Raw genomic sequence first — 52,515 nt, 5'->3', positions numbered from 1 at the left:
AAGATGGCTCATATGGGTGCGGCTATATTCCGGACAGTTCAGGGGATTCCGATTCATGCCACAAAATTCCTTCATGGAAGAGGCCAAATCGGAATTTGATCGGATCAAGGGTCTGAAGGAGGAGTTAGAGGTGAAGTTGGCAAAGGTGGAAAAGGAGTTGGAGGGTGAGAAGGCCAGTTCTATTGCCTTGGCTGCATCTTTGAAGCTGGCCGAGGACATGGCATTAAAACATAAGAATAGTTATGTCTCGGCTTATAGGGAATTGATGCCTCTTCGGGAGGATTTGGAAACTGCTCGGGTTAATTATGGTGAGCTTCAGGGTCACCTTGTGGGTAGCGTAACTGCTGCCTCCGAGAACCTGATGGAGCAGTTTCGGGTTGTTGCTCCTGATGCCGACTTGACTCTCATCAGCCTGGACAATGTCGTGAGGGATGGTAAGATTGTCCCTGATGACCAGGATGATGATGAGGCTGATCCTCCCCCAGCGCCTTCTCATAAGGTGTCGACCTCCTCTGTTCCTCCCGTTACATCTGATCCGGATTGCCAGATTCTGAATCGGGATGATGGAACCGTAGATGCCGTGCCCCTTCAGACTCGTCCTCCTTCCCCTTGTCCTGACGCTGCCAAGAAGGCTCCTGATGTTTGCTGATCTCTTTCTGGACGTGTAGTTGACCCGGCTTGTGGGCTTTTAAAACTTTTCATTGACATTTCCTAGTTGCTTGTTTAGCAACTTTTTATTTTGAAAAACAAAAGGTAGCTCGCTTTCCCTTCACGGTAGGTTTTGGTGGCCTTCCGGGCCTTATAACTTTTGCGGAGTAACAGATGTAGTTTTTTTTTAACTTGGTATTTTTTCAGTTTTCTACTGATGTTTGAAATCTTGTATCTCGGCCTCTTCGGATTGCTTTGTTTTATTGTTTGTAGCTTGGATCCTTTGAGGTTTGTGACTTATGGGTCCAACTTGTTTATTGGTGGTTCTTTTGCGCTGGTCCCCTTTTAAGTTATTTCTATAATCCTCTTTTTTGGACCTTTGTCAGGTCTCTTCCAAGGATTACTTTAATAACTTTTCAGTGGCAGGAGTCCGATTTGGTTATGTCGGTCCCCTTTAAGTTATTTTTCGTAGTCCTCTTTCTTGGATCTTTGTCAGATCTCTTTCAGGGACTACTTGTATAACTTTTTAGTGATAGGAGTCTGACTTGGTTATGTCGGTCTCCTTTAAGTTGTTTTTCGTAGTCCTCTTTCTTGGATCTTTGTCAGATCTCTTTCAAGGACTACTTGTATAACTTTTTAGTGATAGGAGTCCGACATGGTTATGTCGGTCTCCTTTAAGTTATTTTTCGTAGTCCTCTTTCTTGGATCTTTGTCAGATCTCTTTCAGGGACTACTTGTATAACTTTTTAGTGATAGGAGTCCGACTTGGTTATGTCGGACTCCTTTAAGTTATTTTTTGTAGTCCTCTTTCTTGGATCTTTGTCAGATCTCTTTCAGGGACTACTTGTATAACTTTTTGGTTTGGGACTGACTTTGTTATGTTAGGCCCTTCTAAGTTAAAGTAATTCTCTTTAATAGGGTTGGCCAGACCTCTTTCCAAGGTTTACTTATAACTTGGGTTGACTTGGTCCGACAACTGAACGTCGGCCAGTCTTTTAAGTTATTATATTAGCTATCCGTAATACCTCGTCAGGTTCTTTTTTTGGATTGCTTTCGATAACTTCTTACATTATTCTGTGTTCATCTTTGCTTATTTGTAGAAAATGGTTGGCGTCTTTAGATCATCCTTTGGGTGAATCGCGTTTTCACCTTTATCGGACGATTGTCTTTATCGTGGTCGCGTAGTGAATTTGTTTTTCACTTTCTGCCGACCTGTTGCTTTATAATCGGACGATGAATACTTCAGATTAATGCGTCTTGGAATCTTGTAGAATATCTAAGTAAACTTTATTCAAAGAAAAAATGCAAATATATACATGTGGGATTTTCCTTTTCCCTTTAAGTCGGGTATGATCTAGGTCTCTACATGGTGCCTCATTAAAAAACCTTTTCAGGAAAAAGAGCGCATCCATTTAGTGAGATCCTTTACCTTTTCTAACTGTAGTACCTTCTTAGGTTGCAGGCGTGCCATGATCGATGAAGCTCTCGTCCATCAAGCTCGGACAGTCTGTAGTAGCCCTTCCCCAGTACTTTAATGACTCGGTAGGGTCCTTTCCAGTTTGCTGCCAGCTTTCCTTCTCCGGGTCGAGCTGTTCCAATGTCATTTCTGATTAGGATGAGATCATTCTCTGCAAAGCTTCTCGGCACTACCTTTAGATTATATCTGGAAGCCATTCGTCGTTTTAGAGCTTCTTCCCTGATCCGAGCTCTTTCTTGGATTTTGGGTAACAAGTTGAGCTCTTCTCTCTGAAGTTGAGAGTTTGCTCGTTCATTGTAGTGGACTACTCGGGGAGATCCTTCTTCGATTTCTATTGGAATCATTGCCTCCGCTCCGTATGCCAGTCGGAATGGTGATTCGTTTGTAGTAGAATGGGGGGTTATTCGATACGCCCATAGGACTTGTGGGAGTTCCTCGGCCCAAGCTCCTTTTGCTTCTTGTAGCCTCCGCTTTAGTCCGGCCAATATGACTTTGTTGGCTGCTTCGGCTTGTCCATTGGCTTGGGTTGTTCGACAGAGGTGAACTGGTGTTTTATGTTCAAGTTGGCCACCAATTTTCTGAAGCCTGCCTCTGTAAATTGGGTACCGTTGTCCGTGGTGATGGAGTATGGTACCCCGAACCTTGTAATAATGTTCCTATATAGGAATTTTTGACTTCTTTGAGCGGTGGCGTTGGCCAGGGGTTCTGCCTCGATCCATTTTGTGAAATAGTCTACTCCTACTATGAGGAATTTTACTTGTCCCGATCCCTGTGGGAAGGGTCCGAGAAGGTCGAGTCCCCATTTCGCAAATGGCCAGGGTGAGGTCATGCTGATGAGCTTTTCTAGTGGGGCAATGTGAAAGTTGGCATGCTTCTGGCATGGTGGACATGTCCTTACAAATTCTGTAGCCTCCTTTTGTAGAGTTGGCCAATAGAATCCCGCCCGGAGTATCTTTTTGGTGAAAGCTTGCGCTCCGAGATGATTACCACAAATGCCGCTATGTACTTCCTCCAAGACTTCCTTTGTGTTGGAAGTTGGTACGCATTTTAGTGAAGGTGTTGATATCCCTCTTTTGTACAGTGTGTTGTTTATGATAGTGTAGTGTTGTGCCTCCCTTTTCAACCTCTTTGCCTCCTTATCATCTGTAGGGAGTTCTTCTGTTTTGAGGTAGTTTATTATGGGGGTCATCCATCCTTGATCCCGACCTATTATGGCTAGGATTCTTTCTTCTTCCGCTATTGACGGGTTCTGTAGTACCTCCTGGATGAGGCTTCTGTTGTTGCTCCCTGGTTTGGTGCTGGCTAATTTTGAAAGGGCGTCAGCTCGGGCATTTTGCTCACGAGGTATGTGGTGGATCCTATATTCTCCGAGTTTTTTGAGCTGTTCTTTGGTTTTATCCAAATATTTTTTCATGGTCGGATCTTTGGCTTGGTAGCTTCCTGTTATTTGTGAGATGATGACTTGTGAGTCACTGTAGATGTTGAGCTTCCGAGCTCCAACCTCCCTAGCCAGCTTCAGACCAGCTAATAGTGCTTCGTATTCTGCCTGGTTGTTTGAGGTCGGGAATCCGAATTTAAGGGAGAGCTCAAGTTGAGTTCCTTGGTTGCTTTCAATTATTACACCCGCACCGCTTCCTGTTTTATTCGAGGATCCATCTACGTATATATTCCATTCTATGGGGATTTCCGGGATGTCTGTAAATTCTGCGATGAAGTCGGCCAGGTGTTGCGATTTGATTGCTGTACGCGCCTCGTATTGAAGGTCGAATTCGGACAACTCGATTGCCCATTGTAGGATTCTTCCTGCTAGATCTATTTTCTGCAATATCCCTTTTATGGGTTGGTTGGTTCGAACTTTAATGGCATGCGCTTGGAAATATGGGCGAAGCCACCGGGATGTGAGGATCAGAGCGTAGGCAAACTTTTCTATTTTCTGGTAGTTCAGCTCGGATCCCTGTAGTGCTTTGCTAATGAAGTAGACGGGTTTTTGCCCATGTTCGTCTTCTCTGACTAGTGCTGAGGCTATTGCCCGGCTCCCTACTGCGAGATATAATATGAGCGATTCTTCTTCTCGTGGCCGAGATAGGATAAGTGGCCGTCCTAAGAACTTCTTGAAGTCTAGGAAGGCTTGCTCACATTCTGTCGTCCATTCGAACTGTTTTCCCTTTCTTAAAGTAGCATAGAAGGGAAGAGATCTTATCGCAGCTCCTGCTAAGAATCGGGATAGAGCGGCCAACCTCCCATTGAGTTATTGTACTTCTTTGATACAGGTTGGGCTCTTCATGTTGAGTATGGCTCGACACTTGTCTGGATTTGCTTCAATCCCCCTTTGTGTGAGCATGAAGCCCAAGAATTTGCCGGCTTCTACTGTGAAGGTGCATTTTGCGGGATTGAGCCGCATGTTGTGTTTCCTGATAGTGTAAAACACTTGAGTTAGGTCGGATAACAATGTATCTTCGCTTTGCGTCTTTATCAACATATCGTCTACATAAACTTCCATGATTTTTCCGATGTGATCTGAGAAAACTTTATTCATTAGCCTTTGATAAGTAGCTCCTGCGTTCTTGAGACCACAAGGCATCACGATGTAACAGTAGTTTGCTTTCGGTGTTAGGAACGAGGTTTTTTCTTGATCTGGTGGATACATGGGGATTTGGTTGTACCCTGAATATGCGTCCATGAATGAGAGATACTTATATCCTGATGAAGCATCCACTAGAGCGTCGATGCTTGGAAGTGGGTAGGGGTCTTTTGGGCAGGCTTTGTTGAGGTCGGTGTAGTCGGTGTACATTCGTCACTTCCCATTTGACTTTTTTACCAAGATGATGTTTGCTAGCCATAGTGGATATTTGACTTTCCTTATGAACCCGGCCTCAAGTAGCGCTTGTACTTGTTCTTCTACAGCTTGGGCTCGTTCTGGTCCAAGTTTTCTTCGTCTTTGTTGTACCGGCCGGGATCCCGGATAGACTGCCAATTTGTGGCTCATTAGCTCGGGATCAATACCTGGCATGTCGGCAGCTTTCCATGCGAAGAGATCAACATTATCTCGTAGGAACCGTATTAGTGATTCCTTTGTGTCTCCTTTCAGGATTGTGCCAATATTAGTTGTTTTATCCGAGGTGTCTCCGATCTGGATTCTTTCTACTTCTCCTTCGGGTTGTGGTCAGAATTCTTCTCGCCTCTGAACTCCACCGAGCTCGATTGTGTGGAACTCTCCTCCTTCACCTCGGAGGTTTAGGCTTTCGTTATAATAGCGACGTGCCATCTTTTGATCTGCCTTTATCGTAGCTATCCCTTTCGCAGTTGGGAATTTCATACATAGATGTGGGGTTAAAACTATTGCGCCTAGTTGATTTAACATTGTCCAACCTATTAAGGCATTGTAGGCTGAGCTTACATCGACCACGATGTAGTCTATCTTGAGTGTTCTGGGTTGGTTCCCCTTTCCGAAGGTTGTATGCAGCGATACGTATCCCAGTGGTTGTACTGGGGCATCTCCTAGTCCGAACAGGCTGTTCGGGTATGCTCTTAGCTCTTTTTCTTCTAGACCGAGTTTGTCGAAGGCATTTTTGAATAAGATGTCGGCAGAGCTTCCCTGGTCAATTAATGTACGGTGAAGGTCGGCGTTTGCCAGTATGATTGTAATGACCATGGGGTCGTCGTGTCCCGAGATGATTCCGGATGCGTCTTCCTTGGTAAACGTGATTGCTGGGATGTCTGGGGCTTCCGTTTTTCCTTCGACGTGGTATACTTCTTTGAGGTGTCGCTTTCGGGATGATGTAGAGATTCCTCCTCCGGCAAATCCGCCATGTATTACGTGAACGTGTCTTTCCGGTGTGCGAGGTGATCGTTCAGATCGTCCAACATCTTCATCCCTTCTTCTTTTTCTTGGCTCGTCATCCCGATTGGCCAAAAACCGATCTAGCTTTCCTTCTCTTACTAGTTTTTCTATGACGTTTTTCAAGTCGAAGCATTCGTTGGTGGAATGCCCTCGAAGTCGGTGATTCTCACAGTATTCATTCCGATTTCCTCCTCCTCTTTTGCCTTTAAGTGGCCGAGCTGGAGGGATTTTCTATGTATGGCAGACTTCTTTGTAAACATCTACCAAGGATACCCTAAGAGGAGTATAGTTATGATATTTTTTGATTTTCTCTCCGGAGCGATCTTCCTTTTTCTTGAATTCTTTATCTCGGTAGGCAGAACTGAACCTTGAGGTTTCGCCAAGTCGAGAGTTTTCCTCCATGTTGATGTATTTTTGTGCCCGTTCTTGTACTTCGTCTAAGGATGTAGGGTACTCTTTGATATAGATTGGCTAAATGGTCCTTCTCGTAGGCCATTTATAAGGCCCATAATGGCAGCCTCTGTTGGTAGACTTTGTATGTCCATGCATGTTTTGTTGAATCTTTCCATGTAGTTGCGAAGGCTCTCCCGATCTCCTTGCTTGATCCCTAGTAGGCTAGGTGCGTGTTTGGCTTTGTCCTTTTGTATGGAGAATCGGGCCAGGAACTTCTTGGCCAGGTCGTCGAAACTCGAGATGGATTTTGGGGGTAGGTTGTCAAACCATTTAATGGCTGTCTTGGTGAGAGTTGTTGGAAAGGCTTTGCAGCGGACTGCATCTAAGGCATCTGTGAGGTACATTCTACTTCTGAAGTTGCTGAAATGATGGTTGGGGTCCGAGGTGCCGTCATATAGAGTCATATCCGGAAGCTTGAAATCTTTTGGAATTTTGGTCTTCATAATTTCTCTGGTAAATGGATCTTGATCTTTCTGAGAGCTATCTTCTGCGGATGATCGAGTAGCTTTAGTTTTAAGATCGGCTTTGAGTTTTACAAGCTTATCTTCTAGTTCTCTGCGCCGCCTTATCTCCCGGCGTAGATCTTCTTCCTTTTCACGTTGATGTTGGGCTTCTTTCTCGAGTTGCTCCAATCGATTTTGAAGTGCTTCTATTACTCCTGGATTTGATGAATTTTTGTCTCCATTGGTTTTTGGAGTATCTTTGAGTATTGTGTCCGCGTTTTTATGCGGCGTTCTGTCTTCCAAACTTGAATCGTGGTCGTTGTCATGGTCATCTGCCATGTCAATGGGATGACTTCCAGGTCCCCGGCAACGGCGCCAATGTTCCGAGGGTTACCTGAAATGGTAGGTCGATCTTGGATGAGACCGTCTGTGCTGGTCGGAATCGATGTGTCCGGCAGGTGGGTGTCGGCCGGAGCTGGTTTGTCCGACTTGTTAGACTTGGTGGTGGTGCTGATCCTTCGTCCCCGGAGGGTGGGGGTACCTGCAAGAGACTCCGATGCTTAAGTTAGCAAGGGTATTAAGCAGGTATTGAGTAGAATCAGAGTATGAGTTATACCTGGGTGATCTAGTGTATTTATAATGGTGAGACGTGGCCTCCTGTGGATAAAATAAGTTAGTTATCTTATCTTATCTTTATCTTTAAGTGAGGTCATCTTTAAGGGAACCTCCTTTATCCCTATGGGCTTTGGGTTGCCCTTGGATTTGGGACGTGTTCCTCTATTTGGGCCCTTTGTTTGGGCTTTCCTGTGACTTTGGCCGAACTCTTTGAGAAGAGGTCGGGTTGTCCTGACCTGAAGAGGTCGGTCGCTTTGTCTGTAGAACATCCTGGGTCGGACATTTCGACCCAGGGTATGAACAGGGGGTATTTCCAAATACACATTGCTTTAGAAGATCAAGAAAAAATTACATTTACTTGCCCCTTGGGAACTTTTGCCTATAAGCGTATGCCATTTGGCTTATGCAATACACCGACAACTTTCTAAAGGTGCATGATGAGAATATTTGCTGATCTTCTAGAGCAATGCATAGAGGTATTCATGGATGACTTTAGTGTCTATGGGGACTCTTTTGATCATTGCTTGGATAACCTTGTAAAAGTTTTGGAAAGATATACTAAATCAAACCTTTTCTTAAATTTTGAGAAGTGTCATTTTATGGTTAGGCAAGGTATTGTTTTAGGACATATTGTTTCCAAGGATGGTATTTCTGTAGATCCCACAAAGATCAATGTTATATCTAGCTTGCCTTACCCCTCCTCTGAGAGGGAAGTCCGTTTGTTCCTTGGACATGCAGGTTTTTACAGAAGATTTATCAAGGACTTTAGTAAGGTAGCATTGCCTCTATGCAAAAGGACGTTGAGTTTGATCTAAGCAAGGAGTGCATGGAGGCTTTTGACAAGCTCAAGGTAGCATTGACCCAAGCTCCCATCGTGAGAGGGTCGGATTGGAGCCGGCCGTTCGAGATAATGTGTGATTCTTCGAACTATGCGGTGGAAGCCGCGTTAGCACAATGCGAGGGTAAGAATCCATATGTCATAGCCTGTGCATCAAAAACATTTGATGGAGCCCAATCTAATTACACTACCACCAAGAAAGAACTATTGGCTATTGTTTTCGCTTTGGATAAATTCCGAGCTTATCTACTTGGTTCTAAGGTGGTAGTGTACTTGGATCATGCGGCGTTAAAATATTTGTTGGCTAAAAAGGAATCCAAACTGAGATTGATTAGATGGGTTTTATTATTGCAAGAATTTGACTTGGAAATCAAAGATAGGAGTGGTTCGCAAAATCTAGTGGCGGATCACTTGAGTCACCTTGAGCACACCAAAGGCAATTCCACTCCTATTGATGATTCTTTCCCCTTTGAGGACTTGCAAGCAATCTTGGAAGTCATTCCTTGGTATGCACCAATAGCCAATTACTTGGTATCCCGCACCTTTCATCCTAATCTCTCCAAGCATCAAAAGGATAAGCTAAAAATCGAATCCAAATATTATGTATGGGATGACCCATACCTTTGGAGATGTGGAGCAACCAAGTAATTTGGAGGTGCATTCCACAAACCGAATTCCAATCAATCTTGGAAGCTTGCCACTCCTCCGAGGGAGGTGGACATTGTGGACCTCAAAAGGCGGAAAGGAAGATCCTAGATTATGGATTTTGGTGGCCAACACTTTTCAAGGACTCTTCTCTCGTTTGTAAATCTTGTTCTCAATACCTTAGATTTGGTAATATCTCCAAGAAGGATGAAATACCCCAACAAACCACGTTATTTTGTGAGATCTTTGATGTGTGGGGAATTGACTTCATGAGGCCATTCCCAAACTCTAATGGTTTTCTCTATATTCTACTTGCCGTTGATTATGTGTCCAAATGGGTGGAAGCGATACCCACCCGGACGGACGATGCTAATGTAGTCCTTTCTTTTGTGAGGAATAACATAATTTGTCGCTTTGGGTTACCACGAGAAATTGTGAGTGACCAAGGTTCACATTTTTGCAATAAAAGAATGGAGGTACTTTTGAAGAAATATGGCATCATACACAAAGTAGCCACAACCTATCACCCCCAAACGAATGGCCAAGCCGAGGTTTTCAATCGGGAGATCAAGCGCGTATTAGAAAAGATTGTGAAGCCTAATAGAAAGGATTGGAGTGCTAAGCTTACCGACGCACTATGGGCCTACCGAACGGCGTACAAGACGCTAATTGGCATGAGCCCCTTTTGATTGGTATATGGCAAAGCTTGTCACTTACCGGTGGAGGTAGAACATAAAGCATATTGGACCGTCAAGGAGTGCAATCCAAGTTTGGGAGGGGCCGGAATTAAGAGAAATCTACAATTAGCGGAACTGGAGTGTTTGAGGTTAGAAGCCTATGAGAACTCTAGACTTTACAAGGAGAGGATGAAAGTCGTGCATGACAAGAACATAAGAAGAAGAGAATTTAGAGCCGGTGATGAGCGGATATTTTATACACTTTTGGGGGTATTTTCATATAGTTTTTAGTAGGATCTAGCTACTTTTTAGTATATTTTTATGAGTTTTTATGCAAAAATCACATTTCTTAACTTTACTATGAGTTTGTGTGTTTTTCTGTGATTTTAGATATTTTCTTGTTAAAATTGAGGGACCTGAGCAAAAATCTGATTCAGAGGCTGAAAAAGGACTGCAGATGTTGTTGGATTCTAACCTCCCTGCACTCGAAATGGATTTTCTAGAGCCATAGAAGCCCAATTGGCGCGCTCTCAATTGTGTTGGAAAGTAGACATCCTGGGCTTTCCAGTAATATATAATAGTCCATACTTTGCCTGAGTTGTGATGACGCAAACTGGCGTTTAACGCCAACTTTCTACCCTATTCTGGCGTTAAACGCCAGAAACAGGATACAAGCTGGAGTTAAACGCCAGGAATAGCCTATGCATGTGAAAGCTTCATTGCTCAGCCCAAACACACACCAAGTGGACCCTAGAAGTGAATTTCTGTACTATCTATCTTAGCTTACTCATTTTCTGTAAACCTAGGTTACTAGTTGAGTAAAAAACTACTTTTAGAGATTCATTCAGTACCTCATGACATTTACATCTGAATTTGTATCTTCTACGACATGAGTCTCTAAACCCCATGGTTGGGGGTGAGGAGCTCTGTTGTGTCTCGATGGATTAATGCAATTATTTCTGTTTTCTATTCAATCACGCTTGTTCTATTCTAAGATATTCACTCGCACTTAAACATGATGAATGTGATGATCCATGACACTCATCACCATTCTCAACCTATGAACACGTGCCTGACAACCACTTCCGTTCTACCTTAGATTGAGTGTTTATCTCTTGGGTTCTTGGTTCACGAGTTTGACTGCATCTCCTGACAACAGAGCGTTCAATCTGTGATACTAGAATCTTTGTGGTATAAGCTAGAATCAATTGGTAGTATTCTTGAGATCTGGAAAGTCTAAACTTTGTCTGTGGTATTTCGAGTAGGATCTGGGATGGGATGACTATGAAGAGCTTCAAACTCACGAATGTTTGGCATAGTGATAGACGCAAAAAGATCACTATATCCTATTCCAGCATAAGTGAGAATCGACAGATGATTAGCCATGTATATGGACCTTTTTCACTGAAAGGACAGATAGTAGCCATTGACAACGGTGATCCACCAACATACAGCTTGCCATGGAAGGAGCCTTGCGTGCGTGAAGAAGAAGACAGTAGAAAAGCAGAGATTCAGAAGACAGAGCATCTCCAAAACTCCAACCCATTCTCCACTACTGCATAACAAGTATTTATTTCATGTTCTTTTATTTTTTGCAATCAAAACTAAGGACCATTATTAATATCCTGACTAAGAGTTACAAGATAACCATAGCTGCTTCAAGCCAACAATCTCTGTGGGATCGACCCTTACTCACGTAAGGTATTACTTGGACGACCCAGTGCACTTGCTGGTTAGTTGTGCGAAATTGCAAAATTGTGATTGTAATTTTTGTGCACCAAGTTTTAGGCGCCGTTGCCGGGAATTGTTCGAGTTTGGACAACTGAAGGTTTATCTTGTTGCTTAGATTAGGAATAATTTATTTTTGTTGGTTTAGAGGCACGAAATTTGAGTCTTTTGTTTGAGTTTAGCTTCATGTTTTAAATTTGGTGTCCTCTTTGTGTTTTTCCTCCTAATTTTCGAAAAAAAATTGTGTTTGGTTTTCTAAAATTCTAAGTTTGGTGTCTTTTGTTGCTTATTATCTTATACATTTTTGAATTATTAGTGTTCCAAGTATAAAAATTTTTTAAGTTTGGTGTTCTGTGTGTTCTTATTTTCTTAAAAATTTTTAAAATTTGTTCTTGGTGCCCATCTTGATCTTCAAAGTGTTCTTGGTGTCCATCTTGACATTTAAAGTTTTCTAGTTTGTTTCCATTGTTTTAATCTAGAAAATTTCAAGTTTGGTGTCATTTTGTTGTTTTTCTCTCTCCACATTAAATTCAAAAATAAAAAATATCTTTTCCTTTTCCTCATAAAATTTCTAATCCTTTAGGTTAACTTGGTCAAAATTTTTAAAATCATATTTTTTTCAAAACTTCTTAACTAATTTTTCCCTCTCTATTTTTCGAAAATATTCTACAAAATTTTTCAAAATCTTTTTAATTAATTAATTATTTTAGTTTTCGATTTCTTTTTTTCTCTTTTTTTAATTCGGTATCTAAAAATAATAATGAATAAATAAATAAATAAATAAATAAATAAATAAATAAATAAAAGAATATTTTTTTTACAATCCACATCATCTCCCTTTCTCCATCATGGACCTAAGTGGAAATGAACAGTCCAGAAGGACTATGGAGTCATATACTAACCCCACTACTGCTTCATATGGGAGTAGTATCTGTATACCCCCTGTTTTGAGGGTTACCTGAAACTATAGGTCGATCTCGGATGAGATCTTCTGTAATGGTCGGAGTTGCTGTGTCCAACTTGTTGGACTTGGTGGCGGTGCTGATTCCTTCGTCCCCGGAGGGTGGGGGTACCTGCAGGGGACTCCGATGCTTAAGTTAGCAAGGGTATTAAACAGGTATTGAGTAGAATCAGAGTATGAGTTATACCTGGATACTCCAGTGTATTTATAATGGTGTAGAGTGACCTTGGCAGATAAGATAAGTTGGTTATCTTATCTTATCTTTATCTTTATCTTTCATGGGAACTGCCCTTTATCTTTATATGCTTGGGCTGCCTTTGGATTGGGGTCGTGTTCCTCTATTGGGCCCTTTATTTGGGCTTTCCTGTGACTTGGCCGAGCTCTTTGAGAAGAGGTCGGGTCATCCTGACCTGAAGAAGTCGGTCGCTTTGTCTGTAGAACATCCCGGGCCGGACACCTCGACCCAGGGTATGAACAGTGCCCCTGCTCGAGCTCGGTCTTCCTTTTTGAGGTTGAGTCTTTAGTTTTAAGACTTTTGATCCTTCTCGGGTGAAGCCGAACTCGAGCATTTCGTCGCTTTTGTCTTTGTAGGGTTCCTTTTTTGAATGCAGAACGTTTCGCTTCCTTTGAAAATGCGCACTTTTGGATTAGCGTCCTGGCCTTGGGAATGTGCGAGGGTTTTTAATGCCCCATTAATTTGTTTTTGATGCTCCATTTCTCTTTGGCTTTTATTTTGAAATTTACTCTCAAAAAACGTTTTTCTCCTCTCTTGATTTTGCTGTGACTTCCCTTTTTCTCCTCTCCTTCTGTTTTCTTTTGAAAACTTTACGTTTCTTGGGGTTTCTTCTTGCAACGTTTGTTCGGCGATCATAAATGCTTTCGACGGCGATTTCTAGCCTCCTCGTCTTCAACCTTCTTGCGTATTCTTCTCCTTTCTCAGGTTGGTTTTTGCTTTCCCTTCACCGTTTATTTCTGTTGTGTTGTGTTTGATTTTGAAGCTTTGATTTTGACTGAGTGCATGTTTGGAAAGCTTGAATTTTTATCGTGCCTGATTTGTTACTGTGATGCATGCTTTTTCCTTTTGACCTTATGTATGCTCCTGAGTGTATTTTCCTGGTTTGGCTCTTTAGGGCTTTGTATGCTACTGCTAATTTCTGAACTTTTCTTTTGGCGGCTCGTTTGATCTTCTTCGCGTTTATTTTCTTGGAAAGATTTTCTGTTGAGACATTAGTCTTGTAGATTTTCCTGAATCTTTATTCCCTGATTGCCTGCAAAGGATGCCCCTGGACCTTGGGTTGTGTCCTGGGATTTTCCTTTTTATCTGCTGTACTGCGTTGGATTGTGCTGTCCGAGTTATTTTGATTTCGTCTGGGATGTCTTTACCTTTTTAGTAATCCAATCTTTTTCTTGTTTATAGGACTAGTTGGCCATGTCTTCCCGAAAAAATATTGTCGAGGCATCTCCTACGGTTCCTGAAGGGATGTCTAATTGGCTGGACTCTCTTGTCTTGCTGTGTATTTCTTTAGCCGATTCTGAGTTTTGTGTGACGCTTAGAAGGCATCATCGTGTCTGTAGCAGTGAGGATCAGGAGAGCAATTACGAGTTAGTAGCACCCGATTCTGGTGATAGAGTTTGCTTCCCAGTCCTGACTTTGAAGGCCTTCAAGAAGGCAAGGAAAGCTACTGCAGCTCAAAACACCTCAGCCCGTGTAGATGGGGAAGGAACTTCTCAAGTTCCTTTGAAGCCATCCGTGCCGAGCTCCCCTGGCCCGAGGAGAATGATCCCTACACCTCGGGTCTGTTTAGTGGATCCCCCACAATCTTCTACTACTGCTGTGGTTTCTTCTTCGGCCGTCCCTCCTCCTAAAAGACCTCGAACTATTGAACCTTTTAATCTAGACGCCCCGAATTTTGACCCTATTGGTTTTGCGGACCAGCAGATCGCACCTTATGGTGCCCTCTCAATGGATGATGTATCTCTCCTTCATCACTTAGATTTTATAACTCGGAGTAGTGTTAAGATGGCTCATATGGGAGCTGCTTTGTATCAAACTGCCCAAAATCTGCCTCTGCATGCTACCAAAGCCTTCATGGAGGAAGCTAAGCAAGAGTTTGATCGGATGAAGGGTCTAAAGGAGGAGTTTGAAGCGGAGGTGACTAAACTGAAGAAGGAGCTGGAAGGGGAGAAGGCCAGCTCTCTTGCCCTGGCGGCCTCTATGCGGTTGGCTGAGGATGTGGCATTGAAGCACAAAGAAAGCTATGTCACGTCCTACCGAGAAGTGATACGTCTTCGGGAGGAGCTAGAGTCTGCCCGGGTTGATTATTCCGAGCTCCAGGGTTACCTTGTGGGCAGCATAACTGCTGCTTATGAGAACCTGAAGGAGCAGGTTCGGGTTATCACCCCGGCAGCTAACCTTGCTTTATTTAGTTTGGATAATGTTGTGAAGGATGGCAAGATCGTTCCCGAGGACCCTGATGATGATGATGTTGAGCCTCCCTCTGAGCCTATCGCCAAAGCTTCTGTCGTGTCGGCTTCTTCAACTCCTGCTTGTTCCGTAGTCGATCCTGATTGCTAGATATTGAATCGGGATGACGGGATAGTAGATGCAGTGCCTCTCCAGACTCACCCTCCTTCACCACGTGCTGATGCTGCTGAGAAGCCTTCGGGTGCTTGATTGACTTCTGTAACTACTTTGAGTAAATAGCCCGGTTTGTGGGCGTTTGAACTCTTATTTTGTTGACTTTTGACACCTTTTTAGTTGCTGGTTTTAGCAACTTTATTTTGGTAAACAAAATAGTTTTTCGGCTTTGTGGGCTGCATTTGTCGGCCACTAACGCTGGCTATTATTATGACTTTCTGTTTTTATATCATATCTATTTGCGCTTGTCTTGGTGTCTTCGTAGTCTCTGAGAGTATTGGGATGATCGGCTTGATTCCTTTGCCTGACGCTGCTTTCAACGGTGTTTTCGTTAGGAATTGTAATACTGAGTTTGCCGATTTCTTCAATTTGGTTTTTGCCCGAGTTGTTTATATGTAGCCCTCCTTTTTGGACTTTTACTTAGGTCTCTTCTAGGGGTAGCTTTATTATGTCGGATCCTGTCGAGTTACTTGGTAATCCTCTTTCTTGGACCTTGTTCAAGTCTCTTTCAGGGATTACCTTTTGTGGCTTTGTATCTTGGGCCGACTTTGTCATGTCAGATCCTGTCGAGTTACTTGGTAATCCTCTTTCTTGGACCTTATTCATGTCTCTTTCAGGGATTACCTTTTGTAGCTTTGCATCTTGGGCCGACTTCGTCATGTCGGGCCCTATCGAGTTACTTGGTAATCCTCTTTCTTGGACCTTGTTCAGGTCTCTTTCAGGGATTACCTTTTGTAGCTTTGTATCTTGGGCCGACTTCGCCATGTCGGGCCTTGTCGAGTTACTTGGTAATCCTCTTTCTTGGACCTTTTTCAGGTCTCTTTCAGGGATTACCTTTGTAACTTTTTCGTAGGAGTCTGACTTCAACATGTCGGGCTCTTCTAAGTTATAGTAATCCTCTTTTATAGGGTTGGCCAGACCTCTTTCCAAGGCTTTACTTATAACTTGGGTCGTTGTGGCTGGTCCGACTTCTTTATGCCGGCCAGTCTTCAAGTTATTTTATAACAATCCATTTTATTAGGACCTCATCAGGTCCTTTCTTTGGATCACTTTCTATAAATTCTTGCATTATTCTGCTTTCATTTTTGCCGATTTCGTAGAGTTTGGGTTTTAACCCTCGTTTGGTCAACCTTTTAATGAATTTGGTTTTCATTTTTGGTCTTTATCGTGATCGCGCAGTGAATTTGGTTTTCACTTTCTGTCGATCTGTAGCTTTATAATCAGGCGATGAATGTTTCGGAATAATGCGGCTTGAACATTTGTAGAAAATATGAACAGATCTTATTAAAAAAGAATGCAAATATATACATGCGGGGGATAATTTCCTAAGTCGGGTGATTTATAGGTCTTTGTCTTGGCGCCTCATTAAAAAACCTTTTCAGGAAAAAAGAGTGCGCCTTGTCCCAAGGTCTTTTATCATCCCTAACTATAGTACCTTCTTAGGTTGCAGGCGTGCAATGACCTAGGAAGTTCTCTCCCGTCAAGTTCGGAAAGCCTGTAGTAGCCTTTTCCCAGCACTTCTATGACTCGGTAGGGTCCTTTCCAGTTTGCTCTCAGCTATCCTTCTCCAGGTCGAGTTGTTCTAATGTCGTTTCGGATCAGAATGAGGTCGTCCTCAGCAAAGGCTCACTGTATTACCTTTTGATTGTATCTGGAAGCCATTCGTCATTTTAATGCCTCTTCCCTTATCCGAGCTCTTTCTCGGACTTCCAGAAGTAAGTCAAGCTCTTCCCTTTGAAGTTGGGAGTTGGCTTCTTAGCTATAGTGGATCACTCTAGGCGACCTTTCTTCAATCTCTACTAGGATCATTGCTTCCATTCCATATGCTAATCGGAAGGGTGATTTCTTTGTGGTGGAATGTGGCGTTGTTCGATATGCCCATAAGACCTGTGGGAGCTCCTCGGCCCAGGCTCCCTTTGCATCCTGTAACCTCCGCTTCAACCCAGCCAGTATGACTTTGTTGGCAGCTTCAGCTTGTCCATTGGCTTGGAGATGTTCAACAGAGGTGAATTGTTGTTTTATTTTTAAGTCAGCTGCTAGTTTTCTGAAGCCTACGTCTGTGAACTGAGTACCATTGTCTGTGGTGATGGAGTATGAAACCCCAATCCTTGTAACGATGTTTCTATATAGGAATTTTTGACTTTTTTGAGCCGTGGCATTAGCTAGGGGTTCTACCTCAATCCACTTTGTGAAGTAGTCTATTCCCACTATGAGGAATTTGACTTGTCCCGATCCTTGAGGAAAAGGTCTGAGAAGGTCGAGTCCCCATTTTGCGAACGGCCAAGGTGAGGTCACATTGATGAGTTCATCTGGTGGGGCGATGTGGAAGTTGGCATGTTTCAGACATGATGATCATGTCTTTACAAATTCTACAGCTTCTTTTTGTAGGGTTGGCCAATAAAATCCTGCCCGAAGTACCTTTTTGGCGAGTGCCTGCGCTCCGAGGTGATTGCCACAAATGCCACTGTGTACTTCTTCTAGGACGTCTTTTGTGTTGGAAGTCGGCACACATTTTAACAGTGGTATTGAAATCCCTCTTTTGTATAGAGTATTATTTATGATGGTATAGTATTGTGCTTCCTGTTTTAACCTCTTTGCCTCTTTCTTATCTGTGGGGAGAGCTTCTGTTCTGAGGTAGTTAATTATGGGAGTCATCCATCCCTGATCGCGTCATGTTATGGCTAGGACTTTTTCTTCTTCTGAGATTGATGAATTCTGTAGAATTTCTTGGATGAGGCTTCTATTATTGCCTCCTGGTTTGATGCTGGCTAGTTTTGAGAGTGCATCGGCCCGTGCATTCTGTTCTCGGGATATGTGACGAATCTCATACTCTCCGAATTGTCCGAGTTGTTCCTTGGTTTTGTCCAAGTACTTTTTCATAGTGGGATCTTTGGCTTGGTAGCTTCCTGCTATTTGTGAAGTAACTACCTGTGAGTCACTGAAGATGATAAGTTTTTGAGCTCCAACCTCCCTAGCCAGCTTCAAACCAGCTAGTAGTGCCTCATATTCCGCATGATTGTTTGAGGCAGGGAACCCGAATTTGAGGGAGAGTTTGATTTGGGTTCCCTGGTTGCTTTCAATTATTACACCCGCGCCACTTCCCATTTTATTTGAGCAACCATCCACATACAGGTTCCATTCTGTGGGGATTTTTGGTGTGTCTGTGAATTTCGCAATATAGTCAGCCAGATATTGAGATTTGATGGCCGTCCGAGCTTCGTATTGAAGGTCGAATTCGGACAACTCGACTGCCCATTGCAAGATTCTGTCTGCCAAGTCTGTTTTCTATAAAATCCCTTTTATGGGCTGGTTGGTCCGAACTCTAATGGTGTGAGCCTGGAAGTATGGGCGAAGTCGTCATGATGTTAGTATGAGAGTGTAAGTGAACTTTTCCATTTTCTGGTAGTTCAGCTCGGATCCTTGTAATGCTTTGCTGATAAAGTATATGGGCTGTTGCCCGCTGTTGTCTTCTCGGACCAGTGCTGAGGCTATTGCCCGATTTCCTACCGCGAGGTACAATATGAGTGGTTCTCCTTCCCGTGGCCGAGTTAGTATAGGTGGCCGTCCCAGGAATCTTTTGAAGTCTTGAAAGGCTTACTCACATTCCGCTATCCATTCAAACTCCTTTTCCTTCCTTAGAGTGGCGTAGAAGGGGAGAGATCTTATTGCTGATCCGACCAGGAATCTGGACAAGGCAGCCAACCTCCCGTTGAGTTGTTGTACCTCTTTGACACAAGTCAGACTTTTCATGTCAAGTATGGCCCTGCACTTATCCGGGTTTGCCTCAATTCCTCTCTATATGATCATAAAACCCAAGAATTTACCAGCTTCTACTGCGAAGGTGCATTTTGCGGGATTGAGTCGCATGTCGTGTCGTCTTATAGTGTTGAATACTTGTGTCAAGTCGAATAATAACATCTCTTCATTTTGCGTCTTTACTAGCATGTCTTCCACGTAGACTTCCATGACCTTTCCGATGTGATCCGAAAAAACCTTGTTCATTAATCTTTGGTAAGTGGCTCCAGCTTTTTTAAGACCAAAGGGCATGACAATGTAGCAGTAATTTGCCTTTGGGATTAAGAATGAGGTTTTTTCTTCGTCGGGTGGGTACATTGGGATTTGGTTATATCCCGAGTATGCATCCATGAAGGAGAGGTATTTATATCCGGAGGAGGCATCTACCAGTGCGTCGATGTTTGGGAGCGGATAAGGATCTTTTGGGCAGACTTTGTTGAGATCAGTGTAGTCAGTGCACATTCTCCACTTCCCGTTTGACTTTTTTACCAATACGACATTAGCAAGCCATAACGGGTATTTGACTTCTCTTATGAAACCTGCCTCTAGTAGAGCTCGTACCTATTCTTCCACAGCTTGAGAGCGTTCTGGTCCTAGCTTTCTACGCCTTTGTTGTACCGGCCGAGATCCTGGGTAGACTGCTAGCTTGTGGCACATTAGCTTGGGATCTATGCCCGGCATGTCTGCGGCCTTCCACGCAAAGAGGTCGCGTTGTCTCTTAGAAACTGTATGAGTGATTCTTTTATGTCTTCTTTTAGGAGTGTGCCGATATTGGTTGTTTCGTCCGGGGTATCCCCGATCTGGATTTTCTCTATTTCTCCTTCAGGTTGTGGGCGGAGCTCTTCTCGCCTCTGAACTCCACCGAGCTCAATTGTGTGGAATTCTTCTCCTCTGCCTCTGAGGTTTAGACTTTCGTTGTAACAGCGGCACGCCATCTTCTGATCTGCTTTTATCGTAGCTATTCCTCCTACAGTTGGGAACTTCATGCATAGATGCGGAGTCGAGACTATTGCGCCGAGCTGATTTAACGTTGTCTGACTTATTAGGGCATTGTAGGCTGAACTTACGTCGACTACGATGTAATCTATTTTGAGTGTTCTTGACTGACTTCCTTTTCTGAAAGTTGTGTAGAGCGAGATGTATCCCATCGGTTGAATTGGGGTATCTCCTAGCCCGAACAAGCTGTCCGAATACGCTCTGAGTTCTTTTTCTTCCAAGCCGAGTTTGTCGAAAGCAGTTTTGAATAAGATATCGGCGGAGCTCCCCTGGTCTATCAGCGTGCGGTGAAGATTTGCGTTTGCCAGTATAATAGTGATGACCATGGGATCGGCATGCCCTGATGCGACGCCGGATACGTCTTCCTTGGTAAAAGTGATCGCCAAAATGTTGGGTGCTTCCTCCATTCCTATGACGTGATATACGTCTTTGAGATGTCTTTTGTGGGATGATTTGGAGATTCCTCCCACGGCAAATCCACCATGTATCATGTGGACATGTCTTTCTGGTGTTCGAGATGATCGCGCGGTTGGTCCGACATCTTCTGCTCTTCTTCTTTTTCTTTGTTCATCATCATAGTGGCCAGATATCGATCTAGCTTTCCTTCTCGTACGAGCTTTTCTATGACATTTTTTAAGTCGAAACACTCATTGGTGGAGTGTCCGCAGATCCGATGGTATTCATAATATTCAGCCCGGTTTCCTCCTCCTTTTTTGCCTTTGAGTGGCCGAGCTGGTGGTATTTTTTCCGTGTTGCAAACCTCTCTGTATACATCCACAAGAGACACCCGAAGAGGGGTGTAATTGTGGTATTTTTTATTTTCTCTCCATGTCGGTCTTTCTTCTTTCTAGAATCTTTGTCTTTATCCCGGGGGGTGAACCCGGCCTTCGAGGTCTCTCCTAATCGGGAGTTTTCCTCCATGTTGATGTACTTTTTCGCTCATTCCTGCACCTCGATCAGAGATGTGGGGTACTTCTTTGATATAGATTGACTAAAGGGCCCTTCTCGTAAGCCATTAATGAGGCCCATAATAGCGGCTTCTGTTGGCAGGTTCTGTATATCCATGCATGTCTTGTTGAATCTTTCCATGTAGTTGCGCAGGGTTTCCCGTTCTCCTTGTCTATTTCCCAGTAAGCTCGGAACATGTTTAGCTTTGTCCTTTTGGATGGAGAATCTGGCCAGGAATTTCTTAGCCATGTCGTCGAAACTTGAGATGGACCTAGGAGGGAGGTTGTCGAACCATCTAATTGCTGTTTCTGTTAAAGTAGTTGGAAAGGCTTTGCAACGAACTGCATCTGAGACGTCGGTGAGATACATTCTGCTTCTGAAGTTGCTGAGATGATGGCCGGGATCTGTAGTGTCGTCGTATAAGGTCATGTCTGGGAGTTTAAAGTCCTTTAGGATTTTCGTCTTCATGATCTCCTTGGAGAATGGGTCTTGCTCCTTTCGGGCGCTATCTTCAGGAGTGGATCGGCTGGCTTTAGTCTTAACATCGGCTTCAAGTTTTAGGAGTTTGTTTTCTAATTTCCGGCATCGCCTTATTTCCCTTTGTAGGTCCTTTTCAGCCTCTCGTTGACGTAGGGCATCTTCTTCAAGTTGTTTTAACCTGTCTTCAAATGCATCCATGGCTCCCTTGTTTGGGGAGTTCTTCTTGTTGTTGATTTGGGAAGTATCTTTTGGTGTGGTGTCCACATTTTTATGCGGCGTTCTTTCTTCTAGGTCTGAGGTGTGGTCGTTGTCATGGTCGTCCGCCATGGTGATGGGATGACTTCTAGGTTCCCCGGCAACAGCGCCAATGTTCCGAGGGTTACCTGAAACTATGGGTCGATCTCAGATGAGATCTTCTGTAATGGTCGGAGTCGCTGTGTCCGACTTGTTGGACTTGGTGGCGGTGCTGATTCCTTCGTCCCCGGAGGGTGGGGGTACCTGCAAGGGACTTCGATGCTTAAGTTAGCAAGGGTATTAAACAGGTATTGAGTAGAATCAGAGTATGAGTTATACATGGGTGCTTCAGTGTATTTATAATGGTGTAGAGTGACCTTTGCAGATAAGATAAGTTGGTTATATTATCTTATCTTTATCTTTATCTTTCATGGGAACTATCCTTTATCTCTATAGGCTAGGGCTGCCTTTGGATTGGGGTCGTGTTCCTCTATTTGGGCCCTTTATTTGGGCTTTCTTGTGACTTGGACGAGCTCTTTGAGAAGAGGTCGGGTCATCCTGACCTGAAGAGGTCGGTCGCTTTGTCTGTAGAACATCCCAGGTTGGACACCTCGACCCAGGGTATGAACACCCCCCATAAGAGCTAACACTTTTGAGCTAAATCCTCAGCTCATTATCATGGTGCAGCAAAACTGCCAGTATTCCAGTCTTCCACAGGAAGAGCCTACTGAGTTTCTGGCACAATTCTTACAAATTGCTAACATAGTACGTGATAAGGAAGTGGACCAGGATATCTATAGATTATTGCTATTTTCATTTGCTGTAAAAGACCAAGCTAAGAGGTGGTTAAATAACCAACCCAAAGCTAGCATAAGAACATGGAAACAGTTATCAGACAAATTCCTGAATCAATATTTCCCTCCAAAAAGGATGACACAACTAAGGCTGGATATCCAAGGCTTTAACCAAGAGGATCATGAATCTCTTTATGATGCCTGGAAAAGGTACAGAGAAATGCTAAGGAAAAGCCCCTCTGAAATGTTTTCAGAGTGTGTGCAGTTAGACATCTTCTACTACGGGCTTACAGAAAAAGCTCATATATCTCTAGACCACTCAGCTCATGGATCTATACACATGAAAAAGACGATTGAAGAGGCTCAAGAGCTTATAGATACGGTTGCTAGAAATCAGCATCTGTACTTAAATAGTGAGTCCTCCATGAAATAAGAAGCTAAGGCAGTATCAACTGACTTTAGTCCTCAGGAACAAGTTGCTGAACTCAATCAACAATTATCTTCTATAACAAAACAGTTAGCAGAATTTAAGAAGATGCTACAAGAAACCAAAAATGCTAATAAGAATATGGAATCACAATTGAATCAGACAAAACAGCAATTATCAAAACAGATAACAGAAGAGTGCCAAGCAGTTCAATTAAGAAGTGGAAAAATATTAAATACCTCAACTCAAAGAAGCAGAAAGCCAAGAAAAGAACAAATGACAGAGGATGAGCAAACTGCCACCCAAAGTCCCTCTGAGAACATTAACAGCCCAGAGAGGATTAATTCTCGCGTTCAAACGCCAGAAAAAAGGTGAAAAACTGGCGTTGAACGCCTAATGGATGCCCAGTTCTGGCGTTTAAATGCCAGAAAATGGTGAAAAGTTGGCATTAAACGCCCAACCCATGTCCAGTTATGGCGTTCAAATGCTAGAAAAAGGTAGGAATTTGGTGTTAAATGCCCATTCCTCCTCCTATCCTGGCGTTCAAACGCCAATGAGGGATCAGACACCTATAAGTGCTGATAATAACTCCCTCAAGAAGGCTTCTTAACCTGCCTCTGTAGGAAATAAACCTGCAGCAACCAAGGTTGAAGAATACAAAGCTAAAATTCCTTATCCTCAGAAACTCTGCCAAGCGGAACAGGATAAATAATTTGCCCGCTTTGCAGACTATCTTAGGACTCTTGAAATCAAGATTCCGTTTGCAGAGGCACTTGAAGAAATACCTTCTTATGCTAAGTTCATGAAAAAGATCTTAAGTCATAAGAAGGATTAGAGAGAAACTGAAAAAGTCTTTCTCACCGAAGAATGTAGTGCAGTCATCTTAAAGAGCTTACCAGAGAAGCTTAAGGATCCTGGGAGCTTTATGATACCATGCACATTAGAGGGTACTTGTACCAAGATAGCTCTATGTGATCTTGGGACAAGTATCAACCTAATCCCTGCATCCACTATCAGAAAGCTTGGCTTGACTGAAGAGGTCAAACTAACCTAGATTTGTCTTCAGCTTGCTGATGGCTCCATTAAATATCCATCAAGCGTAATTGAGGACATGATTGTCACAGTTGGGCCATTTGCCTTTCCCACTGACTTTGTAGTGCTGGAGATGGAGGAGCACAAGAGTACAACCCTCATTCTAGGAAGACCTTTCCTAGCAACTGGACGAACCCTCATTGACATCCAAAAAGGGGAAGTGACCCTGAGAGTCACTGAGGATGAGTTTAGGCTAAATGCTGTTGAAGTAATAAAGCATCCAGACACATCAAAGGACTGCATGAGTGTTGATATTATTGACTCCCTGGTAAAGGAGATCAGTATGGCTGAGAGTCTCGAATCAGAGCTAGAGGAAATCTTTAAAGATGTTCAATCTGATCTAGAGGAACCAGATGAAATAAAAGAACCTCTGAAAACTCCTCAGGAAGAGGAGAAACCTCCTAAACCTGAGCTCAAACTACTACCACCATCCCTGAAATATGTATTTCTGGGAGAAGGTGACACTTTTCCTGTAATCATAAGCTCTGCTTTAGAGCCACAGGAAGAGAAAGCACTAATTTAGGTGCTAAGGACACACAAGACAACTCTTGGGTGGTCCATTAGTGATCTTAAGGGCATTAGCTCAGCCAGATCCATGCACAAGATCCTACTGGAAGATAATGCCAAGCCAGTGGTTCAACCACAAAGGCGGCTGAATCCTGTCATGAAGGAGGTGGTGCAGAAAGAGGTCACTAAATTACTAGATGCTGGGATTATTTATCCTATTTCTGATAGCCCCTGGGTGAGTCTTGTCCAAGTTGTACCCAAAAAGAGAGGTACGACAGTGGTTCATAATGAAAAGAACGAACTGGTTCCTACGAGAACAGTTACAGGGTGGCGTATGTGTATTGACTAGAGAAGGCTCAATACAGCCACCAGAAAGGATCATTTTCCTTTACCATTCATAGACCAAATGCTAGAAAGACTAGCAAGTCATGACTATTACTGCTTTTTGAATGGCTATTCAGGTTACAACCAAATTGCAGTAGATCCCCAAGATCAAGAAAAGATAGCATTCACATGTCCATCTGGAGTATTTGCCTACAGAAGGATGCCATTTGGTCTGTGCAATGCACCTGCAACCTTTCAGAGATGCATGCTTTCTATTTTCTCTGATATGGTGAAAAATTTTCTGGAAGTCTTCATGGATGACTTCTCAGTATTTGGAGACTTATTCAGCTCCTGTCTTGATTATCTAGCACATGTTCTGAAAAGGAGCCAAGAGACTTACCTGGTTTTAAACTGGGAAAAATGTCACTTTATGGTGACTAAAGGAATTGTCCTTGGGCACAAAATTTCAAACAAGAGAATAGAGGTGGATCAAGCTAAGGTAGAGGTAATTGAAAAATTACCACCACCTGCCAATGTTAAGGCAATCAGAAGTTTTCTGGGGAATGCAGGATTCTATAGGAGGTTTATAAAGGATTTTTCAAAAATTGCAAAACCTCTTAGCAATCTGCTAGCTGCTGACACGCCATTTATCTTTGATATGGAATGTTTGCAGGTCTTTGAGACTCTGAAGGCTAAGTTGGTCACAACACCTGTCATTTCTGCACCAGACTGGACATTACTATTTGAATTAATGTGTGATGCCATTGACCATGCTATTGGTGGAGTATTAGGGCAGAGGCATAACAAGCTTCTCCACGTCATTTACTATGCCAGCCGTGTTCTAAATGACGCACAGAGGAACTACACAACCACAGAAAAAGAGTTGCTTGCAGTGATTTATGTTATTGACAAGTTCAGATCCTATTTAGTAGAATCAAAAGTGATTGTGTACACTGACCATACTGCTCTTAAATACCTACTCACAAAGCAGGATTCAAAACCCAGGCTCATAAGATGGGTGTTTCTTCTGCAAGAATTTGATATAGAGATAAGAGACAGAAAAGGAACAGAGAACCAAGTAGCAGATCACCTGTCCCGGATAGAACCAGTAGAAGGGGTGTCCCTCCCCCTTACTGAGATCTCTGAAACCTTTTCGGATGAGCAACTCTTTGCTATTCAGGAAGTACAATGGTTTGCAGACATCGCAAACTATAAGGCTGCGAGATTCATACTCAAGGAGTACAGCAGGCAGCAAAAGAAAAAATTAATTTCTGATGCAAAGTACTACTTGTGGGATGAACCATATCTCTTTAAGAGATGCGCAGACGGAATAATCCGTAGATGCGTGCCTAGAGAAGAGGCACAGAAGATCCTATGGCATTGCTATGGATCACAATATGGAGGAAATTTCGGAGGTGAGCGAACAGCCACAAAAGTCCTCCAATGTGGCTTCTATTGGCCTACCCTCTATAGAGACTCTCGAGAGTTTATACGTAACTGTGCAGTTGCCAGAGAGCTGGTAATCTGCCTCATGGTTACACCATGCCTCAACAAGAGATCTTAGAGATTGATTTGTTTGACGTATGGGGTATTGACTTCATGGGGCCTTTTCCACCGTCATACTCAAACACTTATATTCTGGTGGCAGTGGACTATGTATCTAAATAGGTAGAGGCAATTGCAACACCCACAAATGATACTAATACAGTGTTGAAGTTCCTCCAGAAACATATCTTTAGCAGATTTAGTGTCCCTAGAGTACTAATCAGTAATGGAGGCACTCATTTCTGCAATAAACAATTTTACTCTGCTATGGTCAGATATGGAATTAGCCACAAGGTGGCAACTCCATATCATCCACAGACAAATAGGCAAGCTAAAGTCTCTAATAGAGAACTAAAAAGAATCATGGAACGGACTGTAATTGCCCGTAGAAAGGATTGGGCAAAGAGCTTGGATGATGCTCTATGGGCATACAGAACAACATTCAAGACTCCTATAGGAACTTCTCCATACCAGCTTGTGTATGGGAAAGCCTGTCACCTGCCGGTGGAACTGGAGCATAAAGCCTACTGGGCAATCAGATTCCTAAACCTTGATGCCAAATTAGCTGGAGAGAAAAGATTGCTCCAGCTGAATGAGCTAGAGGAATTCAAACTCAATGCTTTCGAAAATGCAAAAATTTACAAGGAGAAAGCAAAAAGGTGGCATGACAAAAAAACTGTCATCCATAGTCTTTGAGCCAGGACAAAAGGTTCTACTGTTTAACTCTAGGCTCAAACTATTCCCTGGGAAATTAAAATCTCGGTGGAGAGGACCATATGTGATTACAAGTGTGTCACCATATGGATATATAGAGCTTCAGGATATTGACTCTGACAAAAAGTTCATTGTTAATGGACAGAGAGTCAAGCATTATCTTGAAAGTAATGTTGAGCAAGAATGCTCAAAACTGAGACTAGATTAAAGCTCAGTAAGGTCCAGCTAAAGACAATAAAGAAGCACATGCTGGGAGGCAACCCAGCCATTGGCATAGTTTATTTGTTATTTAAATAATAATTATAAGAGTTTGATATAAATTATCTTCAAGATTAATTCTCAATTACAGGAGATTGCAGAGTTACAGAAGGATTCAGAACAGGAAGCTTTTAAAGGAGCTCACTGTCACGAAAATGCCAGCAAGAGGCATCTTTGGGCGTTAAACGCCAGAATGAGCACCATTCTAGGCGTTTAATGTCAGTAAAGATACCAGAATTGTAGCATCCTGGGCGTTTAGAAAAACGCCCAATGACAAAGGCTTTCTGGCGTTTAACGCCAGTCAGGGTACCTGGCTAGGCGTTAAATGCCCAAAACAAGCAACAATTAGGCATTAAATGCCAGAATGGAGCTATTCTGGGCATTTAATGCCAAGAATGTGGAGGGGAGGAAGTTTTGTTTCCAACTCAATTTTTTTTCAAATTTTCATGTTTTCATCCATAATTTCTTGCATGAACATGTTACAAATTCTCATTTTTCAATTTCAATTTCAAAAAAAAAATTCTTAATCCTAAAAATCTTTCTTCATTCTTCTTTAACTTCTTTTCAAATCTTTTTCAAAATTCATATATCCTTTTTAATTTCTTTTCAAATCTTTTTCAAAACTCATCTATCTTTTTAATATATTTTGAAATCTTTTTCAACTCTTCATACTATCTTTTCAAATTTAGATTTATCTTTTTCAAAACTCTCTCATATCTTTTCAATTTTAAAATTACATCTTTTGCATATCATACTTATCTTTTACAAATCATATCTTCTATCATATCTTTTTTTCAAAATTTTCACCCACCCCCTCCCTTTTAAATTCACATTTGGCCACCCCCTCTCCTCCACAACTCGAATTTGCTTCTCCCCATATTCCTCTCCTTCCTTTCTTTTTGCTTGAGGACAAGCAAACCTCTAAGTTTGGTGTGTTTTTTGTGATCACTGAGCAAATATTCACTAAGATCATGGCTCCTAAGGGAAAACAAACCACTTCAAGAGGCAAAAAACAGAACACTCCAAAACCACTTTGGAATCAAGAGAGGTTCTTAACCAAAAAACATGCAGACCATTACCACAAAATAATGGGTCTAAGATCAGTGATCCCGGAAGTTAAATTCGATCTAAAATAAGACGAATATCCAGAGATCCAAGAGCAGATTCGAAATAGGGGCTGGAAAATTCTAGCTAATCTTGAGACAAAGGTGGGAAGAAACATGGTTCAGGAATTCTACTCAAATCTGTGGCAAACAGATAAATAGAGAATGACTGAAACCGCCTTCTATACCTTTCGAACTATGGTCAGAGAGAAGATTATTTACTTCTACCTTGACAAAATAAGAGAGGTCTTCAAGCTGCCTCGACTACAAGATGATCCAGAATCCTTTAATAGGAGAATAGTGAGATTAGATAAGCGCTTGGACCAAGTTCTAGAGGACATATGCCTCCCTGGAACCAAGTGGATAACCAACTCAAAAGGTGTCCCAAACCAACTCAAGAGAGGAGATCTCAAACCAGTCGCTAGGGGCTAGCTGGACTTCATTGGGCGCTCTATACTACCCACCAGCAACCGCTCTGAACTCACTGTCAAAAGATCAGTGATGATCCATTGCATTATGCTAGCGAATGAAGTGGAGATTCATCATCTGATTTCTTGTGAGCTTTACACAGTTGCAAATAAGAACTCCACTAAAGCCAAATTGGCTTACCCAAGCTTAATCTCTCTGCTGTATAAAGATGCTGAGGTAAAGATGAGAGTTGATGAGTTCATCCCAGTCGACCACCCAATCACCAAGAAGTCAATGGATGGACAACAAGTGCCAGATAACTCCATCAAAAGGAGGGCACAGGAGTTCCTCCCAGAAATCCCTCAAATTGACTACTGGACCTGCCTAGAAGCATCTATCACCAAGCTGCAAGAAGCCATGGATCAAATGAAAGAAGAACAACAAAATCAAAATAGCATGCTCTGCAAACTGCTTAAGGAACAGGAGAAGCAAGACGTGAACTACAGGAGCTGAAGCGCCAGAAGCTGTCCCTTGAAGGACCAGACACACCACAGATTGAAGGAGCATCCATCTCCCAAAATAAAGGTTGTTTAGTCCTAATCTTAACTCTGTGATAACTTCTGCTATTAGAGATCTACCTTAGGAGTCACATGAATAGTAGTAATTAGTATTTTTGTTTTCATTTTTATCATCTCCAAGAAAGCTATAATTTATTTTTCTCATCATCATTAAACATAAATAAAATAGCAGATTTTTTTAGAATAAGAAGGCAATTTTTTTTCGAGTTCTTAATAAGAAAAATTCAAATTATTTATATGTGGTGGCAATACTTTTTGTTTTCTGAATAAATGCTTGAATAGTGCATATTTTTTATAGTGAAGTTTATAAATGTTAAAATTGTTGGCTCTTGAAGGAATGATGAAGAAGGAGAAATGTTATTGATAATCTAAAAAATCATAAAATTGATTCTTGAAGCAAGAAAAAGCAGTGAAAAATAAAAGCTTGCGAAAAAAATGGCGAAAAAAATATATAAGAAAAGGAAAAAGCAAGGAGAAAAAGCCAATACCCTTTAAAACAAAAGGCAATGGTAAAAAGGGTCCAAGGCTTTGAGCATTAATGGATAGGAGGGTCCAAAGGAATAAAATCCTGGCCTAAGCGGCTGAATCATGCTGTCCCTAACCATCTGCTTGTGGCATGCAGGTCCAAGTGAAAAACTTGAGACTGAGTGGTTAAAGTCGTGATCCAAGGCAAAAAAAAAGTGTGCTTAAGAACTCTGGACACCTCTAATTGGGGGACTTTAGCAAAGCTGAGTCACAATCTGAAAAGGTTCACCCAGTTATGTGTTTGTGGCATTTATGTATCAGGTGGTAATACTGGAAAACAAAGTGCTTAGGGCCACGGCCAAGACTCATAAAGTAGTTGTGTTCAAGAATCAACATACTAAACTAGGAGAATCAATAACACTATCTGAATTCTGAGTCCCTATAAATGCCAATCATTCTGAACTTCAAAGGATAAATTCAAATTCCAAAACTGTTCAGAAACTAAAAAGCTACTAGTCCCGTTCATCTAATGAGAATTTGAGCTTCATATAAAACTCTGAGATGTTATTGCCTCTTGATTTTATTTCTATCCCATTTTATTCATCTAGTTGTTTGAGGACAAATAACAGTTTAAGTTTGATGTTGTGATGAGCGGATATTTTATACGCTTTTTAGGGGTATTTTCATATAGTTTTTAGTAGGATCTAGCTACTTTTTAGTATATTTTTATGAGTTTTTATGCAAAAAATCACATTTCTAGACTTTACTATGAGTTTGTGTGTTTTTCTGTGATTTCAGGTATTTTCTGGCTGAAATTAAGGGACCTGAGCAAAAATCTGATACAGAGGCTGAAAAAGGACTACAGATGCTGTTGGATTCTGACCTCCCTGCACTCGAAATGGATTTTCTGGAGCTACAGAAGCCCAATTGGCGCGATCTCAATTTCGTTGGAAAGTAGACATCTTGAGCTTTCCAGCAATATATAATAGTTTATACTTTTCCCAAGTTGTGATGACGCAAACTGGCGTTTAACCCCAACTTTCTACCCTATTCTGGCGTTAAACGCCAGAAACAGGATACAAGCTGGAGTTAAACGCCCAAACTGGCACAAAAGCTGAAGTTAAATGCTAGAAATAGCCTATGTATGTGAAAGCTTCATTGCTCAGCCCAAACACACACCAAGTGGGGCCTGGAAGTGGATTTCTGCACTATCTATCTTAGCTTACTTATTTTCTGTAAACTTAGGTTACTAGTTGAGTATAAAAACTACTTTTAGAGATTCATTCAGTACCTCATGACATTTTACATCTGAATTTGTATCTTCTACGGCATGAGTCTCTAAACCCCATGGTTAGGGGTGAGGAGCTCTGCTGTGTCTCGATGGATTAATGCAATTAATTATGTTTTCTATTCAATCACGCTTGTTCTATTCTAACATATTCACTCACACTTAAACATGATGAATGTGATGATCCATGACACTCATCACCATTTTCAACCTATGAACGCGTGCCTGACAACCACTTCCATTCTACCTTAAATTGAGTGTTTATCTCTTGGGTTCCTGGTTCACGAGTTTGACTGCCTCTCCTGACAACAGAGGGTTCAATCCGTGAGACCAGAGTCTTCGTGGTATAAGCTAGAATCAATTGGCAGTATTCTTGAGATCCAGAAAGTCTAAACCTTGTATGTGGTATTTCGAGTAGGATCTGGGATGGGATGACTGTGAAGAGCTTCAAACTCACGAATGTTGGGCATAGTGACAGACGCAAAAGGATCACCGGATCCTATTCCAGCATAAGTGAGAATCGACAGATGATTAGCCATGTATATGAACCTTTTCACTGAAAGGACGGATAGTAGCCATTGACAACGGTGATCCACCATCATACAGCTTGCCATGGAAGGAGCCTTGCGTGTGTGAAGAAGAAGACAGTAGGAAAGCAGAGATTCAGAAGACAGAGCATCTCCAAAACTCCAACCCATTATCCATTACTGCATAACAAGTATTTATTTCATGTTCTTTTATTTTTCACAATCAAAACTAAGGACCATTATTGATATCTTGACTAAGAGTTACAAGATAACCATAGTTGCTTCAAGCCAACAATCTCCGTGGGATCGACCCTTACTCACGTAAGGTATTACTTGGACGATGCAGTGCACTTGCTGGTTAGTTGTGCGAAATTGCAAAATTGTGATTGTAATTTTCGTGCACCAGCCGGTGAACTAGTCCTTCTCTACAATTCAAGATTATGATTGTTGCCCAGAAAACTAAGGTCAAGATAGGAAGGACCTTATCGGGTAAAGAAGGCGGAGCCGTACGGGGTCTATCATTTGCGCCATCCTTCAAGCCCCGACATCTTCAAGGTTAATGGGCATCGCCTAAAGTTGTATCATGGTGAAAAGATGAATAGCAACAAGGAGATTGAGATATTCCTTTTGGAAGATGCACCTCATGGCAAAGAGAATTGAGCTAGTGACCATCCAACCAACATTAAATAAAAGTGCTAGGTGGGAGACACCCCACCATGGTGAGATCTACCTTTTTGTCTCTTTTGTATATAGTTCTTGAACCTTTTGATGATTTGTGATTACTTACCTATAGAATTGTTTGGGTAGATTTGATTTTGGTTATATTAGATAGGTTGTTCCTGAAGATTTGCATTTGACCTTAAGTAAGTAGATTGATAGCGTGGAGGAAACACCCCATTTTTAGATATTCCATAGAGTTTTGGGTGTTTTTGCCCCTTTGGCTTGCTTGCCTACTAAATTTTGATATAAATGCATTTCTTCATGTCAAAAAAAAAGGTAGGGGGATCCATGCGTGCGCGTGCTAGATGCGTCCGCGTCGAGGGCCTTCGCCACTCCTGGTACAAGAATTTAGAGAGTTATGCAAGAATTGAGCCAACACTGAGCCCCACCCCTGACCCCACTCATGCGTATGCGTCCTTCTGCTAGTATGTGCATCCACGCAACATGCTTGCCGCGTCCGCGTCAATCGCGTAACTCCAACTCTTGGTACATTTTCCCCGAGAGTTGCGCAAACATCGCGCCAACACTGTGCTAGGAGCCCAACTCCTCCTATGCACAAGTGTACCTGACGCTTACGCGTCCATCTGCTTCTGCCAATTCCATGCAAGCGTGCACTGTGCGTGTGCGCGTCAATCTTACTGCAGCCAACTCCTAGTACCCAGACCCGAGAGTTGCGCGAGTTTTGGGCTGGCACTGTGCCACTAGCACAACTACCGTTCACGGGTGCGTGCGCCTGGCGCGTATGCGTTCAATATTCTCCTGCTGCCCACGCGAACGCATGGGTGACGCTTCCGCGTCCCTGCTTCTTTCTGCCCATCCACGCGTACGCGTGGAGGGCACGCGCGCGTCGTTTTCGTGACGTGACTTACCTACAGCGCACCTCTTTTCAAATTTCTCCACTCCTCTTCACTTATTTCCATCTTCTTCCTCTAGTCCCACCTTCTCTACCCCTTTAACCACCACTATCACCCCCCTTCTCTGCCCCTACTACCGGTGACCACCACCTCTGGCGGTCCCATACTCTTCTCTCTCCTCTCTTTCCCCATTTTTCTCCTCCTCTCTTCTCACTTACATTCTCCATTACCTTCTTCTCTCTCTCAAGGTACTCTTTCCTTCTCCTTAATTTGCTTCTCTCTCTTTCTTTCATTAGTTGTATTTCCTTGCTTTCCTTTTTAGTTAGCCTCTTATTCATGATTACTTGTTTGTTTGCTTTTTCCTTTCTTTGCTATTTTCCATGGGTGTTGATGGTAGAGATTTCTCTTGCATTAGTGGGTTCATTTGTTGTATTTGATTTCCTAGCAAAATGTGGTGCTCTATGATGATTGATAATGCTTTGTGCGATGCTACATTTTTACTTTTCCTCCATTTGTTTATTGCTTAAGGGTTGCACACCAAGTGTTTGATGAAAGGCACATATGAGTTTTTGTTTCAAATTTGACTTAATGCTTTCCACTAGTGTTCTTTCTCACTCACTTGCTTATTCCTATGTGCATTAGGCCTGTTACTATTCATATTCCATATTCACATGCTCACCCCTTATGACTTGCTTCTTGTTATTGATGCTTGATCATATGCTTCTCATGCCTCTTATTTGCGTGCTTATACCACTCTCGCATCACATGCTAGTGACTTACCATTGTTTCCATTGTTGTCTTAGTCACATGTTGCAACTGTCATGTACTTCAGACATTTATTCTTATATGGCCTTCTTTCCAACTTGCATGTTTACCATCTATGAGTGTTTCTTTGAGTTTAATGTCTCTTCCTTTCCCTCTTTCATAGGATGGTTGATAAGCGGATATTTTATACACTTTTTGGGGGTAATTTCATGTAGAATTTAGTATGTTTTAATTAGTTTTTAATAGAATTTTATTAGTTTTTAGGCAAAAATCATATTTCTGGACTTTACTATGAGTTTGTGTATTTTTCTGTGATTTCATGTATTTTCTGGCTGAAATTGAGGGAGCTGAGCAAAAATCTGAGTTAGGCTAAAAAAGGACTGTTGATGCTGTTGGATCCTGACCTCCCTGCACTCGGAATGGATTTTTTGGAGCTACAGGAGTCCAATTGACGCGCTATCAATTGGGTTGGAAAGTAGACATCCAGGGCTTTCCGCAATATATAATAGTCCATACTTTGCACAAAGATAGACGACGTAAACTGGCGTTCAACGCCAGTTCCATGTTGCAGTCTGGCGTCCAACGCCAGAAACAGGTTACAAGTTGGAGTTCAACGCCCAAAACACGTTACAACCTAGCGTTCAACTCCAGAAATAGCCCAAGCATGTGAGAGGCTTAAGTCTCAGCATCCATTGTTGGGGGTGAGGAGCTCTGCAGTGTCTCGATGAATTAATGTAATTACTTATATTTTTCCATTCACATATGCGTGTTCCTATCTAAGATGTTCATTCGCGCTTAATTATGGAGAAGATGATGATCCGTGACACTCATCACCTTCCTCAATCCATGAATGTGTGTCTAACAACCACCTCCGTTCTACATCAGATTGAATGAATATCTCTTAGATTTCTTAATCAGAATCTTTGTGGTATAAGCCGGAGTGATGGCGGCATTCATGAGAATCCAGAAAGTCTAACCTTGTCTGTGGTATTCCGAGTAGGATTCCAGGATTGAATGACTGTGACGAGTTTCAAACTCCTGAAGGCTGGGCGTTAGTGATAGACGCAAAAGAATCATTGGATTCTATTCCAACCTGATTGAGAACCGACAGATGATTAGTCGTGCTGTGACAGAGCATCTGGACCATTTTCACTGAGAGGATAGGAAGTAGCCATTGACAACGGTGACACCCTACGTAAAGCTTGCCATGGAAGGAACTTTGCAATTATATTATTGAGTTGAATATTATATTGCAGGGATTCAGAGGACAAAGCATCTCCAAAACCCCAACATATTCTCCATTACTGCATTACAAGTAATTAATTCACGCTATTTTATTTTTCTAATAATTCAACTGATAATTTTAATTGAAATCCTGACTAAGAATAATAAAATAAACATAGCTTGCTTCAAACCAATAATCTCCGTGGGATCGACCTTTACTCACGTAAGGTATTACTTGGACGACCCAGTGCACTTGCTGGTTAGTTGTGCGGATTGCAAAAGTGTGATTGCAATTTCGTGCACCAATGGTCATAAAAAAGGATAAAGAAAAGGCACCGCAGAAATCGCCTACTAAAAAGGCACCTCAAAGATCCACCAACAAGGCGCACCAAGCACCTAAGGCTAAGCCCCTCCTCAAGAAGGCAAGGAGCATCATCAATGTTGATGCACTAGAGAAGGATAACCCTGCAAGGGATCCAACTAAGTTCTCCAACCGATACTGTGAGCTCGTATATCTCATGATAATTGAAAGGAACTATCACGCGGAGCCTCTTCTTGCCCCTCTGGCTCATGTTGTTCCGTTTGTGATTCCCCGGATCGAGCGGCGGCAATGGGGGTTTCTCATGAGACGACCGTAGGAGGCCAACCTATCTTGGGTGGTGGAGTTTTACTCCAACTACCACTCACCTTCTCTTGCATCAGTTTTTGTGCGTCAGAAGCAAGTCCCCGTCACGGAGGAAGCTATTTAAGGAGTGCTTCAGACCGGGCCATTGGTGGAAGGGATTGATGCTTACCAAGAGGTCTTGTCGCAGCGTTGCGAATATGGTTTTGATTGGGATGCCATTCTCCGGGTCATTGCCATACCCGAAGCAATTTAGATCCGAGGGAGGATGAGACCCCGACCCAAGGGCATTGACGCACGTTATCTTACTGTGGAGGCTCAGGCATGGGCCCAAATCCTGGCCCATTATGTGCTTCCAAGCAACCACGGGTCATCCATCACCGTTAAGCTAGCCTTATTGGTTTGGTGCATTCTTACTGAGAAACCGGTCAACATCCCATCTATCATCCAACAAGCAATGGGGCGCATCCATGCTAAGGGAAAACCTACCCTTCCCCGCTTTGATGACCGAGTTAGTTGCCGCAGCCGGTGTCTCCCGGGAGACTAAGGATCGAAAGGCAATAATCCCGGTAGAGGGCAACGTCGTCCCAACCGGTATATATCTCAAGCCCCTGGCGAACAACGGGAACCTTGACATCGCGATCCCCGCGGGCATCTCCACTACTTCATTTGCACCACCAAGATCATCCTACCAACGCCTTGAGGATCTCCACAAGAAGATGGATCGTTATGAACAGTGTAATCAATGCCGGTATACTTATATCAAGAAGCTTTTGTGTGTTGTGACCCCAACTATGGAGGAACCGGAGATATCCACATCTACCGTAACTTCAAGTGAAGATAGCGATGATGAAGGAGATGATGGACATTCCAAAGCCGATCGCCCATTGCGCCTCACTCATAGCACGGAGAACCGTGCTAACGTTTAAGTGTGGGGAGGTCGGTCGACCGATTTCCATAGGTAACACCCAAATAAACTTTGAATTTCTTTTTCGAATTAGGATAGATTGCATGATTAGGTTTTTGTTTTTTGACACTATTTGCATGATAGATATCTCTTGTTAGGTCTACTTGTTTAGAGTAATGACTTCTTTTCCAAGGAACTAGAAATTTAGGGCAACCCTACCAATTTTGAGAAATTTTGATGTTAAGCTTGCTTGAAGAATGTAATTTGGAACATGGATTTTGAGTTAAGAACAAAAGCATGTGAGACTTGAGCTAATTGCGTGGCTACATCTTATAGCCACTTATCTTCCTTCTTGTGTGTATTGTTCTCCCTCTATGATTATAATCCTTGGTTTGTTTGACTCTATATGTCCATTATTATATGTATGAATGCATGTATGTGATTGAGGCCATCATTTCACTTAGCCATTTATCCAAATAGCCTTACCTAATAACAATCTTTGTAACCAACTTTGAGCCTACGATTAACCCACTTGTTCTTAATTTTAGCATATTATAAGCCAAAAGCGGAAAACTATGAATGTCCTTATTTGAATCTTTGATTAGCTTAGGCTAGTATGTGTGTCATTCAAGTGTGGAAAAACGAGGGACATTGGTTGAGGTAAGAGCATGTTATTGTTTTTGTTAAAAATACTGGGAAGTGGGTACATACTCATGTGTTGACCAAATATGTAGACCGTATGCATTGATAAGAAGAAACAAAAGAAGAAAAAGGAATAATGAAAAAAAGAAAAAAAAATAGAAGAAGAAAAAGAAAAGAAAAAGAAAGAGAAAGAAATAAAAAGGGGACAAAATGCCCCAAAGTAAGGCTCAATAACAATCAATACATATGTGTAGTGAAAAAATTGAATGCATGAGTATGTGGAAAAGTGAGGAATGGGTAGTTAGGGTAGTACATAATTGTATAGGATATTGTATAGGTTAGGTGGGAAGCTTAGGTTAATCAAAGAATTCAAATTTTAGCCCACTTGGCCATATACATAACCCTACCTTGACCCTAGCCCCATTACAACCTAAGAAAAGACCTCATGATATATGTATATGTATACATGCATAGGATAATTGTTGATTGTTAGAGGAAGAACAAATTTTGGAAAGCACGAAATAGAGGAGAATTGAGTTATCAACCGTATACACCGAGCGAATAGAGTGCAAACACTTCCGGTGAGGGTTCGAGACTCAATTCCTTGTTCCCAGCTCTCACGGGCGTTCTCCACGTAAGCTATGCACACTTCACTTTGATTATTGAAATTGGTAGAGTTCATATATTGTTTATTATTTTGCCCTACGTGCTTATATGTGTTCTTGGAAGATTGACTTGCTTTTGATCAAGTAGGTAGTAGCATTCATTTTAGTTGCATCTATATAGGAAGATTGCATCTCATACATCCCATTCCTTTGTGATTCTTTGGTCTTTTGCTTTCCTTTAGCATGAGGACATGCTATAGTCTAAGTGTGGAGAGGTTGATAAGCCCCATTTTTAGGGTTTATCTTGCATGGATTTCGAGGGTTTTATCAATGATCTTTCACACTTATTCAGATAAAAATGGGGCATGATTTTGTGTTCCTTTCCCAACTTTGCTTCATGAATGAAAACATACTTCTTTTACATTAAATTAGATATATTTTAATCTTCCTCTATTACCATTCGATGCTGTGATCCGTTTGTTAAGTGATTTCAGAGCTTATAGGGCAAGGATGGCCTAGAAGAGAGGGAGGAAGCATGCATAAAGGGAGGAGCATGGAAAAATGGAGCTTTGGAGTTTTGAGCAGTGACGCATACCCGTGCCTTGCGCATACGCGTGGATGCGCACTACCAAGATCGGCACGAAGAAGTCAAAGCCAAAAGCTGGCGCATTTGCATGGCTAATCCAAAACCTCATGGACGCGCGCACGCTTGACGCATGCGCGTGGATCGTAAAGCTCTAGGAACGCGTACGCGTGCTGTGCACGTACGCGTCGATGCCCGCACGTGACTTTTTAAGAGAAAACGTAACTGGCAATTTTAGGGCAGTTAAAGACTCTGTTTGGAGCAGAATTCCTGCGGGAAAAGGCATAAGAAGACCAAGGATTGAAGGGATCCACATCCATTCACACATTACACACATTTTTATATATTTTTCTTAGTTAGTTACATTTTGTAGAGAGAGAAACTCCAACTTCTCTCTAAGATTTTGCTCTCTCCATCTCAATTTCTCTTGGATTCCTTTGGTGAGATCCATTACCAATTCACTTTTCCTTTAATTCAAGTTGTAGATCTAATTCTCCTACTTTCAATTAGTGCTCTTTTTTATTCATTCACTTTGGATCTTAGATTTGGACTTTGTTACTTTAATTTTGATTAATGAATTGAGGAATTTCCTTCAATTGTTTGATTGTTGATGCTTACTTGAGTTAGATAGCTTGAATTCAATTCCTTTTCTTAATTTTATAATGTTTCTCACTATTGCTCACCAATTATTTGAAGAAATGACAACTCTAGCTATGGAGTAGATTCCTCTTTCTTGGCTTAGGGGTTGAGTTATTGGAGACACTTGAATAGTTAATATCCTTTGTTGATCATCAATTGAGAATTGCTAATTGACTTGTATGTCACTAAAACTAGACTTCCTTAGGGTTAGACTAGGACTTATGATTCAAGTTGATTATTTTTACTTGACTTTCCTCCATAGTTAGGGGTTAACTAAGTGAAGCAATGATCAATTGTCGTCATAATTGATGGAAACTACAATGATGGAACTTCCAATGCTCACCCTTAGCCAAGGCTTTTATCTAGATTGATTGTTGTTCACTTTTGTTAGCTTGAATTCTCACACTAAACTCCAAACCATAAAAGACTTCCTAATCAATGATGTGCATTCTAAGGCAATTCTTAGGGAAGACAACTCAAGACTAATACTCTCGGTTATTGATTTTAGATTTGTTTGATGAGCAATTGCGTGTCAGTCTAGACTATACTCACGATTGGATTTATTGCTAATTTCTATACCGGCATAAAATTCTCTCATCAAAATGGTGTCGTTGTCGGAGATTTGCATATGTGTGCCATGTTATTGGTTAGTGTGAATATGTTGATATGTGAATACTTGCATTTTCTTTTGATTGTTTGTTTGTTTGATTACTAGTTAGGATTAGTCTTTGTTTAGTTCAATTTGTTGACATGAACTCAATACTTCCTTCATCGTATGACGCGTTCACTACCGGACCCGAGCTTAGCCCCATTTGATTCGGAAATCGAAAGAACTTTGCTTCACATTAGGCAAGCTCGGAGGCGGTTAGCCTTTGAGGGTAGTGAAAAAGGTTTTTACCATTTCACCAACCATATCCGAGGTTAATTTCGAATCGTCATTCGAAGAAGGCACTATCTACTCTTCCGTTGATACTACTAATAGTTCTTCTCTTGATCTAGGAGCCGACACAATGGCCGCTTCAAGGAGAGTTACTCTCAAGGAAGCAGGTGCACCGAACTTTGTTCTTCAACCTTTTCATGTGCTTCACTCAAACTTGAATACAAACTTTGAACTTAAGACCGTTTTGATCAATCTTTTACCGAAGTTCTACGGACTTTCCGCACAAAATCCTATTAAACACCTTAAGGACTTTCAAGGTGTGTGCTCAACAACTAAGCGGGAAGGATCCGATAACTACAACTTTCCTTTTTCTTATGTTATTATTATTTCCAACATGAATTTCTTATATACATAACATATGTATTTGTATTTTTTTCCCTGCTGAGAGGGAAAAAGAAGCGAGTGTGATGCTGATCCGCACCATGTTGGGTCCTTGGATGCAAACATGCACAATTTGCAGCCAAAAAATTAATACCTTCATATGATTTCTTATTTTGACATATCACGAACTTTAACAACTGAATTTCAGCATTTTTTCAAACAAAATATCATCTTTATGTTTCAAAATAAATGTCATTTTGACTGATTTGATATATCTTCAAAAAGAATAGAAGATCTAGCATATTAATATATTCACTTAGTCAAAATGACATTTATTTTTGAAACAACCGAAATTTAAAAAATTGAATGTGATGCATTAATTGGCACATATCCCTTTATACTTATACCTCGTAGCCCAAAACAGGTAATGAAGGAAGTTCAACCCACTAAGCACACACATTAGCCAATAGAACCTCTTAAGATGATAGTGATTAAGATTAGCACCAGATAACCATGGCTTATGGTTAGAGCTACCCGTTGCACTATTCACTATTGACACAATCACTGAACTCAGATAATACCCCATTGCCAAAGAAGCCCAAGAAAGTGAAGTAGCCAATGATCTCATCCTAATTGGTGCCTCAGAGAAGAAGAATTCCAACAACCCAGCCAGTGTGAAAAGCTCAGCAGAACCAAGAAACAAGTACTGAAATGCAATCCAAAGGAATGTTATAGGTAATGGCTTTGTTGTTGCTCCATTGTTTTCATTAATTAAGCCTGAATTAGTGGCTACCCTTTTTCTCTTTACTTCAACAACTGCAGCCATAGCCATTGCAACAATTGATAGAAACAACCCAATTCCTATTCTCTGGAGATGAGTGATACCCATTTCAGATTTTGTGGCTTTTCTTGCATATGGGATTATATAATGTGGTCATAGATTGGTGCTATGAACATTATGAAGAGAACGGGAAAAACTGGTAGTGCTGCTGGTGGAACCTTTAAGGAACCAAGCTTTGTGTTCATTGTTGCAGCTTGTTCTACTGAGAATGTTGATAATTGAGCTAAGCAACAGTTTAGCATTATTGTGCATGCAAATATTGAAAGCACTTTTAGTACTATTTTGACATCTTCAACTTGTTGCACTGTGCATTGTAGTGATGATGATGAGTTTGAAACTGCTTTGTTGAGAAATCTTAGGGAAGCTGTTAGAGTCTCATTATCATGTTGAGTTACTGATTTTGATGTTTCTGGTTCCTCTGATTCTTTTCTGTTACCTGATGAGTGTGGATTTGAAGGGCTTGGAGCCATGTTCACAACAGCACTACTTGAGTTCTTGTAGATGCAGTTGTTAAGTGTTGCAGAAACAAGAACCTGCTCAATTTTTAGAAAATGTTATCATAGGAGAACAATGGTATTATTTCTATAGGTGTTAATTATTAATGTATAATAAGATTGAGTAAACCTATTACAATCTTGTTCTTGATCTTAATCACAAAGAATTCAGTTATTTGTTGGAATTGAAAATAACAAATTTATCCTTGAGAAAGGGTCATAGATTAGTAATTTTATTAATTTAAAGAAAAATCAATAAAAATACCTATATTTATCGATACGAATAACGCTAAGTTTAGGATAAAGAGATTTTTATATGCACAGAATAAAAAAAGTACCTAATCTTATTTTGAAATTAACAAAAATAAAATAATATAATTCTATATGATAAATATCCAACAATTTAACGAAGAAAAATTTCATATCTCCACATTTTTTTTCACTGCAGAATGGATTTATCGACAGGGTGCAAGAAAAGCTACAACAATTTCGTGTCCCATTTCTCTGACTAAAGCTAGAATGCTGGAAAATATATTCCTATCTTCTAAATATATGAATAATTTGTGTTTTTTTTTTCTTTTTTGAATGTGGAATGATGATCTACTACAACAAAATAATATTGAAAAATGAATTATCCAATAAAATAATAAATTTAACGTTGCAAATCTTTTTTTAGAGAAAGATTAGAGGTTACTCAATAAGCATATGTACTTGAAAAAAAAAGCCTAACTACCAATTTGATACTCAAAAGATTTAGGTATTGATAAAAAGATCACGATAAATCAGTTTTTAAATGATTTGAAATGCGACAAAAATAATTAATAAATATTATATTTTTTATAAGTAATAAAACAAATTTTGTATTTAACACGTGTCTTATTTATTTAATCTGAATTTTCGTGCCAACGTTTAAATAAATAATTAAATATTTAAAAGTTGCACAAAAACAATTTACCACAAAATTTAATCTCTAAATTTTTTATTTTTTAAAAAATTTAGTCATTCACAATAAAAAAAATTCACTTAACATAAAATTATAAAATTTTAATGATGAAAATATTTTATTTTTCTAATGATACTTATAAAAAATTATATCAAAATATGATTTCTAATGAACTATTAATTCAGTGATCCAATAACTTGATTTAGTCGATTACTAGTACGATTTTGATAACTATACTTTTAATATTATGTTAAAATCTTTTGAACTTGAATTATAGTTTTTTATTTTTTTTGCTATGTTGAGATGTTATATTTTGGTTTTCAAAAATATTATTAATACACTAAATCTGTCGCTAAAATCAACCATTATGTATTTGCGTATAAATATATGTGTTATTTAATTTATTTTTAAAGTATATTTTATCTTATAACATATATTTTTTATTAAGGACTAATTTTAATTTCCTTACCATTTACCACATCTACATGTTGATGATGAGGATCGAGGGAGGAGTTCGTTGTTGATAATGTTGGTGCTGTAGAATTTGGTGGGTGATGTTACTAGTTTTCATTCTTGGAAAGAGTTGGGATGGAAGTGGTGAAGAGTTGAGACTTGGAGATGAGTAAGTTAGAGTTATAGTTGAGAATTCAAAGCTAGGTTAGGTTAAATTGAGTACTTTAGATCTTTTTTTTATAGGTTTTAGGATTTTGATAATTTTATCAACTTGAGTTTTTTTTATGGATACAATAAATTTTAGTTTTTTATTGATAGATTTATCAACTTTTTAAATATTTGTAGGTATAAATAATATTTATTTACTATAATTAAGAGTAATTTTATCAATATATTAATCGAAAAAGAAAATATTCAAATAATATAAATTTTAAATTATTTTGAGTGCTCCATTTGCCGGAGACAAATTTCATGATTGGCCAACATCTATTCAAATTGAAATGTGTATATAAGATCATGCATATGTATATATATATATAAGATTTTGACACCTAAACCCATGTGTTGTTTAACATTTTCCCTAAACATGATCATTAGTTCTAAGCCGGACTTGCATGCTTCATTTTCTAGTAGAGCGAGAAAGAAAGAACCGAGAGAGAAGAGAGAGTGAACTTCTTTAATTTCCAGCTTTATTTTTTTTCGATTTGTAACTTCAATACAAAATTTAATTCGATAAAAGTGTTAGAATTCTTCTTTTTTACGTGTTGATGTCACTTTTATTCAATAAAAATTGACGGTGACGTAGCTTTTTTTTTTCAAAAATTTAGCCAATTAGAATTTTAGGAGACACAGACGATTTTGACATTTTCTTTTTAAGCAACTCGATCAAAAAGCTTCTCGAAAATTTTCATGAATTCTGATTTCATACGAAAGTAGGAAATTTCATGTTGAAATTCACTGTTTTAATTTATGAATGCTATGGAAGTCTAGTGGATATTTGCAAATAATTTATGATTGTTTGGAATGACTGAATGATAAGTTTGAATTACACTTGTGACTAAATGTGATGAATATGTATTTGATTTCTTGATTGTTTAGGAATGTTGAAAATTTTGATTGTTGAGTTAGAAAGTCGGTTTGATTTGTTGGTATTGAACTGAGATTTGAAAATGATTTCTGATTTTGGAAATGTTTGAAAAGAAGTTGAGAATGGTTCGGTTGGGACCCGAAAAGGGTGGCAAAATCCGAATTTTAGGAGGGATGCTGTCGAAATTTTATTATGAAAATTAAGACTTTGTTTGAAATATTTAGAAAAAGTTTGGACTTGAGAAAATTGTATTATTTGGCTTTCGATTTATTAAGAAAAGATTTACATTTGGGTTTGATTTATTAAGAAATTCCATATGTTTTGAGTTTGATTGTCGTCCTCCCTAAAGTTTCGAGACCCTGCCGTGAGATTTATTTAATAAATGATTCTTTTAAAGAGGTTTAAATTTGAAATGGTTTTGAAGTTGGGTTGGAAAATCATGGTTAAGAAAGAACTGATTTTTGTATGAAAGAAGAACTTGTTGTAAGTAAAATGGTTTCGGAGGTTTGGAAAGGTTATAAAGAGAGGTGTAGGTTTTAAATAAAAATGACTTGAATTCGGTTTATTAAGTAAAGGGACCTCTGCCACAGAAAAGCAGAGGGCAGTGACTGATAAACCCCAATTTGGTGGTTTATCTTGTACTTAATTTAGGGGATTTTATCAACCTTTCTTACGTTTATTCACTAAAATAACATGGTTTTGTAATTCTACCTTAATTTGGGTTTAAGCATAAAAACATGCTTTTTAGATCCTTAAATTGGTAATTTTAATTCATCTTTTATTCCACTAGATGCCTTGATGTGTTTGTTAGTGAATTCAGGTTGAAACGGCTAGGAATGGATCAAAGCAATGAAGAGAAAAGCATGCAAAGTGAAAAATTCATGAAAAATTAAGGATTTGGAGTGCCTACATCGACGCACACACGTGACAGACGCGCACGCATGGAGATAAAGTCGCATGGTGATACGTACGCGTGAGAAGAAAATGCCAAGCGACGCGTACGCGTCGCAGCACGCACGTGACCTCGTTAAAGTGAAAACGCTGAGAGTGATTTCTGAGCTTTCCAGGCCTAAATCCAACTAATTCCAGAGACTATGCAGAATTCAAGATGGGTCAAGGGGGAAGCACTTAGGATAGTTATAATGAGCCTTTAGTTAGTTTTCTAGAGAGAGAAGCTCCCTCTTCTTTCTAAAATTAGGTTAGGATTAGGTTAATTTCTCTTAGATCTAGGTTTAATTTCTTGCTTTTATCTTGCTTTCTTTACATTTCCTTGTTCTATTGTCTTGATTCCCTTAGTTCCCCTTGTTAATCCCTCTTTTTATGCCCTTTTATGTTGTTACACTTTTGTTGGAATTGGCTTCCCTTTTAACGCAATTTCATATTTTTATGTTCCTTTATTGTTCAATTGCTTTGTTATTGTTATTTCCTTGCATTTGGTAGTGTTAGATTTTATATTTCTTGTCATTCTATTATGCTTTCCTTTTATGCCTTCCAAGGTTTTCACAAAATGCTTGTTTGAATTTTAGAGTAGATTTTTGTGTTCTTTGCTTGGGATGGTAACTGAGGTGAACTTGAGTTGCTAATGTCCAAGTGATTGATGATTGGTATCCCTTGACTCTAGCTTTCACTAAGTTAATTAGTGAGGTGGCTAGGACTTATGGATTAGGATTAAGGTAGCTCATTTGACTTTCCTTCACTTGTTGGAGGATGACTTAATGGGATTGATCCTTGCAATTATCATGTTGTGGTTAGTAACAAGGATAAAGATCCTTAACCATCAACCCTTGCTAAGACCTTTTTATCATTTGAGTTTTCTTTACTTTTTTGTCATTCATGTTTCTTGTTCCTTATCACAAAATCCTAAAATATACAACCCACAACCAATAACATGAACACTTTCCTGCAATTCCTTGAGAGACGACCCGAGGTTTAAATACTTCGATTTTTTTTATTGGGGTTTTTACTTGTGACAACCATATTAAATTCTGATTGAGGATTTATTGTTGGTTTAGAATTATACTTGCAACGAGATTTCATTGAGAAATTATTTACTGACAATTATCCTACGTCAAATTTTTGGCACTATTGCTGGAAAATTGCAAATGTGTGCCTTGTTATTGGTTATTATATATATGTGAATATTGGGAATATGTTTGTCTTTTGCTTCTTTGTTAGTTTTTGGTAGTTGTAGGAGTTTTTTCTCTTGATTTGTTACTAGTTTTTATTTTTATTTTCCCTTGCTACGATGAATTCTCACCACTTTGGCTATGAGTTTGGTTCAAATTATGTTGTAGAAAATGGAAACTACAATGACAATATGCATCAAGGATGGGATACTCAAATGTGGGAGGAGCCTCAAGCTTATGACCAACTTTCTTGGCAACAACCTCCTCCTGTCTCTTATGGGTATAATTCCATTCCTAATGCATATCTATCTAGTGGATGTGGTGATCCTCATTATGGTTGTCAACAACCACCACCATATACCTATGAGCCTCATCCTCAACAATGCCCTCAACCATACTCACAAGTCCCTTTTTACCAAATACCTTCCTATGACCCTCATCCATCATGTAACCAATCACCCTTACTTCATCCTTGTGACCATTATGAGAGAAAACCCAAAGAACCACCCACATTCCAATACAATTACTTCCAAGGACCACAAATTCCATACACATCACCTCCATACCCTTACCAAGAAGAACCACCTTCCTATCATGAATCCTCTCTTCCAAACAATGAACCCTCCTATCCACTCCAATCTCCAATAGATGAAACCCTTGGTCTTATTCTTCAAGGGAAAGAAGAGATAAAAAGGGAGGTACTAGAATTCACGGCCACCTTGACCGAGGTAGTAAACCGATTAGCCTCCCAATGTTTGAACACTCAAAGTACTCCCATGGCCACATGTGGAGAATCAATTGAAGAGCATAGCTTGAAGGAGAGATTGGAAACTCTGGTGGAAAATGAGAAATGTTACTTTGTTTTAGAACAATTAGAGGAACCTATGATTGTTGAGGAAGATGAAGAAGTGGTTGAAGACTTAGGAGATGCGGAACCTCCATGGGAATCTAGAGTTAAAGAGAACCCCTCCAAGAAGATTGAATTTGATGTTGAGGAGAAAAGTGCACAACCTCCAAGGCATGTTCCATATGAAGAATTGGACGAGATAGAGGAAGAATTGAGTTTCCTTGATGATGAAGATCATGCATCAAACCTTCTTGGTGGTGAATCCTTTGAACTTGAAGAACCTTCTCCCGGTGGGATAAAAAGCAATGTGGAGGTAGATTTTTCTCATCCTCCCATTTATGATTTAAGTGATGGAGAAGAGTTAGATGAAATTGATGAACAAATGATTGAATTTGAAAAATCTTGTGAAAAGGTGGAAGTCCTTAGAAAAAGAAGGACGGGAGTTGAATACGCTTTGTCAAGATCCTTGGAAGTTTCTTTACCTAGATTGTCATCTACTCCTACATTTGAGTGGGTAAAACTCATCTCTATTAGCTTTATGGTCTCACTTGAGTATGGCTTGCTTGAAATGGATGGTCAACTTAGGGCGCTTTGCGCGGTGAAGCGTAAGAGAAGGATGTTTAGTGGTTGGCGTTGCAAATCAAGGCTTATTCTGGTCAACTCATCAAAGATGAGATACAAAGGGTGGACTAGTGCTCAACTAGACGGGTCTAGAAGGAGTGTTTGGTATTACATTGAGAATTCCTCTTGCTTGCGACCCGGATGGATCAATGATGATCAACTTGAAGACGAGTGTAGAAATAAGATTTGGGATCCCAGCATACATGAGGATCAATTTTGGGAGCCATTAGCTTGTGTGGAACTTCATTAAAGCTTGGTGATATTAATTTTGAAGAATGGAGCTTATTGGAAGTCTAAGCCTTGGTGGATGTTCAAGGATGGATTCAAGCACAAGCCACCTTGATGAGGAGCTCCCCAAAAGTCCAACTTAAGGACAGTAAATAAAAGTGCTAGGTGGTAGACACCCCACCATGGTAAACTCTTTTCATTTTTCTCTTTTTGTAAATATTGGTAAAAATTAGTTCAATTTCATGTTTTGTTTAGTTTGTTAAGTTTATTTGGGAGTATAGTAGGTTAAATAAGGTTTTATGGTGTTTTGGTAGGTGTTTGGAGGCTTGGAATGCTTGGTTTGGTGCAAGAAATTAAAAAATTTTGAAAAATAAAGCACCATGCCACGCGTACGCGTGACCCCAGGCTTTTCAACCATCCACGCGTACGCGTGACCCATGCGTACACGTGGATCCAAAATTTTCACCTCCCATACAAAAACCCAAAAGTTGTGCGAGTTTTGGGCTGGAATTGTGCCTTTAGCACAAAACATACCTTTTAGGCCCTTAAATTTGTAATTTTAATTCACCTTTTATTCCACTAGATGCCTTGATGTGTTTGTTAGTGAATTCAGGTTGAAAAGGCTAGGAATGGATCAAAGGAGTGAAGAGAAAAGCATGCAAAGTGGAGAATTCATGGAAAATTAAGGATTTGGAGTGCATACATCGACGCGCACGCGTAACAGATGCGCACGCGTGGAGATGAAGTCGCATACCAAGTAGTACCTCAAGTGAATGAGGGTCGATCCCACGAGGATTGATGGACTAAGCAACAATGGTTGATTAAATTACTTAGTTAGGCAAACAGAAAATGATGTTTGAAGGTTCAAAAGCATTAACAGTAATTCAGAATATCAGAAAGCAAGCAATAAATTGATGTAAATAATATGGGAGAGACAGTTAAGGCTTCAGAGATATCTAATTTCCAGATTGGCTTTTCTTACTAACCATTTTAATCATGCAAGATTTAATTCATGGCAAACTATATGTGACTAAACCCTAATTTCTTAGACTTTTTTAGTCTCCTCTAAAATTTATCAACCGCCAATTCCTTAGTCACTTAATTCCAATTAGAGGGTGAAGTTCAATTCTAGTTTATATGCCACAAAAATCCTAATTACCTAAATATAAGAGGATTATATGTCACATATCCCGTTAAGTCCAGATAATTAGAAATTTAAGAGAATATGTTTTCAAGCTGTTGTTCAAGTAAAGAGCTTTTCCAAGTTATACAAGAACTCAATTAGAACAAGGGTCATACTTCCGTTTCACCAAATTCATAAGATAAAAAACGAAAATAATTCTTGAATTATAAATTAGTACATAAATTAAAATAGAAAAATAATAGTATCAATCCATACAATAGACAGAGTTCCTAACCTTAACAGTGGAGGTCTAGTTGCTCATGGTTCAGAGAAAAAACTAGGATTCGTAAAAACTGTAAATTGCGGAATGAGGTAGAAGAGAAGAGAAGTCCGAAGGGCTGATTCTTTTCCCTTTTATATCTAATCCTAATTAATGTAAAATATATTTCCTAAAACTAAATAATATATTTTTCTATTTTAAATAAAATAAAAATTCAATCAAAATTAATTAAGCTTCATGCGCAGCTTTGTATAAGTGCCTGGGGACTACTTGGGTTATTAGGATCCACGCTGAACTTGGAAATTCTTAAGTTCAGCGTGGATGAGGCAGTATGTCTCCTTTGGTGCGTCCCTTGAGTCCACGCTGAACTTGGAAATTCTCAAGTTCAACGTGGAGTGATGTGTGATTCTTCCTTTGGAGCTTTTGATCTGGCGCTAAACTTGGAGTTCCTCAAGTTCAACGTGGGGTTGTACGTATGAAATGGAAAAAAAAATATATTATTATATATCGTTGGAAAACTATGGAAGTTAGCTTTCTAATTCTGCTGGAATCACGTCAATTAGACCTCTGTAACTCAAGTTATTTTTGTTTGAATGCAAAGAGGTCGGGGTTGACAGCATCATTCGCTTTCTTCCTTTTCTGCTACAAAACTCTGTCAAATCCATCCGAATGCTACCTGAAATAAATAGAAATTGCAAACAACTCAAAGTATCATTCATAGTGGCTAAAGTTAATTAAATCTTTATTAAACTCAACAATTTGAATGCAAATTCACTAGGAAAAGATAGAAAAGATGCTCACGCATCACATGGCGACACGTACGCGTGAGAAGAAAATGCCAAGCAACGCGTACGCATGGCCCATGTGTACGCGTCACAGCACGCACGTGACCTCATTAAAGTGAAAATGCTGGGGGCAATTTCTGAGCTTCCCAGGCCCAAATCCAACTGATTCCAGAGACTATTTCATGCAGAATTCAAGATGGGTCAAAGGGGGAGCACTTAGGATAGTTATGATGAGCCTTTAGTTAGTTTTCTAGAGAGAGAAGCTCCCTCTTCTCTCTAGAATTAGGTTAGGATTAGGTTAATTTATCTTAGATCTAGGTTTAATTTCTTGTTTTTATCTTGCTTTCTTTACATTTTCTTATTCTATTATCTTGATTCCCTTAGTTCCCCTTATTAATCCCTCTTTTTATGCCATTTTATGTTGTTACACTTTTGTTGGAATTGGCTTCCCTTTTAATGCAATTTCATGTTTTTATGTTCCTTTATTGTTTAATTTTTTGTTATTGTTATTTCCTTGTATTTGGTAGTATTAGATTTTATATTTCTTGTCATTCTATTATGCTTTCCTTTTATGCGTTCCAAGTGTTTGACAAAATGCTTGGTTGGATTTTAGAGTAGATTTTTGTGTTCTTGGCTTGGGATGGTAACTTAGGTAAACTTGAGTTGCTAATGTCCAAGTGATTTGATGATTGGTATCTATTGACTCTAGCTTCCACTAAGTTAATTAGTGAGGTGGCTAGGACTTATGGATTAGGATTAAGGTAGCTCATTTGACTTTCCTTCACTTGTTGGAGGATGACTTAATGGGATTGATACTTGCAATTATCATGTTGTGGTTAGTAACAAGAATAAAGATCCTTAACCATCAACCCTTGCCAAGACCATTTTATCATTTGAGTTTCCTTTACTTTCTTGTCATTTATGTTTCTTGTCCCTTATCACAAAACCCAAAATATACAACCCACAACCAATAACATGAACACCTCCCTGCAATTCCTTGAGAGACGACCCGAGGTTTAAATACTTCGGTTATTTTTTTATTGGGGTTTGTACTTGTGACAACCATATTAAATTCTGATTGAGGATTTATTGTTGGTTTAGAACTATACTTGCAATGAGATTTTATTGAGAAATTCTTTACCAACAATTATCCTACGTCAGTGACTAAAAAGATATTGAGTGTTGTTGAGCCTTAGTGCCATTTGTCTAGTGAGGACGGCGATACGTAACGCTCACTTAACACAATAGAGACGGCTCAGTGAGGACGGCGATACGTAACGCTCACTAGATGTCATGGGCTTTATGTGTGAATGATTGTGAGGGGATTCCCCTATGTATGGAATGGCTTCCAGGAAAAGTGGCACATGCTTCAGCTGAAGAATCAGCGCCTGCAAGTACTTGCAGAGGTCATGTTCGGCATACTTCATCTGGAGAATCAGCGCCTGCAAGAAATATAAAATTGCAGAGGTTATGCCGCTGGAATGCCTTATCTGACTTGCAAGTTGGATTGCGTCGGGTGTGGATCGAAACCGACAAATGAGCTCCTTACCTGTGATAGGACTAGACATGCATCATCATTGTTTGTACATTTGCATTTGATTGTATTTGGTTATCTTGTCTCTCTGTGATTGTGTTGTTTGTCTTATTGTTATTTGTTTGTGTGTTGATCTGTTTCCTGTGCTATTAGTTTGTGTATTGAGGTGACTGAGAACTGAGATTATGATTGAGATTTGTCTTACGTTCAGAAATTTAAAGAAGGTAATTAATTATATAAAGTAATAGTAAAAAGTATTTTCAAAAGGTTTAATAAAAATATAGTTTTATTGAGTAAAGTTAATTATTTGCATTTTATTTCATTACTCTTACGACATTCCCATTTCCTACTGAGAACGTGATGAGCGGATAATTTATACGCTTTTTGGCATTGTTTTTATATAGTTTTTAGTAATTTTGAGCTACTTTTAGGGATGTTTTCACTAGTTTTTATGATAAATTCACATTTCTGGACTTTACTATGAGTTTGTGTGTTTTTCTGTGATTTCAGGTAAATTCTGGCTGAAATTGAGGGACTTGAGCAAAACTCTGAAGAAGGCTGACAAAAGGACTGCTGATGCTGTTGGAATCTGACCTCCCTGCACTCGAAATGGATTTTCTGGAGCTACAGAACTCCAATTGGCGCGCTCTCAACGGCATTGGAAAGTAGACATCCAGGGCTTTCCAGCAATATATAATAGTCCATACTTTATTCGAAGAATGACGACGTAACTTGGCGTTAAACGCCAAGTACACGCTGCTATCTGGAGTTAAACGCCAGAAAAACGTCATGATCCGGAGTTGAACGCCCAAAACACGTCATAACTCGAAGTTCAACTCCAAGAGAAGTCTCAGCTCGTGGATTGATCAAGCTCAGCCCAAACA

The 52,515-nt window shown here is 40.2% G+C and overlaps 1 pseudogene; it reads right to left on the bottom strand.

The window, feature by feature from the left end:
• Positions 1-40,645: 40,645 nt before the first annotated feature.
• On the bottom strand, positions 40,646-46,777 carry LOC107475099 (protein NRT1/ PTR FAMILY 4.6-like; annotated as a pseudogene).
• Positions 46,778-52,515: the final 5,738 nt, after the last annotated feature.

Source organism: Arachis duranensis, chromosome 2 (assembly GCF_000817695.3).
Source record: "Arachis duranensis cultivar V14167 chromosome 2, aradu.V14167.gnm2.J7QH, whole genome shotgun sequence".
NCBI lineage: Eukaryota > Viridiplantae > Streptophyta > Magnoliopsida > Fabales > Fabaceae > Arachis > Arachis duranensis.
This window is presented reverse-complemented; position numbering and strand designations above follow the sequence as displayed.